Source organism: Ranitomeya imitator, chromosome 9 (genome assembly GCF_032444005.1).
Source record: "Ranitomeya imitator isolate aRanImi1 chromosome 9, aRanImi1.pri, whole genome shotgun sequence".
Classification (NCBI taxonomy): domain Eukaryota; kingdom Metazoa; phylum Chordata; class Amphibia; order Anura; family Dendrobatidae; genus Ranitomeya; species Ranitomeya imitator.
The window spans coordinates 84,533,312-84,605,400 of NC_091290.1; positions in this window are offsets into that span (position 1 = coordinate 84,533,312).

Consider the following 72,089-nt stretch of genomic DNA (forward strand, 5'->3'; position numbering starts at 1 on the left):
TAAGGGTGTTTATAATGCCTGCATTAACAATTTTTAGAGGCCTACTTTGAACATTCTTTGATATATACAGTGGGGCAAAAAAGTATTTAGTCAGTCAGCAATAGTGCAAGTTCCACCACTTAAAAAGATGAGAGGCGTCTGTAATTTACATCATAGGTAGACCTCAACTATGGGAGACAAACTGAGAAAAAAAATTCCAGAAAATCACATTGTCTGTTTTTTTAACAATTTATTTGCATATTATGGTGGAAAATAAGTATTTGGTCAGAAACAAACAATCAAGATTTCTGGCTCTCACAGACCTGTAACTTCTTCTTTAAGAGTCTCCTCTTTCGTCCACTCATTACCTGTAGTAATGGCACCTGTTTAAACTTGTTATCAGTATAAAAAGACACCTGTGCACACCCTCAAACAGTCTGACTCCAAACTCCACTATGGTGAAGACCAAAGAGCTGTCAAAGGACACCAGAAACAAAATTGTAGCCCTGCACCAGGCTGGGAAGACTGAATCTGCAATAGCCAACCAGCTTGGAGTGAAGAAATCAACAGTGGGAGCAATAATTAGAAAATGGAAGACATACAAGACCACTTATAATCTCCGTCGATCTGGGGCTCCACGCAAAATCCCACCCCGTGGGGTCAGAATGATCACAAGAACGGTGAGCAAAAATCCCAGAACCACGCGGGGGGACCTAGTGAATGAACTGCAGAGAGCTGGGACCAATGTAACAAGGCCTACCATAAGTAACACACTACGCCACCATGGACTCAGATCCTGCAGTGCCAGACGTGTCCCACTGCTTAAGCCAGTACATGTCCGGGCCCGTCTGAAGTTTGCTAGAGAGCATTTGGATGATCCAGAGGAGTTTTGGGAGAATGTCCTATGGTCTGATGAAACCAAACTGGAACTGTTTGGTAGAAACACAACTTGTCGTGTTTGGAGGAAAAAGAATACTGAGTTGCATCCATCAAACACCATACCTACTGTAAAGCATGGTGGTGGAAACATCATGCTTTGGGGCTGTTTCTCTGCAAAGGGGCCAGGACGACTGATCCGGGTACATGAAAGAATGAATGGGGCCATGTATCGTGAGATTTTGAGTGCAAACCTCCTTCCATCAGCAAGGGCATTGAAGATGAAACGTGGCTGGGTCTTTCAACATGACAATGATCCAAAGCACACTGCCAGGGCAACGAAGGAGTGGCTTCGTAAGAAGCATTTCAAGGTCCTGGAGTGGCCTAGCCAGTCTCCAGATCTCAACCCTATAGAAAACCTTTGGAGGGAGTTGAAAGTCCGTGTTGCCAAGCGAAAAGCCAAAAACATCACTGCTCTAGAGGAGATCTGCATGGAGGAATGGGCCAACATACCAACAACAGTGTGTGGCAACCTTGTGAAGACTTACAGAAAACGTTTGACCTCTGTCATTGCCAACAAAGGATATATTACAAAGTATTGAGATGAAATTTTGTTTCTGACCAAATACTTATTTTCCACCATAATATGCAAATAAATTGTTAAAAAAACAGACAATGTGATTTTCTGGATTTTTTTTTCTCAGTTTGTCTCCCATAGTTGAGGTCTACCTATGATGTAAATTACAGACGCCTCTCATCTTTTTAAGTGGTGGAACTTGCACTATTGCTGACTGACTAAATACTTTTTTGCCCCACTGTATGTATACCATCCAGGGATAAATGTTTTTCAGCCCATGCACATTGTGCATGGGCATTACCAATCTTGGATACTCACTCCTTAATAATGGGGAAAAAATGTTTTCTGAGGCCCTCCACTATGCCTTTTCAAACGGGTATTGGAGTGCCTTCTTTTAATTTTTGCCATCCCTTTCACTTAGTACATACATTTTACCAGTTTAGGAGACCCACTCCTTAGTAATGGGAAGCAATGCTTTACTGAGACTCCATCTTCTAGTTGAGAGAACATTTTTGGAAACCAAAAGAGTCAATGCGTTCTATTAGTAATATATGAACTAGTGTCTTTTGGGTTGTCAGGTGGTCGTCACATAGGAAGTTCTCACACTGAATTCAGGATTTCACAGGTGAGTTTGTACAGTAAGTACAGAAGATCCTGGCCACTTCCATATCAGGCTGAGCAGATGCGAGATGCTCCACTATATTCCCCAGCAGGGTTGATGAAATAAGTTCTTGATGATGCTATGTTAAATGAATCACTTTGCTCAGAGGTAATTCAAAAAGATTCTATTCTGTTGTTATAGAAAGGGCCGCCTGATGGCTCTGAAAAAAAAAATTGTGACTTTCAAAAAAATTGTGACTTTCAATGTGTCTGATCATGTCTCACACATCACATAGCCAGATTAACCCTAGCAAGCATGACGTCACAAATCTACATTTTTACATAACGGGGGCCTACCTCGTGCAAATCATGTGGAGAAACTCACATAAATAACTTTTACAAGTTTATTTAAAAATTGCACAATAAGATATGAATAATGCACAACATTTTAATTATAATTTTTTTGCAGAAAACACCAAATATCATTCATTTTTCCAAATTTCAAACAAAGATATGAAGATCACCCAAAGGTTTATAAATCTAGAGTAAAATAGCTGCAGCTACATTTCTTTTCTAACTTTTTCTTTTCAATTTTATTGGTCTTCCAAACAATTTTCACATGTTATCTTTTCTGAAGAATGTTTTTTACAGACATTTTCACCCACAAGTGATACAATACCGCTCAGTTTTCTTCTCTAAGTTTCTTGGACAAATGAAACAACACTTTAGCTTTCTTTCTCCTGGCCCTGGAATATCCTTAGGGTATGTGCACACGCTGCGGATTTTGCTGCGGATCCGCAGCGTTTCCGCAGCTGCTGATCCACAGCAGTTTCCTATGCATTTACAGTACCATGTAAAGCAATGGGAAATGAAATCCGCAGTGCACATGCTGCGGAAAAAAACGCGCGGAAACTCAGCAATTTATTTTCCGCAGCATGTTATTTCTTTCTGCGGATTCCACTACGGGTTTGCCTCTGCTCCAATAGAAATCTGCAGGTCAAAACCCGCAGAGGAAACCGCAAAAGAAACCGCGGTAAATCCGCAGTAAAAACCGCAGCGGTTTTTCACTGCGGATTTGGCAAATCCACTGCGGAAAATTCCGCAATGGAATCCGCAGCGTGTGCACTTAGCCTTAAACTGTACGCCACATCGCTTCATTGCTTCTTTAGTTTGCTTTGGAAAGCATTTCATGTTGCTTCACTCCATCATGTGAGGCATTACAATCAGTGTTGTCCACTATTTGCTTGTGTGTGACACACTGTAAGGGTAAAGTGCCCCCTTCATCCTCTCATCCTCAGCAGCTCTTTTATAATTTCTTTTAGGTGGTGTACAATTCTCTGGATTTTTGTGTCACAAGCTCTACCCTTTGCAAGCTTCTTATAGAAACAAAGAGACTGAAAACAAGTCAGACTTCCTCCCAACATCATATCATCACAGGTTCTTCAGCAATTAGCTCACAGTGTATACTGTCCTCAGTACTCTCTACACAGCTCATTACTGTGTTCAGAGGAACATGAGATGTGTCATGGCCTTATCACTCCCTCCCAAAATCAAATGACATCCTCACATGCCGAAGTCGGCATGGGCACCACATGTACATCCACTGACATAGCATGTAAGTTATATTCACCTCATATTGATCTTACTGGGTCGGAGCACTCTAAATTGGTCCTTAATGTTGCAATGTACATTTTTGTTGCTTTAAAAGTGATCAATAGACCTATTCATGGCCATTGATCTTTGGCACTTTGCACTTTTTTGCGACTTTTTGCACGCAATTTGTATTTTACATTATCTCTCCACCTCATTCTATGTAATTGCTTTTTGCTGTTACTTCACATATTTGTGACTGTTATAGGTCCTCAGCAAGTTTGTGCATTTGATTGCAAATTACCATGTTTGTCCATTAGGTGGAGATTTAAAAGACATAATTATGCCAGAATACTCTGATTATTCAGATGCTATGCAGTAGCTTTATTTTTCATTTTTTGCCCGTTGCTGCTTGTTTTTAATTGAGTTTTCCATTGTATTGATTTAATCCGTTGGTTAATCAAATTTTATGTAAAAAAAAATTTCTAATAAAATATTGAACTTTGTATTATCTTTTGGATGCCTCGGTTTTTCTCGTTCCCATATTGAGAATTTGTTGAATACATATAAAGTAAGTTGAGACACAGCAGTGTGCTGAGTACATGATAAAAATAGCAGGGGCCTAAAAGGCCCCCGTTCCGCACAGCAGAGGTGTATCTGAGGGGGCAAATGGGGCATGTGCCCTGGGCGCAGCCTGCAGAGGGGCAAAGTTTGCCCGCCTAATGCGGCTGTCCACAGTGTCTCCCCCGGCGGCTACATTCTTCCGGTCCCCAGACTGAGAGTCGGCTGTTCTCTGTGTCAAGCTGAAAGCCGGCACAGAAGCTGCAGCGTGCCGGCTCCCAAGGGACATAGGCGGACATACCGCATGTGCAGCGATCTGTCCTGCTTCCTGCCTGTGCTTCCCCTCTCTCACACAGACAGCAGCGCCATTGGATGACGTCATCATTCAGCGGCCTGCTGTGCCAGAGAGAGGAAGGTGTCGACGGTGATGCTTCAGGTGCGGGAGAGCATGCGGACAGGTGAGAGGTTGCTGTGTGTGTCTGTATGTGTGTACGCATGTTGTGTGTGTGTGCGTGCATGCGTAGCGCTGCAGGGGAATGTGCAGAGAGGTAAATGGTGTTGTGTGTGTAGGGAGAAAAGAGGGCAATGATGGGGCTGATGGGGAGAGGGCAATGATGGGGATGGTGGGGAAGGAGGAAATAATGGAAGTGGTGGAATGACCAAGGATGGGGATGGTGGGGGAGAAGGAAATTATGGATGTGGTGGAAAGGGCAATGATGGGGGAGGAGTTAATGATGGAGGTGGTGGAATGGGTAATGATTGGGTGGGAGGAGAAGAAAGTGATGGAGGTGGTGGAATGCATAATGATGGTGATGGGGAGAATGCAATGATGATGTGGAAGGGGGAGAAAATGATGGAGGTGGTGAATTGGCAAGGATGGTGGTGGGCAATGATGGTGGTGGGGGAGAATGCAATGATGGTGGTGGGGAGGAGGAAATGATGGAGGTGGTGGAAAGGACAATAATGGGGGTGGAGGGGGAGGAAATGATGAAGGTGGTGGAATGGGTAAGGGTGGTGGTGGAAAGGACAATGATGGGAATGGTGGGGGAGGATGAAATTATGGATGTTGTGGAAAGGGCAATGATTGGGATGGCGGGGGAGGAAGAAATTATGGAGGTGGGGAGAAGGCAATGATGGTGGTAGTGGAAAAGACAATGATGGGAATCGTGGGGAAGGAGGCAATGATGGGGTGGTGGAGGAGAAGGCTGTGATGGGGGTGGCAGAAAGGGCAATGATATGGTGATGGAGAGGGCAATGATGGGGTGATAGGGGAGAAAGGAATGATGGAGGTGGTGGAAAGGGCAGTGATGGGGGAAAAAAATCAATGATGGAGGTGGTGGAAAGAACAATGATGGGGTGGTGGGGAGAATGCAATGATGGTGGTGGTAGGAAGGACAATGATGGTGGTGGTGGAAAGGGCAATAATGGGGGTGGTGGGAGAGGAAGAAATGGGGGAGGTGGTGGAATGTGCATTGATGGGAGTGGTGGGGGAAAGACAATGTTGGGGAGGAGGAAATGATGGAGGTGGTGGAATGGGTAATGATGGGGTGGGAGGAGAAGAAAGTGATGGAGGTGGTGGAATGCATAATGATGGTGATGGGGGAGAATGCAATGATGATGTGGAAGGGGGAGAAAATGATGGAGGTGGTGAATTGGCAAGGATGGTGGTGGGCAATGATGGTGGTGGGGGAGAATGCAATGATGGTGGTGGGGAGGAGGAAATGATGGAGGTGGTGGAAAGGACAATAATGGGGATGGAGGGGGAGGAAATGATGAAGGTGGTGGAATGGGTAAGGGTGGTGGTGGAAAGGACAATGATGGGAATGGTGGGGGAGGATGAAATTATGGATGTTGTGGAAAGGGCAATGATTGGGATGGCGGGGGAGGAAGAAATTATGGAGGTGGGGAGAAGGCAATGATGGTGGTAGTGGAAAAGACTGATGGGAATCGTGGGGAAGGAGGCAATGATGGGGTGGTGGAGGAGAAGGCTGTGATGGGGGTGGCAGAAATGGCAATGATATGGTGATGGAGAGGGCAATGATGGGGTGATAGGGGAGAAAGGAATGATGGAGGTGGTGGAAAGGGCAGTGATGGGGGAAAAAAATCAATGATGGAGGTGGTGGAAAGAACAATGATGGGGTGGTGGGGAGAATGCAATGATGGTGGTGGTAGGAAGGACAATGATGGTGGTGGTGGAAAGGGCAATAATGGGGGTGGTGGGAGAGGAAGAAATGGTGGAGGTGGTGGAATGTGCATTGATGGGAGTGGTGGGGGAAAGACAATGTTGGGGAGGAGGAAATGATGGAGGTGGTGGAATGGGTAATGATATGGAGTGGTGGAGGAGAAAGCAATGATAGTGGTGGTGGAGAAGGCAATGATGGAGGTATGGAGGGCATATATGAGGAAACAGTTTTTGGGATGGGTGCAGACAGTATGGGGAGCAAATGGGGTAATGTATGCGGACTCAGTATGAGTAGCGATGTGAAAAATGTATGTGGACAGAGTACGAGGAGTGAGGGTGACGGGATGCGTGCAGACACAGTATGGGTAGTTAGGTTAGCAGGCAGTATAGAAAGTGAGGGGCAAAATATATGAGGTGACATTATGGTGAACAAGGAGGATGTGAGAGGAGACAGTATGAGGAGGGAGGGGAATAATGTGAGGAGACAGTATAGGGGGGAGAAAAGTGAGTGGGCACAGAGTAGAAACTGAGTAGTGGGGGTGTAGCATGGAGGGATAGTGTCAGGGCACAGCCAGGGGGGACAGTATACCAAGGAGGAGGAGTATGATGAGAGAGTACAGTATAAATACTGGGCCCTATTGGGGGAGACAGTATGAGAGGACAGTGTGAAGAGGGGGCTGGTATGGAAAGGAGAGGTCACTGTGAAGAGCATGTACCATAAGAAGGACAGTGTGGGGTCATATTTTGTGCAGATAATATAGCAAGGGGCAATTTTTTATTCAGGAGCATTATGACACATATCTTTAAGGGCATCATGTGGAGATTTTCTGCAAAAGAGTGGAGAAGATGGAAGTCTGCAGAGACGAGCTGTGGATGAGAAAACTCATCATGGGGTCTGGACAAGATGAAGAAAAGAAGAATGACTCCAGAGACGACGTCATCTATAGGGTACCTGGATGTAAATGTTACTTGTGATACTAACTAATTCTCATGTTTTTATTTATGTTAGGAGCATTAAAGGGGTTGTCCAGGTTTGTAATGAGTCTGCAGTCATTCTTTGTGACTGCAGACTTCTGAATTCTCACAGTGCGCACTGCACGCTGTCAGGATTCTATTGTGTTGGCAATTTACATACATGCAGTCATGCGCTGACTAGACATGTGTGGCCCCACTCAATGAAAATGAACTAAGTGAGGCTGGGTACGTCTAGTTGGAATGTGGTCAGAGGTATATAAATCACGTGCTTGTGCTGACATGACTGTCCACCAGCAACGGAGAATCCTAAAAGTGTGCAGTGCATTTGTGGTGCCCCACAAGGGCAGTGGGGTACTCAGATCCGGGCCCTTCTGTTCTCGGTGGGGATGTCAGGGTGGCTGACCTGGTCCGTGGCCCTAGGGGAACGTTCGTTGTAAATTGGGGGGAAAGGTCTTTAAAGGGATAATGTTCGTGACGCCACCTGTGGTATTCGGTCAGGGTGACCGACGCTGCTTAGGGGTCCGCTGGGGCGATGTTATGGCAGCTAGATGGTATACCTTCCCACAGGTGAAGTATGTCCCCAGGGCTTCCCAGAGTGTAGATGATGGATGGTGGATGTTGTAAGGCGCAGTGAATAACAAGGACACAAGGTTGCAGTCTCTTTACCAATACTGAAGGCCTCAGCATCCACAGTCCAGGGTAGGGACCACAGGGTAGGCAGAGTCCGGCCGGTCTGAAGGCAAATCCAGAGTCCCCTTATCCAGGTGGAATTCAATAGCCTTCCTCTAGCTCTTGGGCATTGTAGTCCCTCCCTGCTGAGCAACTCAGTAAGGTCCTCACAACTATTGTAGATGTTATGTCTCTTCTCTCTGTCCCCCTGACGGATAGGACAAACCCGTATGACTGGTGGCCTGAGGCTTTTTATAGGGACCCTAGAGACGCCCCGGCCCCCACAAGTTGCCACCCTGCCTCCTGGGTATATGGTTGGGCAGTCAACGTAGAATCAACTGTCCTGCCAGTCTCTGAAGTAGCAGCATAGAGATCATTACTCCCTTGGTGTTCTGGCTAACGGTAGCGCGCTTCAGAAGGAGGCAGCCTGCTTCTAGCTGGTCTCCCACTGATGTTCCTCTCCTGTTGCTATGACTTCGTTGCTCACTCACTGCAACACAATTCCTTTCAAAGTCTCTTTCTTGGGATGCTGCCGCATGGGATGCAGGCGCAGCTCCGTGTACCCTCATCTTCCGCAGGCCGCAGTCTGGAGCTGGCTGGAACCCACTCCAACCAGCCTCTGCCAAACTCGGTCAGGACTCACTGACTATCTCCTACTCCATCCAGTCAGCTTCTGTCTCACTTCCTAACCAACCCACCACTTTTACCTAAGTGTGAGGAGTGCCCTAGTAGATAGAAGCATGGCTCCCCCTGGCGGACTGGAGTGTGAAATGTGTTTTGTGGTTGTGATACCTGGACAGAAGATCTCCTTCATTGCCTTCAGACGTAACATCACTCCCCCCTGGTGGAAGAATAACATTACTGCTACGACCAGGACTCTGGGGCGCTGCACATTCATTGTAAGAATTCAGAAGCCTGCGATGTCAGGATTCAGCTCTGCAGGTTCCAGTAGTCATCACGTGGACACTTCACTCATATGCGACTTTCATACTTATGGTCCTGTGACAACGAGCTTCTCTTCCTGTTTCTCTGTTTTTCACTGAACATTGAGAGCATTAGGGAGAGGAGCTTGTGGGTACATGACTAAGTGTGCAAATCGCATATGTCCTTGGGAAGGGGAGGAACGCCAAAATGAATTCTTGCCTCGGGTGCCAGAAAACCTAGATACACCTCTGCCGTACAGATGTGGTTTTCCCCAAAAAAGCATTGTTACACCAAAATGCCTATCAAAAAATTTTTATGAACAACTGGATATTACCAACAACGACATTCTTGAGGAATACCTAGAGTTTCAAAATTCAAAATGCAGATAATAGCAAAAAAGTAAGCACCGGGGCCTAAATGAACCCCCGATACGCATTGTAGGGTTAAGGTATTAAAATGATAAAATTCCATTTCCTATTGAATGATGTTTCACCATTGAAAGCAATACAAACGTGCAAAAACGCATTAAAAACACTGCATGTGGACATAGCCCAAGGTGTAGGTATGCATTTTTTTGTCTTATTTATTTTGCCTTATATACAAGTCGGAATCCTGGAAAGACTGGTTCTTAAATTTTTTTGCAGTCAAATCCATTTTAAGTGCAGTTTTGTATGTTTTATTGTCAGTCTGCAAAAGTGGCGTAATACTCTGACAACTAGGGTTGAGCGAAACGGGTCGAACATTTTCAAAAGTCGCCGACTTTTGGCTAAGTCGGGGTTTCATGAAACCCGATCCGACCCCTGTGCGGGGTCGGCCATGCGGTACGCGACTTTCGCGCCAAAGTCGCGTTTCAATGACGCGAAAAGCGCCATTTCTCAGCCAATGAAGGTAAACGCAGAGTGTGGGCAGCGTGATGACATAGGTCCTGGTCCCCACCATCTTAGAGAAGGGCATTGCAGTGATTGGCTTGCTGTCTGCGACGTCACAGGGGCTATAAAGAGGCGTTCCCGCCGACCGCCATCTTACTGCTGCTGATCTGAGCTTAGGGAGAGGTTGCTGCCGCTTTGTCAGAAGCAGGGATAGCGTTAGGCAGGGTCCATTAACCACAAAACCGCTTGTGCTGCAGCGATTTGCACTGTCCAACACCACCCTCGGTGTGCAGGGACAGTGGAAGTTTTTTTTTTTTTTTTTTTCCCCTCAGCGCTGTAGCTCATTGGGCTGCCCTAGAAGGCTCCCTGATAGCTGCATTGCTGTGTGTACGCCGCTGTGCAAACCAACTGCTTTTTTCAAAGCACAAATCCTCTTGTTCCTTCCTTTCTGCACAGCTATCTTTTTTGTTTGTCCACACTTTTTATTTCATTTGTGCATCAGTCCACTCCTTATTGCTGCCTGCCATACCTGGCTGAGATTACTGCAGGCAGGGAGATAGTAGCTGCCTGCCATACCTGGCTGAGATTACTGCAGGCAGGGAGATAGTAATTGTAGGACATTCCCTGTTTTTTTTTTTTTTTTTTTTTTGGTGGGAGATTAAGATTGGCAATTTGGCATTTCTGCTAGAGTGCCATCCCTGTGTGTGCCATCTCTCTCACATAGTGGGCCATAGAAAGCCTTTTCATTTTTCTGTATTTTTTTTTGTGGGGTGTATAAATTCTCCCTGATAAAAATACAGTGGGAGATTAATATTGGCCTTTGGGCTTGTGTGCCAGTCCTGAGTGTGCCATCTCTCTCACAAATAGTGGGCCATAGAAAGCCTATTTATTTTTTTTTTTGGTTTTATAAATTCTCCCTGAAAAAAAGGGAGATTAATATTGGCCTCTGGGCTTGTGTGCCAGTCCTGAGCGTGCCATCTGTGCCAGCCCTGAGCGTGCCATCTCTCTCACAAATAGTGGGCCATAGAAAGCCTATTTAATTTTTTTTTTTGTTTTATAAATTTTCCCTGAAAAAAGGGAGATTAATATTGGCCTCTGGGCTTGTGTGCCAGTTGTGAGCGTGCCATCTGTGCCAGTCCTGAGCGTGCCATCTCTCTCACAAATAGTGGGCCATAGAAAGCCTATTTAAATATTTTTTTGGTTTTATAAATTCTCCCAGAAAAAAAGGGAGATTAATATTGGCCTCTGGGCTTGTGTGCCAGTCCTGAGCGTGCCATCTGTGCCAGCCAGCCCTGAGCGTGCCATCTCTCTCACAAATAGTGGGCCATAGAAAGCCTATTTAATTTTTTTTTTTGTTTTATCAATTTTCCCTGAAAAAAGGGAGATTAATATTGGCCTCTGGGCTTGTGTGCCAGTTGTGAGCGTGCCATCTGTGCCAGTCCTGAGCGTGCCATCTCTCTCACAAATAGTGGGCCATAGAAAGCCTATTTAAATATTTTTTTGGTTTTATAAATTCTCCCAGAAAAAAAGGGAGATTAATATTGGCCTCTGGGCTTGTGTGCCAGTCCTGAGCGTGCCATCTGTGCCAGCCAGCCCTGAGCGTGCCATCTCTCTCACAAATAGTGGGCCATAGAAAGCCTATTTAATTTTTTTTTTTGTTTTATCAATTTTCCCTGAAAAAAGGGAGATTAATATTGGCCTCTGGGCTTGTGTGCCAGTTGTGAGCGTGCCATCTGTGCCAGTCCTGAGCGTGCCATCTCTCTCACAAATAGTGGGCCATAGAAAGCCTATTTAAATATTTTTTTGGTTTTATAAATTCTCCCAGAAAAAAAGGGAGATTAATATTGGCCTCTGGGCTTCTGTGCCAGTCCTGAGCGTGCCATCTGTGCCAGTCCTGAGCGTCCCATCTCTCTCACAAATAGTGGGCCATAGAAAGCCTATTTTATTTTTTTTGGGGGTTTTAGAAATTCTCCCTGAAAAAAGGGAGATTAATATTGGCCTCTGGGCTTGTGTGCCAGTTGTGAGCGTGCCATCTGTGCCAGTCCTGAGCGTGCCATCTCTCTCACAAATAGTGGGCCATAGAAAGCCTATTTAAATATTTTTTTGGTTTCATAAATTCTCCCAGAAAAAAAGGGAGATTAATATTGGCCTCTGGGCTTCTGTGCCAGTCCTGAGCGTGCCATCTGTGCCAGTCCTGAGCGTCCCATCTCTCTCACAAATAGTGGGCCATAGAAAGCCTATTTTATTTTTTTTTTGGGTTTCAGAAATTCTCCCTGGAAAAAAAAAGGGAGATTAATATTGCCCTTTGGGCTTGTGTGCCAGTACTAAGCGTTCCATCTCTCTCTCTCTCTCAGTCAGTGGGCCATAGAACGCATATTTTTGGTTTTATTTGTTTTCTAAATTCTCCCTGAAAAAATCATTTTATTTTATTTGGTTTCTAAATTCTTCCTGATAAAATCATATTTTTTTTATTATTTTTATTTCTAAAGTCTCCCTGAAAAAAAAAAAAAATAAAACAACCAAAAAAACAGTGGGAGATTAATATTGGCCTTTCTGCTTGTGTGCCAGTCTTGACTCCTGGGTGTGCCATCTCTCTCTCTCTCTCTCTCTCTCTCTCTCTCTCCAATTGTGGTCCATAGAAAGCCTATATTTTTTTTCCTTGATTTGGGTTCTAAAATCTACCAGAGAAAATAACTACATCAATCATTGGTAGAAAAATATTGGCCTCTGGGTTTGTGTGCCACTCCTGACTCCTGTGTGCGTCATCTCTCAGTCAGTGGGCCATAGAACGCCTATTTTTGGTTTTATTTGTTTTCTAAATTCTCCCTGAAAAAATCATTTTATTTTATTTGGTTTCTAAATTCTTCCTGATAAAATCATATTTTTTTTATTATTTTTTTTCTAAAGTCTCCCTGAAAAAAAAAAAAAAAAACAGTGGGAGATTAATATTGGCCTTTCTGCTTGTGTGCCAGTCTTGACTCCTGGGTGCGTCATCTCTCAGTCAGTGGGCCATAGAACGCCTATTTTTGGTTTTATTTGTTTTATAAATTCTCCCTGAAAAAATCATTTTATTTTATTTGGTTTCTAAATTCTTCCTGATAAAATCATATTTTTTTTATTATTTTTTTTTCTAAAGTCTCCCTGAAAAAAAAAAAAAAAAAACAACCAAAAAAAACAGTGGGAGATTAATATTGGCCTTTCTGCTTGTGTGCCAGTCTTGACTCCTGGGTGCGTCATCTCTCAGTCAGTGGGCCATAGAACGCCTATTTTTGGTTTTATTTGTTTTATAAATTCTCCCTGAAAAAATCATTTTATTTTATTTGGTTTCTAAATTCTTCCTGATAAAATCATATTTTTTTTATTATTTTTTTTTCTAAAGTCTCCCTGAAAAAAAAAAAAAAAAAAACAACCAAAAAAAACAGTGGGAGATTAATATTGGCCTTTCTGCTTGTGTGCCAGTCTTGACTCCTGGGTGTGCCATCTCTCTCTCTCTCTCTCTCTCTCTCTCTCTCTCTCTCTCTCTCTCTCCAATTGTGGTCCATAGAAAGCCTATATTTTTTTTCCTTGATTTGGGTTCTAAAATCTACCAGAGAAAATAACTACATCAATCATTGGTAGAAAAATATTGGCCTCTGGGTTTGTGTGCCACTCCTGACTCCTGTGTGCGTCATCTCTCAGTCAGTGGGCCATAGAACGCCTATTTTTGTTTTTATTTGTTTTATAAATTCTCCCTGAAAAAATCATTTTATTTTATTTGGTTTCTAAATTCTTCCTGATAAAATCATATTTTTTTAATTATTTTTTTTTCTAAAGTCTCCCTGAAAAAAAAAAAAAAAAAAAAAAACAGTGGGAGATTAATATTGGCCTTTCTGCTTGTGTGCCAGTCTTGACTCCTGGGTGTGCCATCTCTCTCTCTCTCTCTCTCCAATTGTGGTCCATAGAAAGCCTACATTTTTTTTCCTTGATTTGGGTTCCAAAATCTACCAGAGAAAATAACTCCATCAATCATTGGTAGAAAAATATTGGCCTCTGGGCTTGTGTGCCACTCCTGATTCCTGTGTGCGTCATCTCTCACTCAGTGGCCCATAGAAAGCATATAGTTTGTTACATTTGTTTTCTAAATTCTCCCTGCAAAAATCTATTTATTTTTTTTGGGGGGGTTTCTAAAGTGTTCCTGAAAAAAATAAAAATAAAAAAAAAATAATAGTGTGACATTAATATTAACATTTGTGCTTCAGTGACAGTCCTGCGTGTGGGGCATCTCTCTAATTTGCAGCCACCAAAAAAAGAGTGTGTAACATTGGGCCTGATTTTCGCTGTGGTCTCACCAACCTGTAAAGGGGTAGCTAAATCATACTGAAGTTATAGCTCACCGTGTAAGTTGTGTGACTGCAACAAATAACGTTAGTTTGGTTACGTTTTTAAAACAATGAGGAAGTCTAGTGGAAGAGGTCGTGGCCGGGGGCGTTCATTGTCAGCTGGTAATGAGGGTAGTGGTAGTGGTGGAGCATCAGGTGGTCGTGGGGGAAAAAATATTGCACCTAAGTCTGGAGCTGTGGAGCCAGGTTCGTCGTCCGGCTACACAAGGCCTCGAACGCTCCCTTTTCTGGGATTAGGAAAACCGCTTTTAAAGCCGGAGCAGCAAGAGCAAGTTTTGGCTTATCTTGCTGACTCAGCCTCTAGCTCTTTTGCCTCATCTCGTGAAACTGGTAAAAGTAAAAGCAGCGCGTCGTTAGTGGATGTTCACGGTCAGGGACAAGTCACTTCCTTGTCCTCTTCAGCAAAAACAACAACAGAGAAGAATGCAGCAGGCGACACAACGGGTTACTCCATGGAGCTCTTTACACATACCGTCCCTGGCTTAGAAAGTGAAGCAGTTAACAGTCCATGCCCATTACAAATTGAATCTGACATGGAGTGCACTGACGCACAGCCACAGCCAGACTACTATGCTGGTCCTTTGACTCAGACCACAACATTGCCCTCGCAGGGTGCTGATCAAGAATCAGACCCTGATGAGACTATGTTGCCCCATCACGAACGCTATACCACCGAACGACACGGTGACACAGACGAAGTTGCGCAGGAGGTACAAGAAGAGTTATTAGATGACCCAGTTCTTGACCCCGATTGGCAGCCATTGGGGGAACAGGGTGCAGGCGGCAGCAGTTCTGAAGCAGAGGAGGAGGAGGGGCCGCAGCAGGCATCAACATCGCCACAGGTTCCATCTGCCGGGCCCGTATCTTGCCCAAAACGCGTGGCAAAGCCAAAACCTGGTGGAGGACAGCGTGGCCATCCGGTTAAAGCTCAGTCTGCAATGCCTGAAAAGGTATCCGATGCTAGAAAGAGTGCAGTCTGGCATTTTTTTAAACAACATCCAATTGATCAGCGCAAAGTCATCTGTCAAAAATGTTCTACTTCCTTAAGCAGAGGTCAGAATCTGAAAAGTCTCAATACTAGTTGCATGCATAGACATTTAACCACCATGCATTTGAAAGCTTGGACTAACTACCAAACGTCCCTTAAGGTTGTTGCACCCTCGGCCAATGAAGCTAGTCATCAACGCAACATCCCTTCCGGCAGTGTAGGACCACCATTTAGCGCACCACCTGCTGTATCTGTGCAGGTATCTTTGCCAGGCCAAAGCAGTCAGGGTCAGGGAATCACCAGTTTCGTAGTAGGAAACACTGCATCTAGGGCACCGGCGGCAACAATACCATCTCCCACCGTCTCTCAGTCTGCCATGTCCACCGGCACCCCCGCTAGTTCCACGATCTCCAGCTCTCCAGTCCAGCTCACCCTACATGAGACTATGGTTAGAAAAAGGAAATACTTAGCCTCGCATCCGCGTACACAGGGTTTGAACGCCCACATAGCTAGACTAATCTCGTTAGAGATGATGCCCTACCGGTTAGTTGAAAGCGAAGCTTTCAAAGACCTGATGGACTACGCTGTACCACGCTACGAGCTACCCAGTCGACACTTTTTTTCCAGAAAAGCCATCCCAGCCCTCCACCAGCATGTTAAAGAGCGCATCGTCCATGCACTCAGGCAATCTGTGAGCACAAAGGTGCACCTGACAACAGATGCATGGACCAGTAGGCATGGCCAGGGACGTTACGTGTCCATCACGGCACACTGGGTAAATGTGGTGGATTCAGGGTCCACAGGGGACAGCAAGTTTGGGACAGTTCTGCCTAGCCCACGGTCTAGTAAACAGTTGTCTGTAGCCGTTCGCACCCCCTCCTCCTCCTCCTCCTCGTCCTCCTGCAGAAGCAAGAGCTCGTCCACAGACCGCAGTCGCACAAACACTCCATCCGCACCTGCCACTGTTGCACACCAGGTCTCCCATTATGGGGCAGCTACTGGCATACGTCAGCAGGCTGTATTGGCTATGAAGTGTTTGGGCGACAATAGACACACCGCGGAAGTTCTGTCCGAGTTCTTGCAGCAAGAAACGCAGTCGTGGCTGGGCACTGTAGATCTTGAGGCAGGCAAGGTAGTGAGTGATAACGGAAGGAATTTCATGGCTGCCATCTCCCTTTCCCAACTGAAACACATTCCTTGCCTGGCTCACACCTTAAACCTGGTGGTGCAGTGCTTCCTGAAAAGTTATCCGGGGTTATCCGACCTGCTCCTCAAAGTGCGTGGACTTTGCGCACATATCCGCCGTTCGCCTGTACACTCCAGCCGTATGCAGACCTATCAGCGTTCTTTGAACCTTCCCCAGCATCGCCTAATCATAGACGTTGCAACAAGGTGGAACTCAACACTGCACATGCTTCAGAGACTGTGCGAACAGAGGCGGGCTGTTATGTTTTTGTGGGAGGATACACATACACGGGCAGGCAGTAGGATGGCAGACATGGAGTTGTCAGGTGTGCAGTGGTCGAAGATTCAAGACATGTGTCAAGTCCTTCAGTGTTTTGAGGAATGCACACGGCTGGTTAGTGCAGACAACGCCATAATAAGCATGAGCATCCCCCTAATGCGTCTGCTGATGCAAAGTTTGACGCACATAAAGGATCAGGCGTCTGCACCAGAGGAAGAGGAAAGCCTTGATGACAGTCAGCGATTGTCTGGTCAGGGCAGTGTACATGACGAGGTACCGGGCGAAGAGGAGGTGGAGGATGAGGAGGATGATGGGGATGAGTATATTTTTAATGAGGAAGCTTTCCCGGGGGCACGGGAAATTGGTGGCGTGGCAAGGCCGGGTTCTGGTTTTTTGAGGGACACAAGTGACGTAGATTTGCCTGCAACTGCCCCTCAACCAAGCACAACCGCAGATTTGACAACGGGAACTTTGGCCCACATGGCGGATTATGCCTTGCGTATCCTCAAAAGGGACACACGCATTACAAAAATGATGAACGATGACGATTACTGGTTGGCCTGCCTCCTTGATCCTCGCTATAAAGGCAAATTGCAAAATATTATGCCACATGAGAACTTGGAACTAATATTAGCAACAAAACAATCAACTCTTGTTGACCGTTTGCTTCTGGCATTCCCTGCACACAGCGCCCGTGATCGTTCTCACACGAGCTCCAGGGGCCAGCAGACCAGAGGTGTTAGAGGGGCAGAAATCAGAAGTGGCGTTGGACAGAGGGGTTTTCTGACCAGGTTGTGGAGTGATTTTTCTATGACCGCAGACAGGACAGGTACTGCAGCATCAATTCAAAGTGACAGGAGACAACATTTGTCCAGTATGGTTACAAACTATTTTTCATCCCTTATCGACGTTCTCCCTCAACCGTCATTCCCATTTGATTACTGGGCATCCAAATTAGACACCTGGCCAGAATTGGCAGAATATGCATTGCAGGAGCTTGCTTGCCCGGCAGCTAGTGTCCTATCAGAAAGAGTATTCAGTGCTGCAGGTTCAATACTAACAGAAAAAAGGACTCGTCTGGCTACCCAAAATGTAGATGATCTAACCTTCATTAAAATGAACCACAACTGGATTTCAAAATCTTTTGCCCCACCCTGCCCGGCTGACACCTAGCTTTCCTATGAAAAGGTCTTGCCTGTGGACTATTCTGAATGACTTTTCCAATCTCGTAATTTTCTTCACCTGATTGTCCAGCATACGACATGTTTCCACCTCACGAAATGGCCAAACTCCCCACACGGGGCCGTGCTATCGCCACTTTGCGCTTGGACCCTTGAGAGTGCTGTTTGTCTGAAGAGGTGGGTGTGGCCGCTTTTGGTCGACGGCACTGCCACTGGGTCCCTCATAGTACAATAAAGTGTCTCTGGCGGTGGTGGTGCGCACCCAACGTCAGACACACCGTTGTAATATGAGGGGCCCTGTGCCTGTACCGCCGGCCACAAGACAGTTCCCCCCCCCAGCTCAAACAGTGCTCTACCACTAGCAAAATTATCTCTCACAGCTTCACCAATGTGTAGTCTAGCCGCTGACATCCTTCAATGCCTGGCACTGACAATACCATTGTTTTGACATTTTTGTTATGTTAGGCCTTCGAAGCCTGTCTGCGGTCCCTTCTTTCTACAACTACTACACTGACCAGGCCACTGCTGGCCGTGTTACCCTGGAACCAATTTAAAAGTGCCTACAGTCAGCCCAATTTTGTTATGTTAGGCCTTCGAAGACTGTCTGCCGTCACTCCTTCCACTAGACTTCCACTGACCATACACTGCTGCCCATGTACCCCTGGAACCAATTTAAAGTGCCTACAGCCAGCCCAATTTTGTTATGTTAGGCCTTCGAAGCCTGTCTGCGGTCACTCCTTCCACTAGACTTCCACTGACCAGACCACTGCTGCCCGTGTACCCCTGGAACCAATTTAAAAGTGCCTACAGCCAGCCCAAGTTTGTTATGTTAGGCCTTGGAAGCCTGTCTGCGGTCACTCCTTCCACTAGACTTCCACTGACCAGACCACTGCTGCCCGTGTACCCCTGGAACCAATTTAAAAGTGCCTACAGCCAGCCCAAGTTTGTTATGTTAGGCCTTGGAAGCCTGTCTGCGGTCACTCCTTCCACTAGACTTCCACTGACCAGACCACTGCTGCCCGTGTACCCCTGGAACCAATTTAAAAGTGCCTACAGCCAGCCCAAGTTTGTTATGTTAGGCCTTGGAAGCCTGTCTGCGGTCACTCCTTCCACTAGACTTCCACTGACCAGACCACTGCTGCCCGTGTACCCCTGGAACCAATTTAAAAGTGCCTACAGCCAGCCCAAGTTTGTTATGTTAGGCCTTGGAAGCCTGTCTGCGGTCACTCCTTCCACTAGACTTCCACTGACCAGACCACTGCTGCCCGTGTACCCCTGGAACCAATTTAAAAGTGCCTACAGCCAGCCCAAGTTTGTTATGTTAGGCCTTGGAAGCCTGTCTGCGGTCACTCCTTCCACTAGACTTCCACTGACCAGACCACTGCTGCCCGTGTACCCCTGGAACCAATTTAAAAGTGCCTACAGCCAGCCCAAGTTTGTTATGTTAGGCCTTCTAAGCCTGTCTGCGGTCCATTCTTTCAACTACTACTACACTGACCAGGTCACTGCTGCCCGTGTACCCCTGGAACCAATTTAAAATTGCCTACAGCCAGCCCAATTTTTTTATTTTAGGCCTTCGATGCCTGTCTGCGGTCCATTCTTTCAACTACTACTACACTGACCAGGTCACTGCTGTCCGTGTACCCCTGGAACCAATTTAAAATTGCCTACAGCCATGTGTTATTATTTTAGGCCTTCGATGCCTGTCTGCGGTCACTCCTTCCACTAGGCCTCCACTGACCACACCACTGCTGTCCGTGTACCCCTGGAACCAATTTAAAATTGCCTACAGCCAGCCCAATTTTTTTATTTTAGGCCTTCGATGCCTGTCTGCGGTCCATTCTTTCAACTACTACTACACTGACCAGGTCACTGCTGTCCGTGTACCCCTGTAACCAATTTAAAATTGCCTACAGCCATGTGTTATTATTTTAGGCATTCGATGCCTGTCTGCGGTCCATTTTTTCAACTACTACTACACTGACCAGGTCACTGCTGCCCGTGTACCCCTGGAACCAATTTAAAATTGCCTACAGCCATGTGTTATTATTTTAGGCCTTCGATGCCTGTCTGCGGTCACTCCTTCCACTAGGCCTCCACTGACCACACCACTGCTGCCCGTGTACCCCTGGAACCAATTTAAAATTGCCTACAGCCAGCCCAATTTTTTTATTTTAGGCCTTCGATGCCTGTCTGCGGTCCATTCTTTCAACTACTACTACACTGACCAGGTCACTGCTGCCCGTGTACCCCTGGAACCAATTTAAAATTGCCTACAGCCATGTGTTATTATTTTAGGCCTTCGATGCCTGTCTGCGGTCACTCCTTCCACTAGGCCTCCACTGACCACACCACTGCTGTCCGTGTACCCCTGGAACCAATTTAAAATTGCCTACAGCCATGTGTTATTATTTTAGGCCTTCGATGCCTGTCTGCGGTCACTCCTTCCACTAGGCCTCCACTGACCACACCACTGCTGTCCGTGTACCCCTGGAACCAATTTAAAATTGCCTACAGCCATGTGTTATTATTTTAGGCCTTCGATGCCTGTCTGCGGTCACTCCTTCCACTAGGCCTCCACTGACCACACCACTGCTGTCCGTGTACCCCTGGAACCAATTTAAAATTGCCTACAGCCAGCCCAATTTTTTTATTTTAGGCCTTCGATGCCTGTCTGCGGTCCATTCTTTCAACTACTACTACACTGACCAGGTCACTGCTGTCCGTGTACCCCTGTAACCAATTTAAAATTGCCTACAGCCATGTGTTATTATTTTAGGCATTCGATGCCTGTCTGCGGTCCATTTTTTCAACTACTACTACACTGACCAGGTCACTGCTGCCCGTGTACCCCTGGAACCAATTTAAAATTGCCTACAGCCATGTGTTATTATTTTAGGCCTTCGATGCCTGTCTGCGGTCACTCCTTCCACTAGGCCTCCACTGACCACACCACTGCTGCCCGTGTACCCCTGGAACCAATTTAAAATTGCCTACAGCCAGCCCAATTTTTTTATTTTAGGCCTTCGATGCCTGTCTGCGGTCCATTCTTTCAACTACTACTACACTGACCAGGTCACTGCTGCCCGTGTACCCCTGGAACCAATTTAAAATTGCCTACAGCCATGTGTTATTATTTTAGGCCTTCGATGCCTGTCTGCGGTCACTCCTTCCACTAGGCCTCCACTGACCACACCACTGCTGTCCGTGTACCCCTGGAACCAATTTAAAATTGCCTACAGCCATGTGTTATTATTTTAGGCCTTCGATGCCTGTCTGCGGTCCATTCTTTCAACTACTACTACACTGACCAGGGCACTGCTGGCCGTGTACCCCTGGAACCAACATCAGAAAATATAAAAATAAGTATTTTGCTTATAAAAAAGAAAATACTGGTGAGATATCAAATGCAGACATTTTAACATTAAAAACAAACACACAACTCTAATCTGGTACAGTACTAAAAATGGCCACCAGCTACAATTACTTTCTCCTGCAAGTAGTTAACTGAAAGTTTTTTTAAATTGAAAACACACATATGGCATCCACCGAGTGTTGTCCTGTCGCGTCTTCTTTATATTATTGCCGAGAAGATGCAAAATAATGAAAATAATAAAATCATTAATTACCAAAATAATAGAGAAAGTCAACACCACATTGCAAATAAACATTCATTCCAAATAAAGAAGCAGGGCGCGTCCGAGGGTGAGTATATACCTAATAAGAATATAATCACCCTCGGACGCGCAATGCTTATTTCCAACAGCCTTCCTTCCTAAGAATCAGCCCTTCCATCGTGTAGAGAGACGTTGTGTTACACTCCAAGGTGTTCCCCAGGTTGCCTTTCCTGAGCTTCGATCTTCCGGCTCTCGTTTAGTAGTTCTTGGAAACTACTCTGCATTAGGCCTTCAAATTGGGTATGGGGTGTAGAGAGATGGTGTGTTCCACTCCAAGGTGTTCCCCAGGTTGCCTTTCCTGAGCTTCGATCTTCCGGCTCTCGTTTAGTAGTTGTTGGAAACTACGCTGCATTAGGCCTTCAAATTGGGTATGGGGTGTAGCGAGAGGGTGTGTTACACTCCAAGGTGTTCCCCAGGTTGCCTTTCCTGAGCTTCGATCTTCCGGCTCTCGTTTAGTAGTTCTTGGAAACTACACTGCATTAGGCCTTCAAATTGGGTATGGGGTGTAGAGAGAGGGTGTGTTACACTCCAAGGTGTTCCCCAGGTTGCCTTTCCTGAGCTTCGATATTCCGGCTCTCGTTTAGTAGTTGTCGGAAACTACGCTGCATTAGGCCTACAAATTGGGTATGGGGCGTAGAGAGAGGGTGTGTTACACTCCAAGGTGTTCCCCAGGTTGCCTTTCCTGAGCTTCGATATTCCGGCTCTCGTTTAGTAGTTGTCGGAAACTACGCTGCATTAGGCCTACAAATTGGGTATGGGGTGTAGAGAGAGGGTGTGTTACACTCCAAGGTGTTCCCCAGGTTGCCTTTCCTGAGCTTCGATCTTCATGCTCTCGTTTAGTAGTTGTCGGAAACTACGCTGCATTAGGCCTACAAATTGGGTATGGGGTGTAGAGAGAGGGTTTGTTACACTCCAAGGTGTTCCCCAGGTTGCCTTTCCTGAGCTTCGATCTTCCGGCTCTCGTTTAGTAGTTGTTGGAAACTACGCTGCATTAGGCCTTCAAATTGGGTATGGGGTGTAGCGAGAGGGTGTGTTACACTCCAAGGTGTTCCCCAGGTTGCCTTTCCTGAGCTTCGATCTTCCGGCTCTCGTTTAGTAGTTCTTGGAAACTACACTGCATTAGGCCTTCAAATTGGGTATGGGGTGTAGAGAGAGGGTGTGTTACACTCTAAGGTGTTCCCCAGGTTTCCTTGCCATTGCTTCGGTCTTCCGACTCTCGTTTAGTAGTTGTAGAAAAGTACACTGCATTAGGCCATACAAAATGGGTATGGGGTGGAGAGAGATGGTGTGTTACACTCCAAGGTGTTCCCCAGGTTGCCTTTCCTGAGCTTCTATCTTCAGGCTCTCATTAAATTGTGGTTAAATGGAACAACTGCATTTGGCGTACTAGTTGGTTTGGGGCCTACTATCGGTGTCTGCCACTCCTTGCTGTTCTCCTCCACTGAACAAAGCTGTGCCGCCTGTTTACTACGGTTGCCAATTTTGAACTGCATTTCGACTACTTACTGATTTGGCCCTACTCTCTGTGTCAGCCTCTCATTCCAGTTGTCCTCCACTGCAATGCCCCCTGGTTATTCCTGTGTTACCAATTTTGAACTGCATTTAGCCCACTTTCTTCTTTGGGCCTATATCTGTGTTTCCACTTCATCGTGCCCATTGCCCAGCCAGTGATAGATGAGTCTGCTGGTACATTGACCCATAACGCAACATTCCCCGTGCACGCTACACAACAACATTGTGACCCTGCTGAAAGTCAGGTTGCTCTTCCCGCATACCATACCACCTTACACGGGGACAAAGAGGAAGGTGCAGATGAAAGTGCAGGTTCCTTCATCAGGTGGGGGGAGGAATACTAGTTGGCGACGTCACTGGCACAGGGCCTCTCATAGTACGCAAAAGTGTTGCTGCCGGTGGGAGGCGCCCCCGCCGTGCAAACACACCGCTGTACTTTGAGGGGCCCTGTGCCAGTGCCAATGCCAACGAGTGGGCCCCCCCTGCTTGCTCAGGTTCACAGCACTTGCAAAGTTGAAATACTTACCTCTCCCTGCTCCACTGCCGTGACGTGGTCCAGATTTCCTGGGCCCACTAATTACTTGAACCAGCCCTACCCCCCACAACTTTAGCCAAATGACCCCCAATTTCAAATGCCTTCCAATTATTATAAGGTAAATTACGCTTGACAAGCTTCATTAAGAAGAATGGATGGTTTTGACATTAAAATGGCCACTCTAGGTGTTTTCCTGGCCCCCACTCACTGCCGACTATGCTGCCCCATTGACTTGCATTGGGTTTCGTGTTTCGGTCGATCCCGACTTTACGTCATAATCGGCCGATTTCACTCGACCCGACTTTGGACATAGTCGGGTTTCGCAAAACCCGGCTCGACTCTAAAAAGGTCAAGGTCGCTCAACTCTACTGACAACATTGTTCCTAGCAGCGACCTGGGATTCAAAGATGCTTCCAGGGGTCTTCCACATGCTGTTCCCATGCCATTTCAAAGCTTTTTCCATAGTTTTGAGCAGGGCCCGACTGGGACTAAAATTCAGCCCTGGCATTTGAAGTTACACAGACTCACTTGTCACACGGTGACTGTATAATATCTTTGTACACTTGTAGGTTACAAGAAGTGAGGGGAGAGTAACACAACTATATAACATATAACGTTCTGACGACACGCAGATCTACCTCTCCGGACCTGACCTCTCCTCCTTGCTTACCAAAATCCCGCACTGTCTGTCTGCCATTTCAGCCTTCTTTTCTGCTCGCTTTCTACAACTGAACATGGACAAAACAGAATTCATCATCTTTCCCCCATCTCACTCTACCCCTCCACCAGACCTATCCATCAATGTCAATGGCTGCTCACTATCCCCAGTCCCACACGCCCGGTGCCTCGGGGTGATCCTCGACTCTGCCCTCTCTTTCAAGCCACATATCCAAGCCCTTGCCTCCTCCTGTCGTCTCAAACTCAAAAATATTTCCCGGATCCGTGCTTTCCTTGACCGCAACACTGCAAAAACGCTAGTGCATGCCCTTATCATCTCCCGCCTCGACTACTGCAACCTCCTACTCTCTGGACTCCCCTCTAGCACTCTGGCACCGCTCCAATCCATCCTACACTCTGCTGCCCGACTAATCCACCTGTCCCCCCGCTATTCCCCAGCCTCTCCCCTGTGTCAAGCCCTTCACTGGCTTCCTATCGCCCAGAGACTCCAGTTCAAAACCCTCACACTGACATACAAAGCCATCCACAACCTGTCTCCTCCATACATCTGTGACATGGTCTCCCGGTACCTACCTACACGCGACCTCCGATCCTCCCAAGACCTCCTTCTCTACTCCCCTCTCATCTCTTCTTCCCATAACCGCATCCAAGACTTCTCCCGTGCTTCCCCCATACTCTGGAACTCTCTACCCCAACACATCAGACTTGCGCCTACCATAGAAACATTCAAAAAGAACCTGAAGACTCATCTCTTCCGACAAGCCTACAGCCTGCAGTGATCCTCAACCTACTGAACAGCCGTACAGCCAGCTCTTCCCTCTCCTAGTGTATCCTCACCCACCCCCTGCAGACTGTGAGCCCTCGCGGGCAGGGTCCTCCCTCCTTATGTACTCGTGTGCCTTGTTATCTGCTCATGTTTAATGTATTTGTCTATATTTGCCCCGTATTCACATGTAAAGCGCCATGGAATAAATGGCGCTATAAAAATGTATAATAATAATAATAATAATAATATAATCACAGGTGTATCCAGCATTACAGCTCAGTCTTATTTATTGCTTTTAGTTGCAGTACCAAGAAAAGCCGCTACTTTACCTACATAACTGGATATCGTAGATGATGAAGGGATTGAGATGACCAAAGGCTATGGAACCTCGTTCTGATGCTCCATTCTGATGCTCCATAAACTTTGCCTACAGCCACTTTTGGTTCTGCTGCGCAGCACGAGACATAGTGACTCTGAAGAGTGGTGACATCAGTAACTCAGTAACATCACTACTCTTCAGATATTCCGGGTCTTGCGCTGAGCTCGGCGACTGTGAAGAGCGGTATTGTTAATACCGTCACCGCTCTTCAAAGTCGCTGGATCTCACCAGGCTTGGGCTAGTAGTGGGGGTGTCTGATAGACACCTCTCCATTACTTACACCAGGGATTGATAGCAGCTGCCATTACGCAGCTGACATCAACCCTAAAATTCATTACACATACCAAAATTAAAAGCAGTAGAGTTAGTGCTATTCCCAGGCGCCGGGTGCTAACTACAACTGTCATCATCCTTGCCTGGTCTTCCTGCGAAGCATTTCTGCTGTATTTACATGCGCTAATCTCACTCGATGAATAGGCAGCATTTTGCTTGTTTAGTATAACACACCCCATAGTCCTCCATATATTATAATGTGCACCTCAGTCCTCCATATAGTATAATATACTCCTTAGGCCTCCATATAGTATAATACACTCCTCAGTCCTCCATATAGTATAATACTCTCCTCAGTCCTCCATCTATATATATAATTGTCTAAGGGTTTTTCCATCTGTCTGTCTGTCTGTCCTGGAAATCCCGCGTCTCTGATTGGTCGAGGCCGCCATGCCTTGACCAATCAGCGATGGGCACAGCGACGATGATGTCATAAAGGATGTAGACATCCCGCGTCTGATTGGTCGAGGCCGCCAGGCCTCGACCAATTAGCAACAGGCACAGTATCGACGTAGATGTCATAATGGTTGCCATGGCGACGATGATGTCATAAAGGTTGCCTCGACCAATCAGCGACGGGCACAGTCTGCCGCGAATTCTGGAATCATCATTGTCCATATACTACGGGGACATGCATATTCTAGAATACCCGATGCGTTAGATCAGCGACGGGCACAGCATGGCGACGATGATGTCATAAAGGTTGCCTCGACCAATCAGCGACGGGCACAGTCTGCCGCGAATTCGCCTCGACCAATCAGCGACGGGCACAGTATCGACGTAGATGTCATAATGGTTGCCATGGCGACAATGATGTCATAAAGGTTGCCTCGACCAATCAGCAACGGTCACAGTCTGCCGCGACTTCTGGAATCCGCATTGTCCATATACTACGGGGACATGCATATTCTAGAATACCCGATGTGTTAGAATCGGGCCACAATCTAGTATAGTATAATACGCTCCCCATAGTCCTCCAAATCGTATAATACATTCCTCATAGTGCTCCATATAGTATAATGCCCTGCCATTGTCATCCATGTAGTACAATTCACTTCCCATAGTACAATGAACCCCATAGTTCTTCATATAGTATAATGTATTCCCCATAGTCCTCGATACAGTGTAATGCAGCCCACATATAGTATATGTGCCACCACAGAATATATTGTAGCCCCCTGAGTATAATATAACCCCCCAGAGAATATTATGCAGCCCCCTCATATATTATATTGCAGCCCCTGCATATACAATATATGGTAGCCCCCTCATAGAGCATAATGCAGCCCCCCATAGAATATAATGTAGCCCCTCCATAGAATGTAATACAGCACCCCATAGAATGTAATACAGCCCCCCATAGAATGTAATACAGCCCACCTCCCCATAGAATATAATACAGACCCCATAGAATATAATGTAGCCCCCATAGAATGTAATACAGCCCCCCATAGAATGTAATACAGCCCTCCCCCAAAGGATGTAATACAGCCCCCCATAGAATGTAATGCAGCCAGCCCCTATAGAATGTAATGCATCCAGCCCCCATAGAATGTAATGCAGCCAGCCCCCATAGAATGTAATGCAGCCAACCTCCCATAGAATGTAATGCAGCCAGCCACCATAGAATGTAATGCAGCCAGCCACCATAGAATGTAATGCAGCAAGCCACCCATAGAATGTAATGCAGCCAGCCCCCATAGAAAGTAATGCAGCCAGCCACCCATAGAATGTAATGCAGCCAGCCCCCATAGAATGTAAGGGAAAAACCCTTAGACAATTATATATATAGATATGGTAGCCCCCTCATAGAGCATAATGCAGCCCCCTAGAATAAAATGTAGCCCCTCCATAGAATATAATACAGCACCCCATAGAATGTAATACAGCCCACCTCCCCATAGAATATAATACAGTCCCCATAGAATATAATGTAGCTCCCATAGAATGTAATACAGCCCCCCATAGAATGTAATACAGCCCTCCCCTAAGAAATGTAATACAGCCCCCCCATAGAATGTAATGCAGCCAGCCCCTATAGAATGTAATGCAGCCAGCCCCCATAGAATGTAATGCAGCCAGCCCCCATAGAATGTAATGCAGCCAACCCCCCATAGAATGTAATGCAGCCAGCCACCCATAGAATGTAATGCAGCCAGCCCCCATAGAATGTAATGCAGACAGCCCCCATAGAATGTAATGCAGCCAGCCCCCATAGAATGTAATGCAGCCAGCCACCCATAGAAGGTAATGCAGCCAGCCCCCATAGAAAGTAATGCAGCCAGCCACCCATAGAATGTAATGCAGCCAGCCCCCATAGAATGTAATGCAGCCAGCCCCCTTAGAATGTTATGCAGCCAGCCCCCATAGAATGTAATGCAGCACAGCCCCCATAGAATATAATACAGCACAGCCCCCATAGAATGTAATACAGCACAGCCCCCATAGAATGTAATGCAGCACAGCCTACATAGAATGTAATGCAGCACAGCTGCCATAGAATGTAATACAGCCAGCCCCCATAAAATGTAATGCAGCCAGCCCCCACAGAATGTAAAGCAGCACAGCCCCCATAGAATGTAATAAAGCCCCCCATAGAATGCAATGCAGCCAGCCCCCATAAAATGTAATAAATCCCCCATAGAATGTAATGAATCCCTCCATAGAATGTAATACAGCACAGCCCCCATAGAATGTAATGCAGCACAGCCCCCATAGAATGTAATGCAGCCAGCCCCAATAGAATATAATAAATCCCCCCATAGAATGTAATACAGCACAGCTCCCATGGAATGTAATACAGCCCCCCAATAGCCCCACAATCCAGTTATCACTCATTGATATATTTAAAAATAAAAACACTCTCCTCACCTCTCCTCATGCATATATAATATATGGTAGCCCCCTCATAGAGCATAATGCAGCCCCCCATAGAATATAATGTAGCCCCTCCATAGAATATAATACAGCACCCCATAGAATGTATTACAGCCCCCCATAGAATGTAATACAGCCCACCTCCCCATAGAATATAATGTAGCCCCCATAGAATGTAATACAGCCCCCCATAGATTGTAATACAGCCCTCCCCTAAAAAATGTAATACAGCCCCCCCCCCATAGAATGTAATGCAGCCAGCCCCTATAGAATGTAATGCAGCCAGCCCCCATAGAATGTAATACAGCCCTCCCCTAAAAAATGTAATACAGCCCCCCCATAGAATGTAATGCAGCCAGCCCCTATAGAATGTAATGCAGCCAGCCCCCATAGAATGTAATGCAGCCAGCCACCCATAGAATGTAATGCAGCCAGCCCCCATAGAATGTAATGCAGCCAGCCCCCATAGAATGTAATGCAGCACAGCCCCCATAGAATGTAATACAGCACAGCCCCTATAGAATGTAATACAGCACAGCCCCTATAGAATGTAATACAGCACAGCCCCCATAGAATGTAATGCTGCACAGCCCACATAGAATGTAATGCAGCACAGCTCCCATAGAATGAAATGCAGCCAGCCCCCATAAAATATAATGCAGCCAGCCCCCATAGAATGTAAAGCAGCACAGCCCCCATAGAATGTAATAAAGCCCCCCATAGAATGTAATGCAGCCAGCCCCCAAGAGAATGTAATAAATCCCCCATAGAATGTAATAAATCTCCCCATAGAATGTAACACAGCACAGCCCCCATAAAATGTAATGCAGCACAGCCCCCATAGAATGTAATGCAGCCAGCCCCCATAGAATGTAATGCAGCCAGCCCCAATAGAATGTAATAAATCATAAGTCATAGACGCCAGTATAGTTGAATGCGGCGGCGCTTGCGGTGGGGGGAGTCAGGCGCTGGCGAGCGGCCCACGACTGCCACCGGCCCTTCTGGCACTTGCCAGAAATGCACGATGGTCAGTCTGGCCCTGATTTTGAGCAATTTTTAGACCCCCTCCAGACCTCTGGGGGTGTCCACCAGAAAAATGCTTAAGTTTCCCATTGACTTCCATTATACTCAATACTCGGGTTGAGCAGCTGAGCATTACGACTTGCTCGACTCGAGTACCAGAGCATTTTAGTGCTCGCTCATCAATAGTTCTAAACACTATTCGTGAAAATAACAGTTCTTTCTTCCTACAAATGTCTTGCATTTCAACATGTTTTTTGTGAAAAAAAATGGGATAATTTCCAAAATTAGTTATATAAAGTAAAGAACTATGCAAGTAGATGCATTGACAAAAAACAACAGTGGTACCACCAGCTTCATGTACATTAATTATCCCCTGTGCTTCTACTATAGCAGTAGGATTGACCTTGCGGTCTAAGTTAAATGCATTTACTTCAGCTTTCACTAGGAAATCAAAATTTTCCTGAGAGTATTTGTTTCTGCCTTTCCCAGATAGCAATAAATTTATATTAACTGTGGTGAAATACACTAAAAGCTGCAAGATTGTAGAAATAGGTACTTTTTAAATTAATTTAGTACTTACGGTAAACATTTTAACATTATAAAGGACAATAAATGATGGAAGGAGGGCTTAATCATGGAAATAGTTCACCAGTTAAATGCCAGAATAGGAGCCACTCTGATAGAACCACTTTTTCTTCTGGCTCACATTGTACCCCTCTCTGACATTTACATTGCTTTATTGGATTCCATGGAAATTTAATGGAAATGTGTTCCATCAGTTATAACAAACCACTATGTTTTTTATTGTTATTTAAAGTGCACCTGTTGCTTCAGGTAACTTTTCAGAATAATCCTTCATGTGTATACATGAGAAATAACACTATTTTTGGTCATTATGCACCTTGAATCCTGATTTTATTACCATTTTCCCCTCTCTAATTTTCAGTTCTCTCAGAGCTGAGGGTGTGGAGAAAAGTTGATATGATGTCTCCAATACACAGCACGCACAAAAAGATCTCTGCTCTTCTTTTTTAGGAGCATGCAGACAGGCACAGCAGCAGCACGGAAAACATTATGGCATTGCACCAAGCTGTGTGGCTACGAACCAAGCACTTTTTGCACATATATTTGCTAGAAGCTTCAGTATAATCTGTCTGTGTCTCTCATTGTGCTGAGCTGTCTTCAATCATCCTTTACCCTCCATTCTCCATAGAGTTTTGTAGGCTCTGTAAACTAACACCTCACTGTGCTGGAAATCTGTCTTGCTTTAACTGAGAAGGATTTGAGATGTTCTTCAGGGTGCATGATGACTTCAGCAGGAAGGGGCAGGAAAAGATATAACTCAAAAGTGCTGAAAGAGCTAGTTGCTCTGATAATATTTATTACAGTGTTTCCTATATTCGCTTGCACTATTGTTTTATGTGTAGTTTCTTGAATAAAGGTGAAAAAGGAAATCACCAGCTCACCTATGTTTCCAACTTAAGTTTTTGAAGAGCAAAGAGTAGAAGTCGTTGCAAAACGCCGATCAACTGAAAAAAAAAGAGATAGGGTTGGCCAGCTCGATCCAAATAGGTTAAAATTAGCACTTTATTTCAAACATTTTAAATCAATTGAAGAGTTGTGAATAGATACTGATCATCAATGTGTTTCTAATGCTTTATGCGCTTATGAGATGGGCAAACCTGAACAGTAAAGTTCAGCATTCGGACCAAACACCTACTGATCGGGCACGGACACTGAACACGGACTTTATCAGGAAGTCAGTGTTACTGCTCAGGTCAGCTCCCCAAACACCGGGTGTTTGTTACGCTGTCATGTGCATGGCAACACGGCAAACACCGCTTCTGATTAGCAGGTAAATCATCCCCACCGGTAAGAGAGGTGCAGTTCCCACGCTGTCAAATGACAGCAGGAGCGCTGAGCTGTGATTGGAGGTATAAACTTTACCTCCGGTCACTGGTGTCAGCTGATGGGATTACACCTCCCATCATCCAACACCTGCTGCCACTAATAACAGTGACCGCAGGAGCGGTGGATGGGAGTATTCATCTGCTGCTCCTGCGTTGTAAATGATTAAAAAAATACAGCATGGGTTCCTCTTTATTTTTGCTAACCAGCCAGGCAAAACTCACAGCTGGGGGCTGCAGCAACTATCAGCTTCAGCAAGGCTAGTTATCAAGAATAGAGGGGTCCCCACGCTGTTTTTTAATTATTAAAAAAAAGTAATTTAAAAAAAAAGGTGTGGGGTCCCCCCCATTTTTGACAACCAATCTTGCTAAAGATGACAACTGGGGTCTGGTATTCTAAGGCTAGTAAGGGGCCATGAATATTCCCCCCAACCTAAAAATAGCAGCCCACAGCCACCCAGAAAAGGCACATCTATTAGATACTGCCTGGCTCTTCCCACTTGCCCTGTAGCCTTTGTATTGCCCGGTGACATCAAGCCCACGGCTTAGTAATGGAGAGGCGTCTATAAGACACCTATCCATTACTAATCCTACAGTTGTATGATAAATAAAGACACAGCAAGAATAAAGTCCTTTATTTGAAAGAAGGCTGAACACCGTTTCCATTTTTACTTAAACGCCTATTTCCAGTGAAGCCCTCAATCTCCTGTAATTAAAAGAAAATAAAAAAACAACAATATACCATACCTGTCCATCGTTCTGTCCCACGCCGTAATCCATGTCTGGGGGATAATTAGTTTTCAACCTGGACGGTGCCAAGATGCGACCGTCCAGGCTGAAAACCACTGGTGAATGAGCTGCTGGGAATGCATTCTTAGAGACCAGGGGTAACATTGAGGTTACGTCCAGTCACTGAGGCTCTGTTCCCCACCAGGCTGAACTGCCATGACCTCGGTGATATCCCCGATGTCAAAAATGTTTTTTTGTTAAATAATTTTTAAAAAAAACACGTGGGGACCCCTTTATTCTTGATAACTAGCCTTGCTGAAGCTGACAGCTGTGGGTTGTAGACTTCAGCTGTGAGTTTTGTCTGGCTGGTTAGCAAAAATACCTTGGAACCCATGCCTTTTTTTTCCTAATTATTTATTTACAGCGCAGGAGCGGCAGATGAATACTCCCATCCGCCACTCCTGCTCTCACTGTAATTAGCGATAGCAGGTGTCAGATGATGGGATCAATAGTCCCATCAGCTGACTCCAGTGACCAGAGGTAAAGTTTATACCTCCGATCACAGCTGAGCGCTCCCGCTGACTTAGTTGTTCTTTTCCTTAGGCCGGTTTCACACATCAGTGGCTCTGGTACGTGAGGTGACAGTTTCCTCACGTACCGGAGACACTGACTCACGTAGACACATTGAAATCAATGTGTCTCTGCACATCCTCTGCGTTTGGAGGAAAAAAGGTTTAAGCATAATAACAGACGCGGATTCTTTACTGTAAGAGCAGTGAGACTATGGAACTCTCTGCCGTATGATGTTGTAATGAGTGATTCATTACTTAAATTTAAGAGGGGACTGGATATCTTTCTGGAAAAGTATAATGTTACAGGGTATACATACTAGATTCCTCGATAGGGCGTTGATCCAGGGAACTAGTCTGATTGCCGTATGTGGAGTCGGGAAGGAATTTTTTTCCCCAATGTGGAGCTTACACTTTGCCACATGGGTTTTTTTTGCCTTCCTCTGGATCAACATGTTAGGGCATGTTAGGTTAGGCTATGGGTTGAACTAGATGGACTTATAGTCTTCTTTCAACCTTAATAACTATGTAACTATGTAACTATATGTCAGCGTGTTTTCACAGACCGTGTGTCCATGTGCAAAACACGGAGACATGTCAGTGTTCATGGGAGCGCATGGATTACACGGACCCATTAAAGTCAATGGGTCCGTGTAAAACACGTACCGCACACGGACGCTGTCTGTGTGCAGTCCGTGTGCCGTGCAGGAGACAGCGCTACAGTAAGCGCTGTCCCCCCCACGTGGTGCTGAAACCGCCATTCATATCTTCTCTCCAGCAGCGTTTGCTGGCGAGAAGATATGAAAAATCCTTTTTTTTTTGTTCTTTTCGTGTTTAAAATAAAGATCCCTGTCCCTACCCCTCTCCCACCCCCTGTGCGCCCGTCCGCTGTTAATAAAATACTCACCCGACTCCTTCGCAGCATCCTGTCCTCGCCGCAGCTTCTCATGTATGAGCGGTCATGTGGTGCCGCCGATTACAGTCATGAATATGCGACTCCACCTCCCATAGGGGTGGAGCCGCATATTCATCACTGTAATGGGCGGCACCACGTGACCGCTCATACAGGAGAAGCTGCGGCGAGGACAGGATGCTGCAAGGGAGCCGGGTGAGTATTTTATTAACAGCGGACGGGCGCACAGGGGGTGGGAGGGGGGTGGGGACAGGGATCTTTATTTTAAACACGAAAAAACAAAAAAAAAAGGATTTTTCATATCTTCTCGCCAGCGAACGCTGCTGGAGAGAAGATATGAATGGCGGCTTCAGCACCAGATGCAGGGGACAGCGCTTATCGCTAGCGCTGTCTCCTGCACGTTCCGTGTGGTACCCAGTCGGCACATGGGCGGCACATGTGTGCCGCCCGTTTGCCACACGGATGGCCTAAGTGAGCTCACGGACACACGGACACGGATAACTCCGGTACCGATTTTTCCGGTACCGGAATTATCTGGACGTGTGGGACAGGCCTTATGTAGATACTTTTCTTCCCAGAATCAGAATCTCATGAGCAACCTCTGTGCAGACAGAAATTCTGCAAGATGATTTAACTGGGAAATGATACAATTTATAACATCTTGGTGGTTATGATATAAAAATCTCCAACATATGGTATTTTTACCATATACAAGGGACAAATTTGCCTGAGCGTGTCAACAAACCGCTATGTCGGGGCCTGGGGATGCAGATAAAAAGCTGCAGCAGTGACAAAAGCCAATAGTCTGATCCCAGCTAGGAATATTATGGAGAAATAGATACATCCATCTTTGCTTTGCCAGAGTATTTTGATACGCAAGATGGAATTTTGGTTGATGTTAAAAAGAACACAATGGAAGGAGTTAAATACAAAAGGAAGTCAAATATTTTTAGTGATTAAGGAAGGACCTTGTTCTTCCAGATAACATTCCACACCTATCCTTTCATGTTACCAGCCAAGAATTTGTTTTCAAAATCCACTTTGGAATTGGTGAAAAAGATCTTTCCCTCAGTCGGTAAAGTACTTCTTCTGTTTTTCCATAGCTGCATTCTATCAAAATGATCCCGACAATATCAAACAATTTCATGACGTTATGGGTAATGGCTATCGTCTCATCATTATCCCAAGTAATATGTAGGTCAAAACTTCGTGTCTCAAATGGAGAAATACTAAATGAAGCACTCCATCCGAGTCCACACTTTTTCTTAAATTACTTTTTCATCCTGAATTCTGCAGATGCCAAACTAACTTGTAGAGGTGATCATTATAATTCATTTGTATTCCTTTCAGTATTGCGTAGATATTCCTACGTGAAGACAGAATACAAAGTTTTGTTTTTGGGAGCAAAAAGATGTATGAATTCTTGTGACCCAAAGGGACAGCTTACTGTTTTTGCATGGCTGTAGTATCCCAGGACTGCAATGTGAGTATTTCTTAGTACAATTAATCAAAGCTAAACAGGAACTAACAAAAACAGAGTGGGTGCAGGATCACTTGTAATGGATCAACAGTGGAGTTCCCATGATAGAAATTAGTTATATGCAACAATCATGACATCAGTGGGGGGTTTTAGGGAAAAAAATAAATACTTCGTAATGCTGATGCATTGTATCCATTCATGTGCAATATCTACAGTATGTACAAGTGAGTATATTTTCTTAGAACTGTTACATACAAATAAATATATAGAGAGAAATTTTGAAGCATACAGTATATAATCATTTAAACAGCTGATACTACAAAGTTTAACACATTATTAAAGAAGGATTTTAATACATTTTAATTATAAAAAAAATAACATTAAAATACAACAAAAAATTGCAAATTCAAACTCCTTTTCACACATTTTCTTGAGCAATTATCTAAATCAATAATTTTTTTTTATTATCCAAATTTAGCTACAAAATGCTCAAATTGCAAAAAAATATATATTTTGAAATTGCCACAAATAATTATTTTTTGGGGGGAAGTTATTACTTAATTTTAAATATTTGCATATTTCAAGTAAAAAAAAATAACAAAAAACAAAAGGTATGTATTTTATTTTATATGTAGTAAAGTTGGAGAATATAACAAATAAAAAATATACAAAATAAAATATATACTGAATGTGATTTAAGTTGCTAGCTTAAAAGTTAAGAGAAATTCTTAATCAATCTTTTTTTAATTATGTAACATAATACATGATGTTTTAAAATGTTATTTTTCTTTTTTTCTTTTACAAAATTTTAAAAATGTTGCCTTTTGATATGTTGAATACAATAGGAGTCACTGCTAAATTATCTTTACCTCCATTGGTGCTGTAAATGAATTGCTACGAAATAAGGAGAGGAAAAGCGATGTACTTAAAAAATACATACATTTCTATACATTTTACAATTTACGGTATACTTACTAACACAATAACTCACACCATTTTCCCATATCCACAAATCAAAATATGACCTTATTGTCGTTTTGAAATGTGTACAAATTATATGAATTTTCATTTCTTGGTTGACATGGTTTTTTTGGGCCTTATACTATTACGTGAGGCAAACACCAAACACTTTTCAAAGAATATGAATCTAATTTAATCATCCTAGACTATAAAAAACACTCAGTTTTAATTAAAAATCTTCAACTGTTTTTGTACAGCTCCAATGCAGGCTTATTGTGTCTAATCTCCATGATTCGTTGGCTTTTTCTACAAGCTTTCCTGCTCCCTTGCCCCTTATCGATGCATATGACAATGACAGACAGGGTTGCTGTGAGCTTGGCAGGGGAATTACAGTTTCTAAGGAAAATATTATAAATTATACAATCAACTTTTACAGGAAAAAAATATATTTTATTACCAGAAAATTATATCTTTGTGCCATGTTATAAAAAGCAATTTCTGAAAATCAGAGTTCTTACGACTGAATTTATTTTCTGTTTTTTATTGTTAAAATATGTCTTTTTAAAAAGAAAAAAAAAGTTTGGCAATTAGGTGTTATTCTTTGCTTAATAAAATGTATGCAATGTTTTAGCAACATTACTTCTAATTATTAGGCCGGCGTCACACTAGAGAGTTTTACGGACGTATGAGAGGCGCAAAAACTACGCATTGCACACGGACCAATGAATCTCTATGGGGCAGCTCCTATTTGCCGTATATATTTCTCAGCTGTATTTTACGGGCATATAAAATCGGAGCATGCTGCGTTTGTCAGCGTATTGTGCAAAAAATCCTCCAATTAACGTCAATGGGGGCGAGAAAAATACGGATTACACACGGACCATCTGTGTGACTTGCGAGAAATATGCAGCGGTGTTCTATAGAAAAGACGGTAATTCAGTGCGGTGTACAGTAAAAATCACACTGACAGGGTAGAATAGAATAGATAGAATAAATGTCTACACATAGTATAGGTATATATATATATATATATATATATATGTCAGTGAGACACATCTACTATATAATTGTCTAAGGGTCACTTCCTTGTTTCTGGCTTTCCTTCTTTCTGTCACGGATATTCACACACAGGGCACAGTCCGGTAGAAAATGGCCGCTCCTTACTCCCTGCCCAATGCCTGCATACTCCCCTCCAACCACCGCTAACACAGGGTTAATGCCGGCGGTAACGGACCGCGTTATGCCATGGGTAACGCACTCCGTTACCGCCGCTATCAACCCTATATGTCCCCAACTTTTTACTATTGATGCCGCCTATGCGGCATCAATAGTAAAAAATGTAATGTTAAAAATAATAAAAAAACAAAAAACCTGCTATACTCACCCTCCGTTGTCCGCAGAGGCGGCCGCCATCTTCCGTTCCCGGCGATGCCTTGTGAAATTACCCAGAAGACTTAGCGGCCTCACGAGACCGCTAAGTCATCTGGGTAATTTCGCAATGCATCCTGGGAATGGAAGATGGCGGCAGCCACGTGCTACAAGGGGACCTCGGATCCAAAGGTGAGTATGTTAGAACTATAATGGGCCCTCGGATCCGAAGGTGAGTATGTTTATTTTTTATTTTTTAACCTGTGACATACATGGCTGGGCAATATACTACGTGGCTGGGCAATATACTACGTAGCTGGGCAATATACTAAGTGACTGGGCAACATACTATGTAGCTGGGCTATATACTACGTGACTGGGCAATATACTACGTCGCTGTGCAATATACTACGTCACTGGGCAATATACTACGTCGCTGTGCAATATACTAGGTGGCTGGGCAATATACTACGTGACTGGGCAATATACTACGTGGCTCTGTGCTGTATACTACATCACTGGGCTATATATTACGTGACTGGGCAATATGCTACGTGGCTGGGCAATATACTACATCACTGGGCAATATACTAAGTGGCTGGGCAATATACTACGTTACTCTGTGCTGTATACTACGTCGCTGTGCAATATACTACGTAGCTGGGCAATATATTACGTAGCTGGGCAATATACTACGTGGCTCTGTGCTGTATACTACGTCGCTGTGCAAGATACTACATAGCTGGGCAATATAATACGTGGCTGGGCAATATGCTACATCATTGGGCAATATACTACGTAGCTGGGCAATATACTACGTGGCTGGGCAAGATACTACGTCACTGGGCAATATACTATGTGACTGGGCAATATACTATGTCACTGGGCAATATACTACGTGGCTGGGCAATATACTACGTCAATGGGCAATATACTACGTGGCTGGGCAATTTACTACGTGGCTGGTCAATATACTACGTGGCTGGGCAATATACTACATAGTTGGGGAATATTCTACGTGGCTCTGTGCTGTATACTACGTCACTGTGCAATATACTATGTTACTGGGCAATATACTACATAGCTGGGCAATATACTACGTGGCTGGGCAATATACTACGTGGCTGGGCAATATACTACGTATCTGGGCAATATACTACGTGGCTCTGTGCTGTATACTACTCCGCCGTGCAATATACTACGTCACTGGGCAATATACTATGTAGCTGGGCAATATACTATATGGCTGGGCAATATACTACATCACTGGGCAATATACTACGTGGCTGTGGCAATATACTACATGGCTGGGCAATATACTACGTGGCTGGACAATATACTACGTGGCTGGACAATATACTACGTGGACATGCATATTCTAGAATACCCGATGCGTTAGAATCGGGCCACCATCTAGTATATATATATATATATATATATATATATATTCATATTTCATACAGTGCTAGATAGCAGAAAAGCCAGTAATTCAATTGCCGACTTTTGCTATCTCCTTCCCAAACCCGACAGGATATGAGACATGGTTTACATACAGTAAACCATTTCATATCCCTTTTTTTTGCATATTCCTCACTACTAATGTTAGAAGTGTCTGTGTGCAAAATTTGGAGGCTCTAGCTGTTAAAATAAAGGGTTAGTTCACGGAAAAACCTGTCATGGGCTCCCACGCAATTTTCTCCGCCAGAGTGGGAAAGCCAGTGACTGAGGGCAGATATTAATAGCCTAGAGAGGGGCCATGATTATTGGCCCCTCCTGGCTAAAAACATCTGCCCCCAGCCACCCCAGAAAAGGCACATCTGTAAGATGTGCCTATTCTGGCACTTAGCCTCTCTCTTCCCACTCCCATGTAGCAGTGGGATATGGTGTAATAAAGGGTTAATACCACATTGCTATTGTAAGGTGACATTAAGCCTGGTTAATAATGGAGAGGTGTCAATAAGACACCTATCCATTATTAATCTAATAGTAGTAAATGGTTAATAAAACACTCACACATTAGGAAAAATTTATTTTATTGAAATAAAGACACAGGGTGTTGTAATAGTTTATTATACTCTCAATCCAAATGACGACCATCGTTCTGTAAAAGAAAAAAAGAAAAAAGCAACAATATTCCATACCTTTCCGGTGCTCAGTCTTGTCCCACGCTGTAAATCCATCTGAAGGGGTTAAAAAAATTTACAGCCAGGAGCCTACTAATGCAGCTGTGCTCCTGCCTGTAAAATCTGGGGAATGAATGGAATGCAAGGGAACGTGGCTACCTAGACTTGGGGTGCTGCGCCCCCTGCTGGTATAAACTCATATGAACTCTAGCGTGGGAAACTATTCAGAAAAATTCCCACGCAAGAGTTCTTATGAGTTTATACCAGCAGGGGGCGCAGCACCTCAAGTCTAGGTAGCTACTTTCCCTTGCATTCTATTCATTCCCCAGATTTTACAGGCAGGAGTACAGCTGCATTAGCAGGCTCCTGGCTGTAATTTTTTTTAACCCCTTCAGATGGATTTACAGCGTGGGACAAGACTGAGCGCCGGAAAGGTATGGGATATGGTTGCTTTTTTCTTTTTTTCTTTTACAGAACGAGAGTCGTCATTTGGATTGAGAGTATAATAAACTATTACAATACCCTGTGTCTTTATTTCAATAAAATAAATTTTTCCTAATGTGTGTGTGTTTTATTAACCATTTACTACTATTGGATTAATAATGGATAGGTGTCTTATTGATGCCTCTCCATTATTAACCCGGCTTAATGTCACCTTACAATAGCAAGGTGGCATTTACCCTTTATTACCCCATATCCCAAAAAGAAAGAGAGAGGCTAAGTGCCAGATTAGGCGCATCTTACAGATGTGCCTTTTCTGGGGTGGCTGGGGGCAGATGTTTTTAGCCAGGGGGGCCAATAACCATGGTCCCTCTCTAGGCTATTAATATCTGCCCTCAGACACTGGCCTTCCCACTCTGGCGGAGAAAATTGCGCAGGAGCCCATGCCAGTTTTTTCCAAGAATTAACCCTTTATTTTAACAGCTAGAGACCCCAAATTTTGCACACAGACACTTCTAACATTAGTAGTGAGGGATATGTAATACAATAAGGGATATGAAATGGTTTACTGTATGTAACCATGTCTCATATCCTGTCGGGTTTGGGAAGGAGATATCAAAAGCCGGTAATTGAATTACCGGCTTTTCTGCTATCTTGCTCTGTATTAAATATAAATATATATATACCGTATATGTGTCTCACTGACATATATATAGACTGTATATATCTTTTCACGAATATTTGAGCCCATGGATCCATTCTATGTCCATTTTGCAAGACGGCAGGAAAATCTCGCCGTACGAATGCCATACAGATTACATACGGATTACATACGGAGGTTTACATGCGCAAAATACGCAGCCACACCCTGCCTACGGATGATATACGGATCACTGTTTTGGGATCATTTCTGCGTATTACGCCTGTAAAATACGGACCGTATTTCCCTATGCTGAGTGTGACACCAGCCTTAATGTCATCTTTATATTAGTATTTATTGTTCTTGTTGACATTTATTCCCACAATGACTTTGACTCTGTGTATTTTACCTGATCAATAACTGCAGTGTCTTAAAGTTCCAGCAAAGTGGATGGAATTTATAGAAATTTCATGACCTTTGTGCTTTTGGTTTTTTTTGCACAGCATAAACTGACTGTGATCCGTGTTTGAAATCCACAACATATCAATTTATCTTACAAGTACACTGATTATTACGGCATGTTTTTGGAGCGCCCCCAGACGCAAGGCCGTGGGTTACTCGGTACCGGTCCTCTCTTTCTCAGTACTGGGGTTGTCACGGTGGCTGGACCCGGTCCGTGACCCTGCTAAGGGGCATCCAATAAAAGGGATGATGAAAGTCGGCTAAGGTTTCGTGTCGCCACCTGTGGTATTCGGTCAGGGTGACCGATGCTGCTTGGGGTCCACTGGGGTGATGTGATGGCAGCTAGATGGTATGCCTTCCCACAGGTGAAGTATGTTCCCAGGGCTTCACAGTAGTGTAGGTGGCGATGATGTGAGGCGTAGTCAATAACGAGGACACAGGGTTGCAGTCCCTTTACCTTTTACTGAAGGCTTCAGGATCCTCAATCCAGAGCACTGTCAACAGGGCTGTCTGAGACCGGCCGGTCCGAAGGCACATCCAGAGTTCCCTTTGCAGGTGGAAATCAGTGCCTACCACTATCGCCTGTGTGTTGTAGTTCTTCCCTGCTGAGCATTCGGGATAGTCCTCCCAACTTCTGTTCTCGTTCTTTCTAGTTCTCTCTCTCTCCGTCCCCCAAGTTTGTTATGGCTAGGACGCACACATATGACGGGAAGGCTCAGAGCTATTCTGGGACCCTAGAGACGCCCCTCTCCACACTTGCCCCCTATGTTTGCTTAGGTGATGTATGGTAGACAGCCAACTTATAATTAACTGTGATGCGGTATTTGAAGTAAGGCATAAAGTCAGTTACTTCCTCGGTGTTCCGGTCACCGGCTACGCGCCTCAGTAGGATGTTGCCGTTCTCGGGGCACGACTCCTACTGACTCTCCTTTGTGCTTGATCTCGTTTCTCACTGTCCACAATATCCTTCACTTCGTGCCCTTTCTTTAGATGCCGCCGCAAGGTAGTGCAGGTGCGGCTCTGTAACGATCTGTCCTTGTCGCTAAGTCTCTGCCAGGTTCCCACGCCTGACAGGGACCCCTCTGAAGTCTCCCCGCAAAACCCCCTGCCACGGGATGTTGCCTGGGCAAAACCCAGTCAGCTTCTCCCTAACTTCCTATCCAACCCCCAGTTTTACCAAAGTGTGAGGAGTGGCCCAATAAATAAAGCCTTTTGCTCCCCCTAGTGGCCGGAGTGTGAAGTGTAATGAGTGCTGGTGATACCTGGTCAGGTGAACTCCTTTAGTGCCATCAGACGTACCATCACTCCCCTTAGTGGCGGAGCGACACCACTGCAACGACCAGGTCTCTGGGGCGCTGCATTTTCCCCATAGACTTGCATTGAATGCACAGGTAAGAAAAGCACGTATTTTAAATGCATTTCCGCTGCAGAGACGCTCTAAAATGCATGAAATCTGCACATGACTGTGTCAATTAAATTATGTCAAAGCAAAATGCCATGTATTAACCTCTTCACCCCACACTATCCTGTTTTCACCTTCCTGAGCAGGCCAATTTTTATTCAATTCTAACAATTGTCACATTATGAGGTAATAACTCTGGAACACTTCAACGTATCCACATTTTCATCATATCCCATATTCTCTCAATTCTAAATATTTTTCCAACATATCCCAGTAATTCTGTGAGTGTTTTTTCATGACACGTTGTACTTTATGGAAATAGTACACTTTGGTTGATATGATGATTTGCATTTATTTACGATGATATAAATCATTTTGATGAAAATTTAGCAATTTTCAAACTTTCAATTTTCATGCCCTTAAACCACAGAGTTATATCACATAAATTAGATAACATTTCCCTCTTGTCTAATTCACATCAGCATCATTTCTGAATCATAATTTATTTTGTTTGGAAGCTAGAAGAGTTAAAATTTTATCAGCAATTTCTCATTCTTCCAAAAAAATATGCAAAACTAATTTTAGGGATCACGTCACATTTAAAGTGACTTTGAAGAGCCTATATGACAGAAAATACCCAAAAGTGGGACATTTAAAAAAATACACCCCACCAAGTGCTCAAAACTACAATCAATAAGATTATTAACCTTTTAGGGGCTTCACTGGAATTAAAGCACTATAGAAGGAAAAAAACATTTTTTTTACTTTTTCTGACAAAAATATTGATTTAGCCACAAATTTGAGTGATTTCTCTTGAGTGCACCAACACCCAAAATGTGGTGGAAAACTACTGTCTGGGCACATGGCAAGACTCAAAATGGAAGGAGCACAAATGAATTCTGGAGCTCAATTTTGGCATATTCCATGTCATATTTGAAGAGAGTATGACATACCAAAACAGCAGAAACCTCCACAAATCACCCCATTTTGCATACTACACTTCTTGAGGAATTAATTTACTGGTGTAGTGAGCATTTTTAAAGGGAACTTGTCATCAGGTTAAGCCAATACGAGTTACAGCCACTGCCTTTTAGGGCTTATATACTGCATTCAAGATGCATATAAGCCCCCAACCCGACCTATAAGAGAAGAAAAATAACTTTTATTATACTCGCTTGCTGGGCCTTCTGGTCCGAGCGGTGTCGGTCTTCTTGGTCCGGTGCCTTCCATCTTCTTGTGATGCCATCCTCCTTCTTGGATCATGTAGATAACGCGTCCCTGCATCATCCACACAGTCTGCTCGGCATCATGCCCCTGCGCAGGCGTACTTATCAGAGCAGAGCAAAATCCTGCAGTGCGCAGGTGCTGAGCCTCTCTGACCTTTCCCGGCGCCTGCGCACTACAGTACTTTGGTCTTCCCTCTACAGGGCAGATAAGTATGCCTGCACAGGAGCGTGATGCCAAGGAAGAACCAAGAAGGAGGGTGGCATCGCAAGAGGATGGGAGGGGCCGGACCAAGAAGAGCGACATCCCTTGGACCGGACCACCCCACTGGGGAGTTTAATAAAAAAAATTTCTTCTTTTACAGGTTGGGTTGGGGCTTATATACAGCATTATAAAATGCTCTATATAAGCTCTGAAAGGCGGTAGCCGCATCTCATATCAGCCAAAACTGGTGACAGGTTCCCTTTAATAGTCAGGCGATTCATAAAATTAATAACATTGGACTCATTGGAAAATTATTAAAATGTTGCTTTGGACAAAATTTTTCAATTTTTTCTAACAGAAAATAGGAGAAAATGGACCATACAATTTGTTAAGCAAAGTTTTCCTGAGAACACCAATACCCTATAAGTGGTTAAAAACTACTTTTCTGGCACAGTGCAAATCTCAAAACACCTAAGCAACAAGGATAACCTTTATTTAGCAATAGTGCACACCATGATGCAGTAAAGAGCATGTTTTTCATCTGATATACATGCCCTGAGCACCGTTTTATCATATTACATGACCGCTTTTCTTGGTATTTGGTATGGACAATATTTAATTACATTGGTATATCTCATTCACCCATATTGAGATTTTTGCATTTACACCTGTATATAATTTTTGTGAGGGCTTATTTTTGCTCCATTATATAGATGCCCTATATCTTATTATCTGGGTATATCTTTTTAAGTGGTTAGACATTGTCTCATTATTTTTATATTTTTGAGATTTTTTCTTTTGTGTTTTTCTTTATTTTTTGGGTTGTTTGGGAATATTTGGGCACATTTCTTTATTTCTATCCTTATTTAGGGAATTTGTAGGGTTCCTAGGGTCAGTCGACGTGGAGTGGGGGCGCCTACCGTTTCACATTAGGGTGCCTACCCCCACTGTCAGGCAGGATTCTTTTCCATAGGGATATTGTCAGACTTTTCTAGGGTTCCTTATTTAGGGAATTCTAGGGATTTGTGAGGGTCGAGTCGACACGGAGTGGGGGCGCCTACCGCAGAAATTTAGGGTGCCAACCTCCACTGGCAGGTAGGATCCAGCATAGTGACGCCCTAGGACCTAACAGGTACACAACTTGTTTATTTAACCCCTTCATGACCCAGCCTATTTTGACCTTAAAGACCTTGCCGTTTTTTGCAATTCTGACCAGTGTCCCTTTATGAGGTAATAACTCAGGAACGCTTCAACGGATCCTAGCGGTTCTGAGATTGTTTTTTCGTGACATATTGGGCTTCATGTTAGTGGTAAATTTAGGTCAATAAATTCTGTGTTTATTTGTGATAAAAACGGAAATTTGGCGAAAATTTTGAAAATTTCGCAATTTTCACATTTTGAATTTTTATTCTGTAAACCAGAGAGATATGTGACACAAAATAGTTAATAAATAACATTTCCCACATGTTTACTTTACATCAGCACAATTTTGGAAACAAAATTTTTTTTTGTTAGGAAGTTATAAGGGTTAAAATTTGACCAGCGATTTGTCATTTTTACAACGAAATTTACAAAACCATTTTTTTTAGGGACCACCTCACATTTGAAGTCAGTTTGAGGGGTCTATATGGCTGAAAATACCCAAAAGTGACACCATTCTAAAAACTGCACCCCTCAAGGTACTCAAAACCACATTCAAGAAGTTTATTAACCCTTTAGGTGCTTCACAGCAGCAGAAGCAACATGGAAGGAAAAAATGAACATTTAACTTTTTAGTCACAAAAATTATCTTTTAGCAACAATTTGTTTTTGTTTTCCCAATGGTAAAAGGAGAAACTGAACCACGAAAGTTGTTGTCCAATTTGTCCTGAGTACGCTGATACCTCATATGTGGGGGTAAACCACTGTTTGGGCGCACGGCAGGGCTTGGAAGGGAAGGAGTGCCATTTGACTTTTTGAATCAAAAATTGGCTCCACTCTTTAGCGGACGCCATGTCACGTTTGGAGAGCACCCGTGTGCCTAAAAATTGGAGCTCCCCCACAAGTGACCCCATTTTGGAAACTAGACGCCCCAAGGAACTTATCTAGATGCATAGTGAGCACTTTGAACCCCCAGGCGCTTCACAAATTGATCCGTAAAAATGAAAAAGTACTTTTTTTCACAAAAAAATTTTTTAGCCTCAATTTTTTCATTTTCACATGGGCAACAGGATAAAATGGATCCTAAAATGTGTTGGGCAATTTCTCCTGAGTACACCAATACCTCACATGTGGGGGTAAACCACTGTTTGGGCACATGGTAAGGCTCGGAAGGGAAGGAGCGCCATTTGACTTTTTGAATGAAAAATTATTTCCATCGTTAGCGGACACCATGTCGCGTTTGGAGAGCTCCTGTGTGCCTAAACATTGGCGCTCCCCCACAATTGACCCCATTTTGGAAACTAGACCCCCCCAAGGAACTTATTTAGATGCCTAGTGAGCACTTTAAACCCTCAGGTGCTTCACAAATTGATCTGTAAAAATGAAAAAGTACTTTTTTTTCACAAAAAAATTCTTTTCGCCTCAATTTTTTCATTTTCACATGGGCAGTAGGATAAAATGGATCATAAAATTTGTTGGGCAATTTCTCCCGAGTACGCCGATACCTCATTTGTGGGGGTAAACCACTGTTTGGGCACTCGGCAGGGCTCGGAAGGGAAGGCGCGCCATTTGACTTTTTGAATGGAAAATTAGCTCCAATTGTTAGCGGACACCATGTCGCGTTTGGAGAGCCCCTGTGTGCCTAAACATTGGAGCTCCCCCACAAGTGACCCCATTTTGGAAACTACACCCCCCAAGGAACTTATCTAGATGCATATTGAGCACTTTAAACCCCCAGGTGCTTCACAGAAGTTTATAACGCAGAGCCATGAAAATAAAAAATAATTTTTCTTTCCTCAAAAATGATTTTTTAGCCTGGAATTTCCTATTTTGCCAAGGATAATAGGAGAAATTGGACCCCAAATATTGTTGTCCAGTTTGTCCTGAGTACGCTGATACCCCATATGTGGGGGTAAACCACTGTTTGGGCGCACGGCAGGGCTCGGAATGGATGGCACGCCATTTGGCTTTTTAAATGGAAAATTAGCTCCAATCATTAGCGGACACCATGTCACGTTTGGAGAGCCCCTGTGTGCCTAAACATTGGAGATCCCCCAGAAATGACCCCATTTTGGAAACTAGACCCCCAAAGGAACTAATCTAGATGTGTGGTGAGGACTTTGAACCCCCAAGTGCTTCACAGAAGTATATAACGCAGAGCCATGAAAATTAAAAAAAAAAATTATTTTCTCAAAAATGATCTTTTAGCCTGCAATTTTTTATTTTCCCAAGGGTAACAGGAGAAATTTGACCCCAAAAGTTGTTGTCCAGTTTCTCCTGAGTACGCTGATACCCCATATGTGGGGGTAAACCACTGTTTGGGCACATGCAGAGGCTCGGAAGTGAAGTAGTGACGTTTTGAAATGCAGACTTTGATGGAATGCTCTGTGGGCGTCACTTTGCGTTTGCAGAGCCCCTGATGTGGCTTAACAGTAGAAACCCCCCACAAGTGACCCAATTTTGGAAACTAGACCCCGAAAGGAACTTATCTAGATGTGTGGTGAGCATTTTGAACCCCCAAGTGCTTCATAGAAGTTTATAATGCAGAGCCGTGAAAATAATAAATACGTTTTCTTTCCTCAAAAATAATTATTTAGCCCAGAATTTTTTATTTTCCCAAGGGTAACAGGAGAAATTGGACCCCAATATTTGTTGTCCAGTTTCTCCGGAGTACGGTGATACCCCATATGTGGGGGTAAACCACTGTTTGGGCACACGTTGGGGCTCGGAAGTGAAGTAGTGACGTTTTGAAATGCAGACTTTGATGGAATGCTCTGCGGGCGTCACGTTGCGTTTGCAGAGCCCCTGATGTGCCTAAACAGTAGAAACCCCCACAAGTGACCCCATTTTGGAAACTAGACCCCGAAAGGAACTTATCTAGATGTGTGGTGAGCACTTTGAACCCCCAAGTGCTTCACAGACGTTTACAACGCAGAGTCGTGAAAATAAAAAATAATTTTTCTTTTTTCAAAAATGATGTTTTAGCAAGCATTTTTTTAGATTCACAAGGGTAACAGGAGAAATTGGACCCCAGTAATTGTTGCGCAGTTTATCCTGAGTACACTGATACCCCATATGTGGGGGTAAACCACTGTTTGGGCACACGTCAGGGCTCGGAAGTGAGGGAGCACCATTTGACTTTTTGAATACGAGATTGGCTGGAATCAATGGTGGCGCCATGTTGCGTTTGGAGACCCCTGATGTGCCTAAACAGTGGTAACCCCTCAATTCTACCTCCATCACTAACCCCAACACACCCCTAACCCTAATCCCAACTGTAGCCATAACCCTAATCACAACCCTAACCACAACCCTAATTCCAACCCTAACCCTAAGGCTATGTGCCCACGTTGCGGATTCGTGTGAGATATTTCCGCACCATTTTTGAAAAATCCGCGGGTAAAAGGCACTGTGTTTTACCTGCGGATTTTCAGCGGATTTCCAGTGTTTTTTGTGCGGATTTCACCTGCGGATTCCTATTGAGGAACAGGTGTAAAACGCCGCGGAATCCGCACAAAGAATTGACATGCTGCGGAAAATACAACGCAGCATTTCCGCGCGGTATTTTCTGCACCATGGGCACAGCAGATTTGGTTTTTCATATGTTTACATGGTACTGTAAACCTGATGGAATACTGCTGCGAATCCGCAGCGGCCAATCCGCAGTGTGGGCACATGGCCTAATTCTAAAGGTATGTGCACACGCTGCGGAAAACACTGCGGATCCGCAGCAGTTTCCCATGAGTTTACAGTTCAATGTAGACCTATGGGAAACAAAAATCGCTGTACACATGCTGCGGAAAAACTGCACGGAAACGCAGCGGTTTACATTCCGCAGCATGTCACTTCTTTGTGCGGATTCCGCAGCGGTTTTACAACTGCTCAAATAGAAAATCGCAATTGTAAAACCGCAGTGAAATGCGCAGAAAAAAACGCGGTAAATCCGCCATAAATCCGCAGCGGTTTAGCACTGCGGATTTATCAAATCCGCAGCGGAAAAATCCGCAGAGGACCAGAATACGTGTGCACATACCGAAACCCTAACCCTAGCCCTAACCCTAGCCCTAACCCTAAAACTCCCTAAACCCTACCCCTAGCCCTAACCCTAGCCCTACCCCTAACCCTACCCCTAACCCTAACCCTACCCCTAACCCTAGCCCTAACCCTAGCCTTACCCATAACCCTACCCCTAACCCTACCCCTAACCCTAACCCTACCCCTAACCCTAACCCTATTCTAACATTAGTGGAAAAAAAATTTCTTTATTTTTTTATTGTCCCTACCTATGGGGGTGACAAAGGGGGGGGGTCATTTATTATTTTTTTTATTTTGATCACTGAGATATAATCTATCTCAGTGATCAAAATGCACTTTGGAACGAATCTGCCAGCCGGCAGATTCGGCGGGCGCACTGCGCATGCGCCCGCCATTTTGGAAGATGGCGGCGCCCAGGGAGAAGACGGACGGGACCCCGGCAGGATCGGTAAGTATGATGGGGGGGGATCGGAGCACGGGGGGGGAATCGGAGCGCGGCAGGCGTGGAACGGAGCACGGGGGCGTGGAACGGAGCACGGGGGGCTGGAACGGAGCACGGGGGGGTGGAACGGAGCACGGGGGGGTGGATCAGAATGCAGGGGGGGTGATTGGAGCACGGGGGGGTGATTGGAGCACGGGGGGAGCGGACAAGAACACGGGGGGGAGCGGAGCACTGGATGGAGGGGAGCCGGAGCAGTATACCGGCCAGATCGGGGGGTTGGGGGGGGCGATCGGTGGGGTGGGGTGGGGGCACATTAGTATTTCCAGCCATGGCCGATGATATTGCAGCATCGGCCATGGCTGGATTGTAATATTTCACCCGTTATAATAGGTGAAATATTACAAATCGCTCTGATTGGCAGTTTCACTTTCAACAGCCAATCAGAGCGATCGTAGCCACGAGGGGGTGAAGCCACCCCCCCTGGGCTAAACTACCACTCCCCCTGTCCCTGCAGATCGGGTGAAATGGGAGTTAACCCTTTCACCGGATCTGCAGGGACGCGATCTTTCCATGACGCCACATAGGCGTCATGGGTCGGATTGGCACCGACTTTCATGACGCCTACGTGGCGTCATGGGTCGGGAAGGGGTTAATTTATTATTATTATTTGTGTCGTGATTAGAGATTTTTAAACTATTGCTAAATAAAGGTTATATTTTAGGGATCCTTGTTGCTTAGGTGTTTTGATTTTTTCTAGGGTTCTGAGTTATCCCCTTTTTGGTTTGGTTTTTTACAGTGCAAATCTCCGAATGATGTGATTGAGATGAAACTCTCAAAGGATGCATTCACAATAATGAGGAAGTAGTGTTACTATGGACTCCTTCTGGCCTTTGTTCAGTCATCTCCTTTTCAGAAGTGCACAAATCTGTGGCCAACAGCACTTTTATACCCGCTTAAAAAGACAGACATTGCCGGATTATAGGCAAGACGGCATCCACAGTGACTCTGTCTGCCTCATAGGGAATCATCCATAGGTGGTTTCATCTGAATCACGTAATTCAGAGATTTGCATGGAAACCCAGTGTAAGCACTCAGCGTAAAGTGCAGGATAAATGTGAACTGAGCCTTACTGGGATCTTTGGGAGACAGAATGAACAAATCAACTGCAGGTAAAGAATTGTTTTTTTTTATTTTTTACACTATATCTCGTGCTTTATAAGTGATTAGACAAATCTATTCTTTGGGTCGGTGCGATTACAACGATACCAGATTTATATTGTTATGTTTGGCTGCTATCATACACTAAACAGCTCTTTTTTTGCAAAAACTTGCATCTTTTTTGCATATTTTGAGAGCTATAATTTTTCTTTATTCCTGCTGACAGAGTCATGTGAGCCGTGTTTTTTGCAGGACGAGTTGACATTTTTATTGGTACCTTTGTCACATGACACATGACATTTTATGATCACTTTCTAGTCTGATTTTTAGGAGGAGGAATGAACAAACACCAACAGTTCAGGAATTGTTTTTTGTTCTCTTTTATGCTGTTCTGCAGTTGGTAAAGTGCTAATGCAGCTTTATTCTGTGGGTCTGTACAATTACAGCAATACCACTTTTTTCATATCTTTTTTTATATTTTGCTGCTTTCACACAATATAAAATACTTTGTAGAAAAAAGCAGCTGTAGCTCTTTTAATTCTCTGCTGATGAAGCTGTATGGTGGTTTATTTTTTTGCAGGACAAGGTGGCATTTTCAGCAATACTATTTTTCTTTCTATTTAATTTTTTGATCGCATTTTATTCCACTTTTTATTTGGCAGTATGATGAAAAAGCACAGTTTTTTTGCCATTTTTTGTGGTCTACGCTGAACAGGTTAAGTAGTGTGATAGTTTTATACGTCAGGTTGTTCCAGACATGGCAATATCAAAAAATGTGTACATGTTTTCGTTTATTTTTGCTTTCAAATAAATATACCTATTTATTAGTATAATATTATTTTCATTTTTTTATATGTATTATAAAAAATATTTTGACGCTTATTTGAAACTTTTTATTTACTTTTTTACTTAGTATCTCTATGGTACTTTAACTTTTATTAGTCTTATCGTTGGTATAATGCTTTGCATTGAAGTATATCTGTCAGCATTACACTGACAGAAGCCTCTTAGACCACGCTCCTGGCAAGGTCTAACAGGCTTGCTGTAGCTGGCTGACCTAGGGGTCGTCATGACGACCTAGAGTTCCCATGACAATGATCGGGTCCTCACGATGATGTCGCAGGGGCTCCAACAAGATGGGAGAGGGACCTCTTTCCCTTTCCTATCCCAGTAAATGTTGCAATTGATATCGATCACAGAATTTAGAAGGTTAAATAGCTTGGGGCGGTGCAGGCCCTGCTCCTGGCAGTAACAGCTGGGTTTAGGCTATAACTTCGCTGTGCACCTAATGGTGATCACACAGGCTCAGTTCCTGTGCTGCGCACGATCACCATGACGTACCCTACATCAAAGCTCAGGAACCCCTATCCAACCATGATGTGTGGGTATGTCAAAGGTAGTGAAGTGGTTAAAAACAAAGCAGCTTTATTTATAACTTGACATACAAAAAAAGAGAGAAAAGAAGCAGCTTAAAAAACGTGATAAAGATGCATGTAAAAAACGCCCTAAAAAACACAATAAAAAAAATGCTAATAGACTAATTTACCTAATAGGTGCAGAAATGCTGAAGAAAATCCGCAACATCAAAAAATTTACCAAATTCTCATTGTGGTAACATAGCTTTACGATACAATTTATTTAGGTGCCATACAAAGCTTTGCTTCTCCAAAACACAACATTTGTGCTCCATGGTCTTAAGCACAGAACACTCCAAACATCATTTATTGCCTTGTTGGAATTGTGAGGTAGTGACCGGTGTTATATGCGAGGGTTGCTATGTGTCCCCCAGGATGCGCACAGAAGCGTATTTATGCTGTGTAGCAGAGCTGTGATTGCAGTGCAAAATAAAAGTAAGAATTGGTCTTGGGCAAGTTATTTGTCCAAGGCAGATTTAAGAAAACCCGCCATGGGCTTTTATTTTTGAAGCGAACTACAGGATGGTAGTGAGGCTTTCCGTTTCCTGCCGGCCAGGTCTTACAAGTGACCCATGACCACAGGTCCATGTAAAAGCCCTGCAGCAAAGGTTTGGGTGTGTCAGTCTTGTTTTGCAAACCTGCAGAGCATGAGGTTCTGCCAAAGCTTCAGCCTGTGTGAATCAACATGGAGCCAAAAGGCCTGGCACCCCTCGAACCCCTCAGCGTACATGGCAGTGTAGTCGCCCACGGCAACCGGTCTCGGACACGGACTGTCTTGTTTCCTGGCTGCGATTAACCCTCCGTCACATACAATATTCGGACTAACGAGTTCACATACAATGTGCCTGTCAGGCGCCTGCTGGAAAAATACCTATAATATCTAATGTTTGCAATTTCAGTGCTCTAAAAATGATCAGTGACCTTCATAGGGATGTAATAAAAGAGACTACACATAATCAGTTGCAAAAAAAAACATTTACTTAACATAAAACTAATAACTATGAAATACAAACTTTTCAAAACTCCCGCCAAATAGTCCCCAGTTCGATTCTCTCAAAAAAATGTACAAAGAAAATTTTTTGAACACAAACTTAATTTTAAGGTACCTTAAGTACTATTAAAAACATATTCAATCAGAAGTAGATGCTGAGGTTTCCCCAGAAAAGTCACACTTGCAGAGCAAATAGCAAGAATTACACACCATTTTTGCATGTGTCAGGCAAATTGCTTTATGACATTTGAGACATTCATAATTTGAAAGCCTTCTGGTTCCGCTTTCCGTTTGGCAGGTGGTGCATCTCCTTCTTTTGTGAGGTGGTGCAGATGGTGACTTTTCACCATCATCTTCTGGGCGGAACCTTTTGAGCTGAACTTGAAGGCAAGAGGGGATACCGATTGTTTTCATGCTTCTCCTGCGTAGCTCTCCAAGTACTAGTTCTTTTCCAATATAATATGATCCAACTTCTTCATCCTCACCACTGTCACCATCTTGCTCTGTTTCAGAATCCAGGACACATTCTTCCACCTCATCATGAGAATCAATCTCACTTTCCTCTCCTAAATCCTCATTCAGTGTGAGGTCTCTATCATCTAACAGCATGTTTGTTACTTCCTCAACATCAAGTTGTTTGGATAAATTGTACATTTTCCTCTCCATTTCAGCAGATAATCTGAAGCAAGAGAAGGAATATGTTAGGGAACTACTGTATATGCCTGAGCAGCACACTTTCTTTTATAAAATCTCCCTTATTTCTATGAAATATCCTCACATTTTGTGCTATACATTCATAAAACAAGCTAAATAAACTATTGTGATGAATAAAAACATAAAATACCAACCTTACTGAATGTGACGTATTCACATACAATGAGCCTGAGAGATCTGTGCAGCTATATCCTCTCCCCTGAAGCTCTGAAATCCAACTGTGATATCAGGTTTCACAGACCTTTAAGAGACAGGAGACTACCTGGAGGGAGGGGGTTTCCTCACAATCTGGTGAGGAAGGAGAAATGAAAGTAAAAGAGAAGCGCCTGTCAGATCAGTTGTATGTGACGGAGGGTTAAGAGAATACTATTTGTTGTTGCATTTGTGAGTACACTGACCATTAAATGAGACTTTGTTTTGAACTTTCCTGGATCACTGCCTATCTGTCATACTGCACCAACCCCGTTGCACTATATAATCTACCACAGTGGATACACAGTATTTAGAGATAGTGAGTATGCCCAGTCTTATTATTTTAAAACATCCCTGATTCATCAATGTTTTCACAAAATTGTGTTGTAAAATGCCTTGAAATATTGCAAAATTTTAGCGAAACCCAAAGTTGCAAAAACAAGTGTGTGACTTTTGATGTTTTTACACCCTCCTTGGCAGGCTTCACCAAAGCGGTTAGAGCTGGGGTGGAACAGGATGTAATTGTTAGAATCTGTTTAGTTTGTGACTATCCGCCATTTTCTTGTGGAGTTCTGGCTGCTTGACATTTTCCTCTGGTGCTGTGTTTGTCTTGGGTCCGGTGTTTGTCTCACTCTTTATTAACCAGCACCTGCCTCCCAGTCCTTGCTGGACAACAGTGTTAATCTGCTTGAGCTCTAGCTTGGTGCTTTGCTTTGTGTTTTGTGTGTTATTTGTGCAGTACTGGTACCTCTGGTTCTGATAGCCTTAGTTTCTGTTTTCTATTGGTTTCTGCAGCCTTCTCTGTATTTTCTATTAGGAGGTGACCAGTTTTTGTACCCAGTCCTTAGTTCTTTTAGGGAACCCCTTCCCCTTATCTATAGGTCTTCGCTTGAGATTAACCTTGGATCGTCGGTGGGTCTATTCGCAAGGAATAGGTCGCCCACTCCATCGTAGGGTTTCAGCCTAGTCACAGTGCAGGGTCAGTTTTCCTCCTTCTACCTTAGTCCTGTGTTGCAGATCCGTAACAGTAATAAAGCTTCACCTGCAAATTAGTTAAAATACCGCTTCTTTGGTGGTGTAATTACACCAGCATGTGTACTCCACTCTTTGACTGGAGTAACGTTTTTTAGTTGAGGCGCACATCGGTTGTAACATGCATTAAGTTGCATGCAAATCTTAATGAGTTGGGCTCATCTTAGCAACCCCCTAGATTAAGACTGGCATGCACAACTATTCTCACGCAGTGTATATTTATGCTATGAGCAGGATTTCTAAGGCATTTGTAATTGGTAAAGATGGTATAAATAAGACAGATCAGTGCATTTGGGGCATAGTAACAGGAATTGACCTAACAAATACTGTAGTATCTAAAACCAAATGTGAGTCACACTGATGATTAATTTTCTGTGTTAGATTTTTTTTCTTTCTCGAAGTTTTAATTCTTGAGGTGAAGGACAGGAGTGTGGGGGAGTGCATTATTTTGCTTCTGGATTCAGTTCTGAGAGCTCTATCAAGGTCAAGTAGAGAGTACAATGAAAATCTGCCAGATTCAGCTCATTCACCAGAGAGTTTTCATTTTCTACCAACACCTGCTAGACTTCAGAAAGCTTATATTTAAACGGCAAATGTTTGGTCTATGAAACTAAAACAAGAATTTAATTGTTCCTTACTCCGGTCACTCATTTAGATAAACACAACAAAGCTGATCTTAGAATTCTGAGCGATTAAAGTGCATTCAACATTCCACTAATTCTTCACCTGTCCATATGGATGCTGGCTGGTTTTGCAGATTATTAGATTACTTGATCAATGGCTTAATGCAGTGCTGAGGGCTCGTGTTTTAGTCATTATTATTATTTATTGTTATAGCGCCATTTATTCCATGGCGCTTTACATGTGAGGAGGGGTATACATAATAAAAACAAGTACAATAATCTTAAACAATACAAGTCATAACTGGTACAGGAGGAATGAGGACCCTGCCCACGAAGGCTCACAATCTACAAGGGATGGGTGAGAATACAGTAGGTGAGGGTAGAGCTGGTCATGCAGTCCAATCAACGGCATCATTTGCATGGTTTACTCAAAATACTCTGGATCCCTTCAGATTTCTTCTAAAACAAAACATACTGATGGGTTAAATGACATCTTATAAAATTGCCCCCAGATATTTGAGAATGTACATTATAAGCCCCATGAGAATTAATGTGAGCTACGACAATCTCTGTCCCACACTCAGAAATGTTGGTGCCTTATAAGCAGCATAAACAAATGAATAAATTATTGAATACATGAGTCAGTAAATGAGAGAATCATGAATCTGTGTGAATGTTTTCCCACAAATGACGAATCTGAATGTATAGATGAACTACAGTAGGGAAAATAAGTATTTGATCCCTTGCTGATTTTGTAAGTTTACCCACTGACAAAGACATGAGAAGTCTTTAATTTTAAGGGTAGGTTAATTTTCACATTGAGAGACAGAAAATCAAAAATAAAATCCAGAAAATCACATTGTAAAATTATATAAATGTATTTGCATTTTGCAGTGAGAAATACGTATTTGATCCCTCTGGCAAAAAAGACTTAATACTTGCTGGCAAAACCCTTCAAGGCAAGCACAGCAGTCACACGTTTTTTGTAGTTGAAGATGAGGTTTGCGCACATGTCAGGAGGCATTTTGGCCCACCCCTCTTTGCAGATCATCTCTAAGTCAGTAAGATTTTGAGGCTGTCACTTGCCCAACTCGGAGCTTCAACTGCCTCCTTAAGTTTTCTAAGGGATTAAGGTCTGGAGACTGGTTATTCCGCTCCATGACCTTAATGTGCTTCTTTTTGAGCCACTCATTTGTTGTCTTGGCTGTATGTTTTGGGTCAATGTCTTGCTGGAAGACCCAGCCATGACCCATTTTTAATGTCCTGGCTGAGGGAAGGAGATTGTCACTCAGGATTTTACAGTACATAGCTCCATCCATTCTTCCATTGATGCGGTGAAGTAGTCTTGTGCCCTTAGCAGAGGAACACTCCCAAAACATAATGTTTCCACTTCCAGGATGACAGTGGGGATGGTGTTATTTGGGTCATAGGCATTTCTCTTCCTCCAAACATGGCGAGTTGAGTTAATGCCAAAGACCTTAATTTTTGTCTCATCCGACCACAACACCTTCTCCCAATCACTCACAGAATCATCCAGGTGTTCATTGGCAAACTTCAGATGGGCCTGCACATGTGCCTTCATGAGCAGAGGGACCTTGCGGGCACTGCAGGATTTTTAACCTTTACAGTGTAATGTGTTACCAATGGTTTTCTTGGTGACTGTGATCCCAGCGCCTTGAGATCATTAACAAGTCCCCCCTGTGTTGTTTTAGGCTGATCTCACCTTCCTCATGATCAATGATACCCCACGATGTGAGATTTTGCATGGTGCCCCAGATCAATGTCGATTGACTGTCATTTTGTGTTTCTTACATGTTCTTACTATCGCACCAACAGTTATCTCCTTCTCAACCAGCGTTTTACTTATGGTTTTGTAGCCCATTCCACCTTTGTGCAGGTTTATGATCTTGTCCCTGACATCCTTATAAAGCTCTTTGGTCTAACCCATGTTGGAGAGGTTAGAGTCTGACTGATTAACTCTGTGGACGGGAGTCTTTTATAAAGGTGACTATGTAAGACAGCTGTCTTTAATGCAGATAACGAGTTGATTAGGCGCGTCTAACTAGTTTGTAGGAGCCAGAACTCTTCACAGTTGGTAAGGGATCAAATACATATCTCTCACTGCAAAATGCAAATAAATTTATATAAATTATACAATGTGATTTTCTAGATTTTATTTTTGATATTCTATCTCTCAATGTCAAAATTAACCTACCCTTAAAATTATAGACTGTTCACGTCTTTGTCAGTGGCCAAACTTACAAAATAGCATGGGATCAAATACCTATTTCCCCCACTGTGTGTATATATATATTATATATATATATATATATATATATATATATATATATATATAAATGAAGGTAACGCTAAAATCCTACATCCTAGATATCACTGAATTAAATATTCTAGCTGTAAATCCTTATTCATTACATAGTGGAATGTGTTGAGAACAATAAAACCTAAAAATGACAAACGTAAGTCACAACTAATATCCCAGGGCAGTCTGGAGTTGGAATGATGCTCAAAATCAAAGTGGAAAATGAAGTTATAGGCTGATCCAACTTCAGTGGAAATGCGTTAAGACAAGGAAATGATGCTCAGTAATGTGTGGCCTCCACGTGCCTGTGTGATCTCCCTACAACACCTGGACATGCTCCTGATGAGGTGGAGGATGGTTTCCTGAGTGATCTCCTCCCAGACCTAGACTAAAACATCCATCAACTCTTGGACAGTCTGTGGTGCAACGTGACGTTGGTTGATGGTGCGAAACATGATGTCCCAGATGTGTTCAATCGGATTCGGGTCTGGGGAACAGGCGGCCAGTCCATAGCTTCAATGCTTTCATCTTGCAGGAACTGCTGACACACTCTAGCCACATGAGGTCTGGCATTGTCCTGAATTAGGAGGAACCCAGGGCCAACTGCACGAGCATATGGCCTCACAAGGGGTCTGAGGATCTCATCTCAGTACCTAATTGCAGTCAGGCTACCTTTGGTGAGCACATGGAGGGCTGTGCGGCCCTCCAAAGAAATGCCACCCCACACCATTACTGACCCACTGCCAAACCGGTCATGCTGAAGGATGTTGCAGGCAGCAGATCACTCTCCACTGCATCTCCAGACTCTGTCACGTCTGTCACATGTGCTCAGTGTGAACCTGCTTTCATCTGTGAAGAGCACAGGGTGCCAGTGGCGAATTTGCCAATCCTGGTGTTCTGTGGCAAATGCCAAGCATCCTGCACGGTGTTGGGCTGTGAGCACAACCCCATCTGTGGATGTCGGGCATTCAGACCATCCTCATGGAGTCGGTCTCTTACCATTTGTGGCGAGACATGCACATTTGTGGCCTGCTGGAGGTCATTTTGCAGGGCTCTGACAGTGCTCCTCCTGTTCCTCCTTGCACAAAGGCTGAGGCAGCAGTTCTGCGGCTGGGTTGTTGCCCTCCTGCAGCCCCCTGCACATCTCCTGGTGCAATAGCCTTTCTCCTGGTAGCGCCTCCAGCCTCTGGACACTACGCTGACAGACACAGGAAACCTTCTTGCCACAGCTCGCATTGATGTGCCATCCTGGATGAGCTGCACTACCTGAGCCACTTGTGTGGGCTGCAAAGTCCGTCTCATGCTACAATGAGTGTGAAAGCACAACCAACATTAAAAAGTGACCAAAACATCAGCCAGAAAGCATTGGTACTGAGTTGTGGTCTGTGGTCCCCAGCTGCAGAACCACTCCTTTATTGAGTGTGTTTTGATAATTGCCAATAATTTCCATCTGTTGTCCATTTGCACAACAGCATGTGAAATTGTCAAACAGTGTTGCTTCCTTAGTGGACAGTTTATATACATATACATTTATATACACTGCTTAAAAAAATAAAGGGAACGCTTAAACAACAGAATATAATTCCAAGTAAATTAATCTTCCGTGAAATCAAATTATCCACTTAGGAAGCAACATTGTTTGACAATCAATTTCACATTTTGCAACATAATCAATTATGGTATGGTGCCATAAGAGAAAAAGAAGTGAAGAGGGAAATACAATTAAAATAGTGAATTTTTATTGATAATTAAACTGGGTAATAATAAAAAATAGACATAAAGGGGACTTCCAATCATAGGGGGAGGTTAGCCAGTATTAATACATGCACATGAATAATTTTTTTACTGCAGTATAGTCATTAATAGATATACAAATACATAAGGTGCACAGTTAAAAACAATACAAAAAGGGAAAACAGGTTACCGTAATTAGGATCAAAGTGTCAAGGATTTCTAGGCTCCCTTAGGAAAAAGGACAGTAGATATGTATCCAGCAATGCAAATACCTTGCTATTTAATGCTGGGAAGTGATTGCAACACTAAACAATACTGCCTTCACCAAGGGAGGGAGTGGAAAGGAAACAGTCCAAAAGAAGGAAGTTTAGTTCATATGGTACAATTCATATAGTATGTTACTATAGTCGTTTGGAAGTTGCTTCTTTCTAGGGGCTGTGGCAAGAAGGTTTGCTGTGTCTGTCAGTGCAGTGTCCAGAGGCTGGAGGCACTACCAGGAGACAGGCCAGTACACCAGGAGACATGGAGGGGGCCGTAGGAGGGCAACAACCCAGAAGCACTGGCTGACCAGCCTGACCAAAAAACTGAGACGGGCTTACAGGGTCGCTGAGCGGAGATCGAAGCGATCCCGCTCTGCCGGCCACTTCATTGCATACAAGCAGTCCTTCGCCAGCTTCAAGTTCATGCTCACTGTCGCAAAACAAACTTACTTCTCATCTCTCATATCCTCCCTGTCTCACAACCCTCAACAACTTTTCAACACTTTAAATTCGCTACTCTGTCCCCCAGCACCTCCTCCCCTCTCATTTCTGCTGAAAACTTTGCATCTTTCTTTAAACAGAAGATTGATACGATCAGAGAAAGCTTTGGCTCGCAGCGCCCAATGCCCCTCTTAGCTGCTCAACCCTGTTCCTCCAAAACCAGCTTCTCCGCCATGACAGAAGATCAGCTCTTCACCCTCCTGTCAAGATCACACCTCACCACTTGCACGCTTAACCCACTTCCATCCCACCTCATCCCTAACCTCGCCACGGTCTTCATCCCAACCCTAACACACCTCTTCAACCTCTCACTCACAATAGGTGTCTTCCCCTCATCCTTCAAACATGCCAAGATCACACCTATCCTCAAAAAGCCCTCCCTCGAGCCATCCTCTATGTCTAGCTATTGCCCGATATCTCTTCTCCCTTATGCCTCAAAACTATTGGAACAGCATGTCCATCTTGAACTGTCCTCCCACCTCTCCTCCTGCTCCCTCTTTGACCAGTTACAATCTGGCTTCCGACCCCATCACTCAAATGAAACTGCCCTAACTAAAGTCACCAGTGACCTACTAACCACCAAGAGCAGATGACACTACTCTGTCCTCCTTCTCCTAGACCTATCTTCTGCCTTTGACACTGTGGACCACTCCCTCCTGCTACAACTTCACTCATCTCTTGGCATCACAGACTTGGCTCTATCCTGGATCTTGTCATATCTAACAGACCGAACATTCAGTGTCTCCCTCTTCCATACCACCTCCTCACCTCGCCACTTGTCTGTCGGGGTTCCTTAAAGGGAACCTGTCACCCTGTTTTTTCAGTACGAGATAAAAAATACTGTTAAATAGGGCCTGAGCTGTGCGTTACTATAGTGTATTTTGTGTACCCTGATTCCCCACTTATGCTGCCGAAATAACTTACCAAAGTCGCCGTTTTTGGGCAGGAGAAGAAAAAACGCGCGATCTGCGCTATTTCCCTGGTGATCTGGGAGATGTGAACTCGGCTTCAGGAAAATGGCCGCCGAGATCTCCATCTGCGCACGCGCGGCATCCCGCAACCATTTTCCTGAAGCCCGGGCAGCAGAGGACTCCATATGCGCATGCGCGACCTCAGGAAGATGGCTGCCCCCACAGATCACCAGGGAAATAGCGCAGATCGCGCATTTTTTTTTCGCCTGCACACTGGATTCAGAAGTTGGGCATGCACAAACCACTTATGCCACCAACGGAAAGATATGCAAGATCTGGGGGAAGAAACAGCGATGTCGCCACACCCATATGACCTGACCAGCCTGATTGACAGGCGAAAACGGCGACTTTGGTAAGTTATTTCGGCAGCATAGGTGGGGAATCAAGGTACACAAAATACACTATAGTAACGCACAGCTCAGGCCCTATTTAACAGTATTTTTATCTCGTACTGAAAAAACGGGGTGACAGGTTCCCTTTAAGCCTCAGTTCTAGGACCCCTACTCTTCTCCATCTACACCTTCAGCCTGGGACAGCTCATAGAATCCCATGGTCTGCAGTATCATCTCTACGCCAATGACACACAGATCTACCTATCCGGACCTGACCTCACCTCCTTACTCACCAAAATCCCACACTGTCTGCTATCTCAGTCTTTTTTTCTGCTCGCTTTCTAAACTGATCATGGACAAAATAGAATTCATCATCTTTTTCCATCTCACTCTACCCCTCCACCAGACCTATCCATCAATGTCAATGGCTGCATATCCAAGCCCTTGCCTCCTCCTGCCATCTCAAACTCAAAAATATTCCTTGACCACGAAACCGCAAAAACACTAGTACATGCCCTTATCATGTCTCGCCTTGACTACTTCAACCTCCTACTCTCTTGCCTCCTCTAGCACTCTGGCACCACTCCAATCCATCCTACACTTAGCTGCACGACTAATCTACCTATCTCCCCACTATTCCCCAGCCTCTCCCCTATGCCAAGCCTTTCACTGGCTTCCTATCATCCAGAGACTCCAGTTCAAAACCCTTACTATGACATACAAAGCCATCCACAACCTGTCTCCTCCATACATCTGTGACATGGTCTCCCGGTACTTACCTACACGCAACCTTCGATCCTCTCAAAATCTCCTTCTCTACTCCCCTCTCATCTCTTCTTTCCACAACCGCATCCAAGACTTCTCCCGTCCTTCCAACGTACTCTGGAACTCTCTACCCCAACACATCAGACTCTTGCCTACCATAGAAACCTTCAAAAAGAACCTGAAGACTCACCTCTTCTGACAAGTCTACAGCCTGCAGTGATCCTCAACCTACTGAACTGCCACACAACCAGCTCTACCCTCTCCTAGTGTATCCTCACCCATCCCCTGCAGACTGTGAGCCCTCGCGGGCAGGGTCCTCTCTCCTTCTGTACCTGTTAATGCCTTGTTTTTTGCTCATGTTTATTGTATTTGCCTATATTGCCCCCTTTTCACATGTAAAGCGACATGGAATAAATGGCGCTATAAAAAAAGCATAATAATAAAATAATAATAATAAAATATATATACAGTTGCGCTCAAATGTTTACACACCCCGGCAGAATTTTTGCCTTCCTGTCCCTTGTTCAGAGAATATTAATGATTACACCAAAACTTTTTCTCCACTCAAGTTAAGTGGTTGGGTGAAGCCACTTATTGTCAAACTACTGTCTTTTCTCTTTTTAAATCATAATGACAACCCAAAACATCCAAATGACCCTGATGATTTTGGCCTGAGAGCATGCACAGAAGTTGACACAAATGGGTTTGAATGACTACTAAAGATAACATCTTCACCTGTGACCTGTTTGCTTTTAATCAGTGTGTGTGCATAAAAGCTGTCTGAGTTTCTGGGATCCAGACAGACTTTTGCATCTTTCATCCAGCCACTGACATTTCTGGATTGTGAGTCATGGGGAAAGCGAAAGAATTGTCAACGGATCTACGGGAAAAAGTAGTTGAACTGTATAAAACAGGAAAGGGATACAAAAAGTTATCCAGGGAATTGATAATGCCAGTCAACAGCATTCAAACTGTGATTAACAAATGGAAAATCAGGGGCTCTGTAAAAACAAATCCCGGGTCAGGTAGACCAACAAAAATGTTGTCCACAACTGCCTGGAAAATTGTTTGGGATACAAAGAAAAACCCACATATAATATCAGCTAGAATACAGAACTCTCTAAAAACTAGCGATGTGGCTGTTTCAAGATGCACAATATGGAGGCACTTGAAGAAAAATGGGCTGCATGGTTAAGATGCCAGAAGAAAGCCATTATTGTGCAGATGCCACAAAGTATCTCTCCTACAATACGCAAAACAGCGCAAAGACAAGTCTCAAAACTTCTGAAACAAGGTCATTTGGAGTGATGAGACCAAAATTGAACTTTTAGGCCACAACCATAAATGTTGTATTTGGAGAGAGGTCAACAAGGCCTATGATGAATGGAACACCATTCCTACTGTAAAGTATGGAGGTGGATTGATGATATTTTGGGGATGTGTAAGCTACTAAGGCACAGGAAACTTCGTCAAAAGTTGAAGGAAAGATGAATGCAGCACGTTATCAGCAAATACTGGAGGCAAATTTGCACGCATCAGCCCGGAAGCTGAACATGGAACGTACTTGGACGTTCCAACATGACAACGATCCAAAAAAAAAAGGCCAAGTCGAGCTGTCATTAGCTACAGCAGAACAAAGTGAAGGTTCTGGAGTGGCCATCTCAGTCTACTGACCTCAATATCATTAAGCCAAGCTGGGGAGATCTCAAGCACGCAGTTTATGCTAAACAGCCCAGGAATTTACAAGAACTGGAGGCTTTTTGCCAAGAAGAGTGGGCAGCTTTACCATCTGAGAAAATAAAGAACCTCATCCACAACTACCAAAAAAGACTTAAAATTGTCATTGATGTTAGAGGGGGCAATACACGGTATTAAGAAATGGGGTATGTGAATTTTGGGGTCATCATTATGATTTAAAAAGAGAAAACACAGTATTTAGACAATAAATGGCTTCTCCCAACCACTAACCATGAGTGGAGAAAAAGTTTTGGTGTTATTCATATTCAGCTAACATAGAAAAACTAAAAAAAACACAACATGAAGAGCAGCCTCACCATAACCTTGTCAAATGACAAATGCATTCGAGTGCATCTGTCATTTGACAACGTTGTGGTGAGTCTGCTCTTCATGTTGTGTGTTATTCATGTTCTCTGAAAAAAGGCCAAGAAAGCAAAAATTCTGCAGGGGTATGTAAGCTTTTAAACACAACTATACATGTTGAGTAGATGGAGCATAATTCCATGAAAATGAAAAAAATCAATGTGACAAAAAATGATAAGAAATATGATGATGTGACAGCGTTGTTTATAAAACACATTTTCCGCCTACACAGTATGCCGGACAAAATTGTCAGTGACCGGAGTCCCCAGTTTGCATCTCGGTTCTGGAGAGAGCTTTGTCGTCTACTCAGCATCTAGTTGAATCTCTCTTCAGCATACCATCCCGAGGCGAATGGGTTGGTAGAGGGGGCCAACCAGACCTTGGTCACATATCTGTGACATTTTGTTTCAACCAGGCAGGATGACTGGGAATCCTTGCTACCGTGGGCGGAGTTTGCGCTGTACAACACCATAGCCGACTCCACTGGGCAGACCCCATTCCTCCTTAACTACGGTCAGCATCCGTGGGTTCCTGTGTCTATGCCCATGTCTTCCACCTCCAGGGTGGCAGACTGGGCTGTGGAGGCACGGGACATTTGGGACCACACTCAGGATGCCATCCGGCCTCCAAGGAGAGAATGACGTCCTCCGCCGATGCACATCGGCACCCCGCTCTGACCTTTGCTCCTGGTGATTTAGTGTGGCTGTCTGCCATAACATCAGGCTGCGAGTTGAGTCCACTAAATTTGCACCTCGCTACTTGGGTCCCTTCAAGGTACTGGAACAGGTTAAACTTGTGGTGTACCGTCTGGCCCTTCCTCCATGCCTAGGCTTCACCGACACCTTTCATGAGTCCCTCTTAAAGTCTGTACACATGTCCCGGTTTTCCAAGTCATCTTCCGGGACATCGGGTTCATCTACAGACGATTAGGAGGTGAACGCTATCTAGGGGTGTAAGGTGGTACGTGGCAAAAAAAATTATTTTGTGGATTGGAAGGGTTATGGCCAAGAGGACAGGTCATGGGAGCCTGCTGAGCACATTTGAGCTCCGCAGCTCATTGCTGCCTTCGAGCGTAGTGAGGTCCAGGGAGGGGGGCAATGTTAGGTCTCAAGTTCCCGCCGCTGCACAGGGGATATCTCGAACCACCTCTGCCTTTCAGAAGGGACAATAAGCTGAGGTTCCTCCTCCGTTGATGACACTACTGTGCGGGAGAGAGCGTCGGCACGAATGTTCTTCTCCCCGGAGAGAAAATGGAGGGTGAAATGGAACTGGGAGAAGAACAGGGACCATCTGGCCTGGCAAAAATTTAGCCGCTGGGCAGTCTGTATATAGACCAAATTCTTGTGGTCGGTGTAAACTTGGAAGGGAAAGCGAGCCCCCTCTGACATCTACCCTCACAGGTTTCACTCCATCCCAAAATTCTGCCTGTGGACCACTCTATATGAGGGGAGTGGTACTGTAACCAAGGTATCCCTAACAGGACCTCATCAATTCGCTCAGGAATGACGAGTAAGGAAATAATCTCCTGATGAGATGGCGATATAGATAGAGTAAATAGGATAGTCTGGTGTGTTATCTGTGAGGACAGTGTTGACCCATTCACCACTCGTACGGTCACAGGTTTGGCGAGAATCACCAGGGGTATTGTGTGTCATTGGGCGAAGGCAGATCACATAAAATTGCCCTCCACCCCAAAATCCACGCAAAGCTCTACCGTATGAGTGGATGGGCCTGTGGTAATTGTCCCCTTAAAGGACAGTTTGGAGGAAAATTTCGCCGTGTCCAGTGTACCTCCTCCTACAACCACTAGACGCTGATGTTTTCCCGACTGCTGGGAACATCTGGTGGCAAGATGTCCTGACTGCCGGCAGACATGACAGACCTTGAGTGCACGAGCGGTCCAGGACTTAGATCCTGCTCGTTACTCCTCAATGGCCTCATGTGACTTGGGTGCCTGGACCGGAGATTCACAAGGTTTGGTGAAGGTGGGAGCCAGCAGAAACCTCTGCCTACACTGGGCTCGTTCCAACCTTCGCTCGTTAAAATGAAGGTGTATGCGAGTTGATACTGCTATTAGCTCCTCCAGTGTGGCGGGAATCTCCCTAGTGGCCAAAGGGTCCTTCACATGGTCAGCCAGCCCCCTACAAAATACAGGGATGGGGCTTTATCCGACCACTCCAGCTCAGATGCTAAGGTGCAGAAGTGGACGGCAAAACAGCTGACCAAGGACGAGCCCTGAGTCAATGCCAACAGTTGGAGTGCCATATCATGGGTGACTCGAGGTCCTAAAAAGACCGGTTTCAGAGTGCTCAGGAACAGCGGAGCACTCTGCACCACATGATCGCCACGCTCCCACAGAGGCGTAGCCCACTCCAAAGTCCTGTCCGACAGGAGAGACATAATGAATCCCACCTTTGCCTGCTCTGTGGGGAAACGTGCAGCCTGGAGCTCGAGGTGTATTGTGCACTGGCTCACAAAACCCCTACAAGATTTGCTATCAGGAACAGGAAACGTATCAACCAAATACCCTGTTTTTTACATCTTTTACTAGCACTTGCGGATTACTGCAACATTTTTTCAAACTGAGTGTTTTTGGTTTTACTATTCTCGTTTGTGTCTTAAGATTTGCTATCACCAGAGAATTTATCTGGCAGCGGGAGGCGAGTTAAGGTCGGAAAATGGATGGCAATGGACAAAGTTTCTGCCCACACAGTATTCTGTCTGCCGAAATATGAAAAAATTATAGCTATCTAAATATGGAGATGCAAAAAAAGCGTCTTTTAGCGTGTCACAGCTGCCAAACATAAAACAGCTATAAAAATCTTGTATCGCTGTAATCGCACAGACTCAAAGAATATAGTTGTATAATCACTTATACTGCAGAAGAAACAGCGTGAAAAATAAATAAAACCAATTCTTCACCTGCTGTTGATTTTTTTTTGTTTTGGCTCCCAAAGATCGCAGTTAGGCTCGGCTAACATTTGTCCTGTGCTCTGCACTTACATCGGAGTTTCTGAGTAATTCTCTGAAAAACGCGATTCAGACAGCACCCTTGTTGGAAGATTCCTTTTATAATGAGGCAGATGGAGGCACTGTGGACACTGCTTGACCTGTGATCCAGCCGTGTCTGTCTCTTTAGGCGTGCATAAAAGTGCCTATGGCCACAGTTTTGGGCAGTTCTGAAAAAAAGGACATCGATAAACAGAGGCCAGACGGAGTCCAGAGTAACTTTGCTGCCTCATTATAGTGAATAGATCCCTCAGGGGCTTCATCTGAATTACATCACTCAGAGATTTAGATGGAAATCTCAATATAAGTGCTCAGTGTAAAGCGCTGGATAAATGTGATCCCAAACATTATCTAAAATGTTCCCAATAAAAGCTTCAACTAAATCCACGAAAAAGGAAATCTCCACTCAGGTCCATCATCTGTTAACAGAAATATAAGGGGGTTCCATGTTACTGGTAAGCGAAATAGCTCCTCGCCCCCAAAACAAGTTCAGAAAATTCTGCGCTCCCAAATCCAAATGTCCACTTCCCTTCTGAGCACCAGTGTGCCTAAACCACATTTAACATCCACACGTTTGGCATTTCTGTAGCAATGAGAGGCTGCCTAATTTATGGATACATAAGCTAGGCACAATAAATAGGCACTACAACGTACTGGGCACTACAATGGTAGTTTGAAATTTTCACTCAGCAACATCCACTGCTGCTTGTTTCAAGAAAACACCAATAAGTCAAAATTGTCATTACACCTGTAGATAACTTCCTAAAGGGGTATAATTTCCCAAATGGGGTCACTTCTGCTCTTCTAGCTATTGGAGCTCTGTATATGGAGTCTGCATACTATTCTAGGAAAATCTGGACTCTAGGAGGTGTCATAATCCAGTCCGTGTTTTGAGTCATGTTTTCCTTTTTTTTCCAGGTCTGGTCATATCAAGAGTTAACCTTTCTCAGCCTCTCTCTGGGGTAAGGTTGGCTATTTATCACCACTGCTTCCTGCAAGGATGTCAGTTATAGTTTTTGCCTAGTGCTGCTGTAGCTGACTCTAATTGCTTTGATTTGTCTTGCTGCATTTGCTGGCTGTTTTCCCCTATTCCCGTCTAGACTCAGTGTTTCCCTTTATTGTGCTAACTCCCTGATTTTGACTTGGCCTTTATCCTGACCTGCTTCTGTCTTTTATCTTTTGGCCTATCTTCTCCTGACCGTTACTGACTCCCTGGCTTGTCTCTGACTGTGAGTTAGCTTATTCCTTTGGTACTGTGCTACAGTGTAGTATTTGACCTGGCTTGTTTGACTATACTGCTGCCTCTTGTGGTAGCCTCACTGCTGCACTCCAGGCCAGCTCTGATTAGGTGCTATCCTGCTTTCACTTTACTGCCATCTATTGGGGCCTGCACTTACCTGCATAGCAGCAGCATGACAGAAGGCAAATAACGTTCCAATCTACAGTTACATATTGGGAATTTCTACATTCGGCAGAAATTGTGGGACAAATTTTGGTGCAATTTTTACCCATTTTCCAGTGTGAAAATGTAAAATCTGGGGACAATACAAAATTTTAGTGGTAATTATTTTTTCTTCACTGCCTAATGGTATAAAATTCAATATGATCACTGCATCCCTAGATGAGGTGTTGTTTATAAAATAGGGTCTCTAATGGAGGGTTGAGCTGTTCTGGCAGCTAGGGTCTCTGACAATGTGACATGGCACAATCAACTAGTCCAGCAAGATCTGAACTCCAATATGGCTATGGCACATCTTCCCTTTTGAGCTTTACACTGTGCCTCAAATGTAGTTTTCAACCATATACTCAGGAGAAATTGCACAAGAATATTTGGAGTCCATTTTCACCTATCCTTATGAAAATGAAAAAAATTGAGGCTACAACATTTTTGTAGGAAAAATATTTTTTTTTATTTTCACAGAGCAAAGTTGTAAAATTCTGTGAAACACCTGTGGGTTCAATGTGCTTACTCCACATCTAGATACATTTCTTGAGGAGTCTAGTTTTCAAAATGGGGTCACTTGTGGGGTTTTTCCACTATTTAGGCACATCAGGGGCTCTCCAAACGCGGCATAAGACCGGCAGACCATTGCATCAAAGTTTGCATCATAAAACATCATTTTTTCCTTTCTTAGCCCTTGTGCCCAAACAGTAGTTTACCCTGTACTCAGGAGAATTTGCACAAATAATTTTGAGGTCTATTTTCTCCTGTTGTCCTTGTGAAAATGAAAAATTTGGGGCTAAAAGAACATCTTGATGGGAAAAAATATGATTTTTCTATTTTTACTTTTCTATGTTATAAACTTCTGTGAAGCACCTGAGGGTTCAAGGTGCTCACAACACATCTTGATAAGTTTACGGGGGGGGGGGGGTCTACTTTGCAAATTTACGTCACTTGTGGGATGTTTCCACTATTTAGGCACATGAGGGTCTCTCTAAACACAACGTGGTGTCTGCTAATTATTCCAGAAATGTTTTTATCCAAAATGTCAAATGGTGCTCCTTCCTTCCAAGCCCTGCTGTACAGTAGTCTTCCTCCACATGTTGAGTATCGTTGTACTCAGGAGAAATTGCACAACAAATTGTATAGGGCATTTTCTCCTGTTACCCTTGTGAAAATGCAAAATGTGGGGCTAAAAAACATTTTTGTGGGCAAAATGTGATTTTCTTTATTTTCACTGCTCAATGTTATAAACATCTGTAAAGCAACTTGGGGTTGCTCACCACACATCTAAATAAGTTCCATGAGGGGTCTAGCTTCCAAAATTTTGTCTTTTGTTTGCGTTTTTACTGTTTGGCACATCAGGGGCTCTCCAAACGCAACATAGTATCCACTAATTATTCCAGCAAATTTTATATTCAAAGGAGCGAAATGGTATTCCTTCCCTTCCAAGCCCTGCCATCCACCCAAACAGGGGTTCTCTTCCACATTTTGGCTATTGAAGTGCATAGGAGAAATTGAACATCAAATTTTGTGGTCCAATTTCTCCTGCAATCTTTGTGAAAATAAAAAAAAGTTGGGGTCAAAAGCAAAATTTTTGTGAAAAAAAGTTAAATGTTAATTTTTTCCATCCACAGTCCATTAATTCCTGTGAAGAGCCTGACAGGTTAATACATTTCTTGAATGTGGATTTGAGGACTTTGATGGGTGCAGTTTTAAGAATTGTTTCCCTTTTTGTGTATTTTCTGTCATGTAGAACCCTCAAAGTCACTTTAAATGCAATGTGATCCATAAAAAAATAAGTTTGTAAAATTTGTTGGAAAAATTAGGAATTACTCTTCAACTTATAATTTCATAAAAAAAATTGTTTCAAAATGTGTACAGATGTAAAGTAGATGTGTGAAAAAATGTATATATTAACTATTTTTGTGACATAACTGATTTAAGGGCATAAAAATTAAAACTTTGAACATTGCAACATTTTCAACATTTCAGCCAAATTTCAATTTTTTCACAAATAAACGCAAGTGTAGCAAACTAATTTTAACACTATCATGTAGTACAATATACCATAAATAAACAGTCTCAGAATCAGAGGGATTCATTGAAGCTTTCCAGAGTAAAATGGGACTGATCAGAATTGAAAAATTTGGCCTGGTCATGAAGGTGAAAACAGATTTGAGGGTGAAGGGGTTAACTTAAAACACTTTTATTGGGTAGATCACATCATTCTACTTTAATTAAGTTAATAAAATACAAGTGGTGGCCTCTATTCCTAATGTCTGGCTTTTCTAATATTGCTGCCTAGTAAAGAGCACAATTTTTCAACTCTCCTTTTACTGTAATAGGAGGAGCTGGTGGGTTGTCTGCAGCAGTACATACCACGTTACAAGTATAAGGGACAACCACCACAATAGTTAAAATGTATATCAGGAACCATCCACCCCTGAAATGTTTCCCCACTAATCTGGCTTTATCAGGGGTACTAATTGGAGCATGTTGTTCATTTGAAGCCCTGTTTGTCTAGTTAGTCTGAATGTGCATACAATACCGGACATGTCTTTGTGCATGGATTTGCAGTTGCGACATCCAATTGTATGGCATTCTGAACTAACATAATCGCTAGTGCATGTGATTACTGACATCACTACAAATCGAGATTCTGGTTTGGCTTTTATCCTAAGTCATGTGACAAGCCTCGTTAAAGGGTCGACATTGACTGTTAGGACTGCTACTTCCAATAGGTGGCAGTAGAGTTCTAGTCCTCTTCCTCTCTGAAGAGACAATTTACAAATTGATTGGTATTTTGTTCAGGATGCAATAACATTTGCTGTCACAACCTCCATTCAGTTTATGCTGACACCAGGCTTACACCAGATGACTGAGAACTACAATAT